The following is a 62,990-nucleotide window of genomic DNA, read 5'->3' on the forward strand; positions in this document are numbered from 1 at the left end:
AAAATCGCTGCTTTTCCAGCGGTCTAGGAAATCAGTCAGCTCTGGAACTGTCACGGTGGAACTGTCCTGTAAGGAAACCACGGTATTTCCGGAGAACGGAAGCAAAGGACAAACAGCGACGACCTTCCACTTGAATCTAATTACTTTATAGTGTAACGAAAGTTTGAGAGAACTGTTTTCAGAAACTTAAGATTGCAAAATCAATTAGCTCTGCTATTTGTGTTTGCTCACTTATACAGAATTCACTTTAAACATAATTTCCCATGATTATTCAAAGGAGTGGAGAGCTGCTAATTTCTATAATTTCCAATCATCACTTAATCCTCACAGTAAATCTGTAAGCCAGGTAGCATGGTTGTACCCTTTCAGTGGATTTAGAAATTGAGTCTTATGGGATTAAATATCTCCGCCAGGGTTATTAGGCTGATAAACAGCACACACAGCATTCAAATAAAAAATTCATTCTAGAGTTAGAACTAACTCTTTGCCAATAGGATAAGAAAATTTGAAAACCAATAAATCTGACAAGAGTCTTTGACTCTGGGAAAGCCTTCCAAAAGACAAAGACCAACACCAAGTTTGCATTGACTGAAGACCCACTGAGTCATGGTTAAGCTCGCATGTAAACATTGTAGCAGAACATATTGGATCATACAAAAGCTTTCCCAGAGGACTGTCCAGAGGGAGGTCTCCACAGAAGAGATGAATTGCCTGTAAATGGAGCAACCCGCCCAGCAGAGAACCTTGCCATGGCGAACAACGGTTGTGATCTGTCACTTCTTACAGAAAATGACAAATGACCCACAGCATCCAGCTGCTTAGATTGGATTCCTTTTCTAAGAACATCATGCCCTCGGGCTGCCGGTTGCCTGACTGATAAACCCAAATGTAAACAGTGTCTTGCAAGGTTTGGACGGTGCGAAGACGCGGGGAACCCCATGATTTGGCTGGGAACGCCTTCTACAGTTTCTAGGAGCTCTTTCTTCGGCTGGCAGAAGAAAACAAGTGCACTTGGCTATTAGCAGATGTTTCTTTTTCTTCTTTTCACTGCTGAGGAAAAACATGCCTTCCTGAGAAATCTCAAATTATAAGGTGCTCTTTCAGATGCTGCCACATCATTTACACTTTTGGCAAAGATTCTTGCAGCAGCCGCCACTTGGGGCACATTTCATTAAGTATATTGGCACTCTTCTGGGATTTTGATAAAGGTCTTATTCACTGAGAAGGTCCTGGTAACCCACCATCCTTTGGTTGTCCCAATTGGATTATTTGTTGAGTGGCTTACATCACTGAGTGGATAATCGAGTTATCCCTGAAACCCACTGGGTGCAGGTGACAAACAGGTAAGTCTATTTTAGTGCTATGGAGCTCTGGTAAGATTGAAGTTGGGCCACTCTCCTGGCCTGGGCCAGATTCTTCCAAGCTTTTTGCTTCTCCATGTTGAATCTTGGCCAATGTCGTCAGCCCAGTGACAATGAAAAAAAAAAGAAAAGAAAAGAAAAGAAACTCTGTTAATAGGATTATACGATTTGGGGAGCAGAATGTTGTTACAGATAATTTATTTTGAAAGCTGATTTGGTTTTAGTGAAAACAAGCTCAACTCATTACACCAGAGACTGTGGTGCCAAACACAATCATCTCTAGTTTGAAAGATGTGATTGCTTTTTAATGTGGAAATTTCACAAGGTTACAAAGAGGGAAAAAAAGTTTAACTTCTTTCCTATAACAAAGTCACTTTGGGATACGAGTTGCAATGCCCTGACAGTGTCCAGACACCCCAAACACATCGCGGATTAGGAGGTGGATCCGTTTGATTTACACCGCTTCTCAATTGTGTTGTTCTCACGCCTTTGAAAGGATCTTATACGGTTGTTGTTTTTTAACCAAATAAATAGAGTAAGATACTCTAAATGAAGAGTATGCAGAGTAAGGCAAGGACAGGAGACATAAGGGAAAGAAATTTAGTTAAAGGAACTGATTCTGAGTCCGTGTGTGCTTGCGTGTAGGTCTGTGTTTATGTGCGTGTGTGTGTGTGTGTGTGTGTGTGTGTGTTGCCTTTGTTTTTTCTGGTTAGGACAGAGCAATAGTCTGATACTTGGTCTGTTTCAGTTTAATCTGGTGTTTTGCTTTCAACAGGTTCTGTACCATTTTCCCTTCTCAGCCACCCATACCTTAGAGAAATTCTGAAATAAAGAAATAGAGCCCAACAAATCAATGCTATTAAAAGTCATTCAGATATGAATGATATCATCGACATAATGGTGACTGGCTTTTTAAAAAACATTTATTTATTTATTTATCTGTTTATTTATCTATTTATTTGGAACATAGTGACAGAGAGGGGGAAAGAAATAGATTGCTTCATCCACTGGCTCACCCCTAAATGGCTGCAATAGCCAGGCTTGGGCAAGGCTGAAGGCAGTAGCCACACACTCCACTCTAATCTCCCCTGTGGGTGGCAGGAGTCCACAGGGCCAGCATTTGCTGCCTACCACATGCATTTTCAAGAAGCTAGGTCAAGTGGAAAGCAGCCAGAACTCAAACTAGCATTCCCCTGTGGAATATGAATGTCACAAGTAGCAACTTTACCCACTGTGCCACATCACCCATCCATCCATCCAGTCGCTGGCTTTTGATTTGGCAAATTTCATTAGTTTTTACAACTCTTTGATAACAGGTAATCTGGAGTGAAATTCCTCAGAAACGTTCCATAGGAGCAAGAAACATCGCTTTTACTATTATCTAATTGAGAGAGATCAAAAGCACAAACCACTTGGAGGAGAATCGCATGTCTGTCACGTGGACAGTATATTTATACCTGTCACCCAGGCTGCACTCCCAGCATCAGAGGACAGAGCTTGGGTGGAGAATGGAAACTCAGCGATGACATGGGAGCTGAGCTTTACAGAAATGTCACACACCCCGTGACATTTTGTTCTTGCAGTAATCAGTTGTGTTTTTGCTGATGCACTTTGGATTGAAGACATCCTGGTTTCTGGGACTTTTATGGAGACGCAAGTGAAGGGGCTGTATGGCTGCAAGCTTCTTTTTGCAAACACTCACTCGGGGTTGCATGGCTGCAGCCTTCTCTTTGCAGACACTCAGCCAACAAAATTATTATTGGATTTTCCAGACCCAGCACCAAAGGTCATGAGTCCAAGCAAAATTAAAGAGACCAGGAAATTAGAAAGGAAAAATGCTTGGCTTTTTCTTGAGATAAAATTTAGGGGCATAAGAGAAGAGTGGAATGCCCAGTTCTCAATGAAAGCTAATTATAGTCAGTTCCCAGCAGCTCACACTCGTCCCGCCATTCTTTTTGTGTCTAGTACTCAGGCCAACCAAAAACTCCCAGGTCAGCTGATTCTAGGTGGCAAGTGTAAGCTTCCTTCCATTTTCCTGTTTCAATTTTTATTTTTCTCTTCATTGTCACTTTCTGTTCTCATCTGGAAGATATTTCACTCCTCAGCATTGGCGAGTAGAAGCAAGGGACTGAGCCATCTGAAAATAGAATGTAGGATTACAGTGGACCATGTCAGTGGTGTTCAGGGGAATGGTTACATTCACCAAGCGCTCATGTTCCCGTGGTTCCAGGGCCTTATTTAGACCCCACAAAAACTTTACACAGACTCTAGTATCCACTTTTCTGTGAAAAGGGACAAATTAAGATGCATGGGTTTTAAGTACATACAGATCCATTTACTGCAAAGCCCTCCCTATCTCTCAAGCTTGCTCTGCTTTCCAACTGCACTTGAAATAGTATTAATTTTCCTATGGACTTATTCAGTGACATAAGCCTAAATATTTCTGCATTTGGGACTTCAGTCCTTGATTGTGAATCTTTTGAGAAAAACTCAAAGTTTGTCAGATGAAAAAGTAAAATACTATTTTCTGTGGTCAAGTAGGCACAGAGACTTTAGAAAAATGTATGCAAGTTCACCATAGGAAGAAATATGCAGGGATTTCAAGGAATTTTTTGCGTTAGAATAACTCATTCTAACTTGTTACAACATATCTAAACAGGATTACCAAAGGTAAGGCAGCAAAACAAAAACAATTCTTTCCAAAGTAATATATATCCTGCTACAAATTGATTCCTGCTACAAATTGAAGCAAGAATGACCATTACATTTATGGTGAAGTTTGGTAGAACAAATGTGGAATCATTGCCACTATATGGAAAGTCTGTGGGGACAATGACCTAGGGTAGTCATCACTTCACAGATAACTCATTACGAAAGGGACAAAATGACATTGAGGATAAAGCCCTCAATGGCAGACCACTTGTGTCGATTTATGAATAAAGTACCAGTCCTGTCTGTACCCACTTTGACAGGCCCAAAGATAAGCAGCAGAATCCACAGCCAGCACCAAAGACATCCCAAGTGGCTCAACTTGTACAATTCCAAGCGAGAATTAAAGTGCAGAAAACCTGCTCAAGGCATGCAAAAACTGCCGTGTGCAGGCCAGCTGTGCACCCAGGAAGTTTCCGATGGAATGAGTTTGAGATGCTGAAGTATTTCTTTGAAGAACTGGATTAGGAGATGGGACTCTGCTTTTCCAGAGCAATGGCTTCTAAAAGGTAGAAGCCAAGTAGACTGGGCAAGAACAGCAGTCAGAGTAGTGGCTAACTGGGACGCTCAGACATCTGTCTTGCTGAGCTTCTAGAAAGTCAGAGAACAAGAATACCTGCTTAAGAGGAGAGTGTTTTGAGAAAGATACGCAAAGCTTTAGCAGAAAAATGCCCAATGAGGCTTCAAGAAAAAGCTTTAGTACAAAGAGAGTTCTGACGGGAAATCACAGGGCATTCCTCTTACATCCCTGACTGGGCTCCTTCTGACTTTGTTTTGTTTCCTAAGTTAAAACGATCTTTATCAGGCACCTGTTTTCTTCAGTGACAGACCTGATTAAGTTCCCAAGACCCACAGCTCTGTAGGGATGGACACATGGCTGCTATCACAGATCCCAAAAGTGTTGTGAAATTGATGGAGCTTTTGAAGTTCACTCTTTTATCTGTCTTTTCTTTCCATTTCCGTGGAAGTTTTTCCCCAGATGGATGCACAGATCCATAGAAGATAAATAGGTAAATACTATTGGTGGTATAGGCTTGACCAGCAAACAAGACCCTGGGACAAATAATAAAAACAGCATGTTATATGATGGGCACCGTTCTAAATGTGCTTTCATGTATATTTAGACCTTTAACCCTCCTTGCCACCTTGCCCCCCAAAATAATCTAAACAAACAGGATGGTAGACATTTTTCAGAGGAAGCTACAATTAAAGAACTTAAGTAGTTTGCCTATGATGACCTGGGTGAGCAAGAAACAGGAATATAAAATGCACTTGGCACTTCTAAGTCCTCAGCCAGTTCTCTTTCCTCTTAGCTGAACATGAGATTCCCAGCCCGCTAACCCTGTGGCCATAAAGAAACTGTGCCGCCTCTGACCACGCCTATAAGATGGTGCTAATCCCATGGTATTTGAATTGCTGAGTTACTCATTTCTGTGTGAGGGTCTGGGATTTTTCCTGTCTCTCCCACTGAAAAAAATAGAAGGATGATTAAGGTTCTCAGTTGAATGGAGTGTGAACTTGTAAGTCTCACAGGTCAGAACTGCCAACATTTGACACATTCTGCCGCCTTGGTTTCTAGCATAATGCCTGGCACCCAATGGGTGCCAAGGGAACATTGGGTTAAATTTTACTATGGGGTCCATAAGTACAGGAAAGACTTAGTAAACCTGTTACCTAGCACAGAAATCATACTTTGAATTTACATCTTCATTCCTCAGTCTGGCAAGCTGGAGGTATTTCTAAAGCATTCATTCATAATTTACTGTTTTATAGTAAGATGACAACAGCAGCCATGAGCAGGCTTTGGTAAAATACATCACTTACTATAGGTTTTCTTCAAGGTGTCCCTATAACAATATACCCCCCCAGTGCATGATTCTTAACAGGTATTGATTGATGATATCTTGAGTCTTTTTTTTTAATTATTGCTTCTTGAACTTCAGTGGTTGCTAAGACAACAGAGTCTACACAGGAGTGGAAAACTACGTGAAGCCAGGACTGCAAACTCAGAGGGCGAGCATACATACTGCACCAGGAATCTTGGCAGCCCAACCCACGCCTACAAAACCCTCCTGCACTGTGTGGTCAAGGACTTAAGTTCTAAAGGAAAATGCAAACCGCCTGGAAAGGAAACCATACATGTCTGTCTCCTCGGGCTCCATAGGAAGGTGGGAGTAAAACATGTTAGCGTCGTCTTAATACTTGGCCTGGCTAATAATTCCTCACCAAGTGTTTTGGAGGAGTTATGCTGAAAGGGCCAAAGTTTGGGTTTGGAAAAGAAGGAAGAAAACCGACTCTGTGGTTTGTTAGGAGATCCTGGGAGGAGCTTTTGAGTGTTGCAAAGAGTCTTGCCTTGTCCAACCTTCCCTGCTTTTCTCCTCCCCGCCCCCCGCCCTATCTTTTCACTCCGTTTCACAAAAAACCTGGAGATCGGAAGGGAAAGAGCAACAGCAGCAGAAGCCCCTGGGCTCAGGTCTCCTCGGGCTTGACCTAGGACCATGCCCAGAAGTAGAGTAGGAGGCTAGCAGCCCTGCTTCATTGAGTCTGTCTGATGGAGAGAGAAAACTGCTCTGTGTGATGACTTTATGGCAAATGCTGGCAAAAGCCTTGCCCTGCATACTGAAAGAGAGACATTTCTGACCGCAGCTCATGAACCACACTTATTTACTCTGGCACATGCCCACTATTTGTTCATAGGCTTTCTGTCTCTACTAAATGCGTTCCAATTTTGGAGGCTAAATCATTGCCAATAGTTTCCAGGACATTCCGCTAGGCTAAGCAAAATTGCCCTAAGCGGTAGTCAGAAACCACTGGAGTAGTATTGTAAATACAGACTATTTGCAGAAAATGAAAGATACTGAACATCTTATCTATTTTGTACTACAGAAATCCATGGGCTGCATCTTGCAAAAAGCCACGCAAAGCACTAACAAGAGACAAGAGGTGGGTACAAGGGCTTTCATCCCCACTAGAGCTCAGAAATTGGACCTGAAACCACTTTGAAAGTCCAGCCTCAAGCTGCTCTAAGTGCATGCTATGGCCATGAGGAGGAGGCACATCAGGCACTGGGTACAGCCTAACCAGTAATAGCCTTTTCCCTCACAGGAATTTTAGAATGAACTAAGCTCTGAAAACAATAATCTGGCTTCTCTTCTTGTTTCAAAGACTTATTTATTTATTTTAGAAACAGAGTTACACACCCTCACACACACACAAGAGAGGCAGGGAAGAGAGAGAGAGAGAGAGAAATCATCATTCAATTGGGTCACTTCTCATATGGCTGTGATGGCTTGGACTGCGCCAGGAACCTTTTCTAATTCTGCCTCATGGCTGGCAAGGACTTGAACCATTTTCCGCTGCTCTAGGACCATCTGCAGGGAACTCATGGGAATTGGAGCAGCAGGAGCATGAATCAATGCCCAAATTGGATGCTGGTGTCACAGAAGATGGCATAAATTGGTATGCCACAATGCCAGCCCCTGGTTTCTCCTTGAAATGTATGAGTGATTTGTCTTTTATGAAAAATCTGAGTACTGGGGGGCAATGATAAAAGGAAAACGGCCTCAGAGGTGGTGCAGTGGCGTAGCACATGGATGCTCTGCTCTAGGGTGCTGGTATCCCTTAGAGCACGGGCTCTTGTTCCACTTGGTCCATTTCTGCTTCCGCTCTCTGCTGATGGCCTGAGAAAGCAGAGGAGGATGGCCCAAGTCCTTGGGCCCTTGAACCCCTCTGGGAGACTTGGAAGAAGCTCCTGGCTCACAACTTTGGATCCACTTAAAAGCTTTGGTTGTTGCAGCCGGTTGGGGAGTGAACCAACAGATGGAAGGCCTCTCTCTGTCTCTCCCTCTCTGTAAAATCTGCTTATCAAGTAAAACTAAGTAAATCTTCAAAAAGAAGAAAAGAAAATGGCAGCATGGGCTTCTTAAGAACAGCTTTCCTTCAGTGATGCTGTTGTCCCATCCCAACAGGAGTCCTCAACTTTAGCCTTCATGTGTCCTGTTGAACCACGCTTTTTTTTTTAAGGTTTATTTATTTATCTAAAGGACAAAATTCAAAGACCAGTCATAGCTGATCCAAGCCAAAAGCAGGAACCAGGGACTCCATGTGGGTGATTAGGGGTGAAGCAGCTGAGGCTCACATCAGACTCTGACATACATGGCTGGCACTGTAAGCAATGTATTAGCCTGAGACATATTAAAACAGGCCGCTTACAGCCTAAGGTGAAGCAGAAATGAGAGTAAGGAGATAAGGTACAATGAAAACTCCATGTGTTGGGTTAGCGGGCAGAAGGGAAGGCACGTCCTATCTTGGTGCAGTTTGTGGGCATTCCAACTTTGGGGAGTGAGCAGCAGCCAGGCAGCCAGGCAGACAAGGTAGAGACAAAGCCATCACATCAAACTGCTATAGGGGAAACACTGGACACCCCCGCCTCCTCTAGGCCCTGTCTGCTTTTCATTTGGTGAAATCACTCCCGTCTGGAGATTGTATATTTTAAGTTGCCTCTCTAAGCAACACGGAGGTATGGAGTCAGGGAGCCTGGATGTGAAAGCCAAGCAAAGGGACACAAAAGCTGTGCAGAGGCCAAGACCCAAGGAGCAGAGGAGAGGAGCAGGGGGCCTTGGCACGTGCAGAGACTGGGAAGGGGGCACCAGGAGACGTAACATTTTTTCAGAGGATTTGAAACCTTCTACATATCAGTATCAGAAAATGTGAACTCCTCTTAGGAATTTCTAAGGGTGACTTCCTAGGAAATGTGAACTTAGTGTGAGGCTTTTCCGAAAAACAGATTCCATGGCAAGAGACTTCAACACAAGCAAATTTCTCTCTCTTTCTCTTTCTCTGTCTGTCTCACACAAACAGAAAAGGGGGGAAATGGATGACAGCAGAAAAACTATGTATCACACACACACACACACACCTGTTGATGTTACACATCAGTGGAGAGCTGAAGAAAAAATATATTACCTGGTTCCAGTGTCTAAATACAGTTCCCCAGTCCTTCCCACCCTGATCAACTATGTAAACATCATCTAAAATTAAAAAATTATAAACAAATAAATAAATAAATATAGCTTCCAGTAAGCCACAGAGCTCAGTTTGGAAGTATGCCCATGCATACTTCCCACAGCTCTGAAACAGGCATGTTGGTGGTTTCAACCTATTGGGCAACTATGAAGCCGAGAGGAGAGGAAAGTCAGTAAAGTAGTAAGTATGCGGCTAAGAACAGAGTCAGCCCTCCGGAAGTGACCTCTGTGCTGATATCCGGCGACTACGATGACCAAGGGGACTCTTGACCTTTGCTGCAATTAAGGTAACCCCCACATGCCCCTCTCGAACCGCAAGCCTCGCTCCTCATTGATGATTGTGTCTGTCTATGGTTTATTTTTTACACGCAAGTCCATATTCTCCTGTTCAGGTTTACTGAGGAATTTAGCAGGACTGCACACCACCATGGTGATCCTGTGAGAGTATAGACGGGGTTTTCATGAGAGGAAGCCACAAGGTCAGTGTGGCCTCACCCATAGAGAGCCATACAGCTCTCGGGCGCAAACCTTCTGCATGGCGCTTTTCAGATTGTAGTCAGCATCACCTGAGAAGAGTGGCCCGACTACCTGCTGACCCTTCTCAGAGCAGATACTGTCGATTCCAGTTCTGTGGCCTCACCACTTGCCTAGAAAAATTCCTTCTTGAGTTGCCTATGTCAAGTCTCACCGCCTTCATTTCCTGGAATTGAACAACTATGACGATAGGTTGCTTTACTTAAGCATCTTTCTCTATGTATTATTACTCAGTAGTTACAGAAGCAGTGGGGAAGTTGTGGCAAACAGGAGAGGAGTTAATGATTGAGCACCAGAGATGTGTGGGATGAGAGAGTGTGTGTGTGTGTGTGTGTGTGTGTGTGTGTGTGCCCTATGCCACCACTGGAAATTCTATGCCCCGTGCTCATTTATGTGAGAAAGACATGCCGAAACCACATAATTATTAAGAACCAACAATGGTCCTCTTGATTTCTCACTGGAAATCACTCTAAGTCACATGAGAAATTTTCCCGAGAGTTGAATGTTAAATCAAAGCCCTGCCTAGTCCATAACTCAATGAGTGTGTTCTGGCTAGGCTAGGAAGCTATTCAGAAAATCTTGGATTAGTAGAGCAAAAAATGAAACATAAACAGTGTCAAACCAAAACTGCTGTGGGCATTTTTTTTTTAAGAAAACGTTCTTTGGCTTAAGTTGTTATGTAAAGCGTTGCTGCTGTTTTCAAAGGGATGGTGGGGAGGGACGTGAAGATTTGATCTGTGGCCTATAAACACTTAAAAGAAAATAGGCCCGGATTGTGCGATCACACAGTCGAAGCAGGAATCAGCTGCAGGCGCTGCTGAATCCTTTGTCTTTCTGATCTTTGAGGAATCAGGCTGTAGGCAAACCATGGGGTGAGGCCGGGAGTGCCTGGTGAGGGTGCATGTGCGCCGGGAGGGCAGCCCAGTGCCCTGTCCAGGTGCCAGTCCCAGGAGACAGGGATGTGCAGTCCTTGCCTTTGCTGTTGACAGAGTGGTCTGGCCCGTTCTTGGGCCATCTCCCTTCTCACCAGCGCCTCCGCCCTCAGGTGTGGCAAGCCCTGGCTACACCAAAAATAAAATGATTCTGGCTCCACCGGAGTTGTAGTTGTCTTCGTGCATGATTTCAAGGGTGCTAAAAATAATGTCCTTGCCCGAAAAACATGACTGCTACCCATGTGATGCTGCCATGACCAATGAAAACTGACACCTCTGAGCAGAGGACTGCCGCGGAGGACGTCCAAGGACGGGTCAGCCCTCCACCCTCCAGCTCCACACAGGAGAGACAGTGCCAGGAAACGCTTCCACCCCTTCGGCTCGCTTTCTGATCAGGTCCTGTCATAACTTCCCATCGCCAGCCAAAGTGGGGATGGGCCCAGGGTGACACGGGTGGAATTTCCTAAGAAACAGGGTCAACATGAGATGTGGACAAGGGCCAGAGCGTATCATGTCTGGTGGGGACACAATGAGGGAAAGTGGGGCAATCAAGTTACACAGTCGCTCCTCTGAGTAGGGGGCGGGGCAGAACTGAGGAGGACGGAGCTGTTTCAGTGTGTGCTGCATAACAATGACTGTTCAGTACCCCTTGAGGCCAGCTCCGCTCGTGGGTAGAACTGCCAGCAAAATGCATTTCCGAAACAATGACCCCTCCCCACGAGCACCTGCTGCAGTGCCTGTGCTGCCCCTCTGCCCCTCCAGGTGACGGAGCAGCGGTTTTAGCTTCTGTGAGCTACTCTCAGAACAGCCCATGATCATGTCCCGGATCCCCCAAGGGTGACACCCCAGCCCTGGCTATGGCTTGTCCACGGATCTGTGTCACACTGTTACCAGAGACAGCTAATCCATGCCACTGAAACACTGGCTTCCCAGAAGACTGGAAGTCCGGTCTGTCACTCTGTCTTCCAACCACCTGATGCCACCACTTATAAGTCATGGGTCTCCCTTGTCAACCCTGGGGCAACTGCCAAGGCCCTGGTGAGTAAATAGGCTCTTGAACCTCCCTGGTCAAGGATGTCTCTGACTCATGCAAGAGAGATCTCCAGGCCCACTGTGGGTCTACCAGGTGGGATAGGAGGGGCGGGATGGAGAACAGGAAGTTGACACCTGAAATAAGAAAACAGTCATTACAAAAGTGTCTTCAGCTATTTCCCACAGTTCCTGGAGTGAAAAGGGGACTTAGGATCCAGTTTTCCTCATGTCTTGTTAACATGAAATGTATCCCTTGGGGGCTCGGCAGCGTGGCCTAATGGCTAAGGTCTTCGCCTTGATCCCATATGGCCGCTGGTTCTAATCCCGCAGCTCCACTTCCTCTCTGTCTCTCCTCCTCTCAGTATATCTGACTTTGTAATAAAAATAAAATAAATCTTAAAAAAAAAAAAAAAAAACATGAAATGTATCCCAATCCACACCTGAGTGGAATGCTATTGATTTCCCATTAGTGTCTTACAATGAAGCTGACATAATTATGAAATGTACCTTTATTTTGCAATTTTAAAAGGGAGGGGAAGAAGACAAACACTTTAACCACTTCATCGCATTCAATTTAATTTTCATGCAAGATACCAACAAAAATGATGAGGCCATTCCTCATCTATTATTACAGACGCTCATGATATTCTACTAAGAGTATCATTTATTATTATAGTAACTGTGTCAGGAAAGCAGAAATGAGCAGAATAACCCATAGTTTGCAGAAGGCTTACAAAACAGCAAAAACAATTAGAGAATAAATAACAATGTTCTGTGCCAGTGGCTTTGTCCTCATGATTCTACATTAGTTTAAAAAATGTATTTTTACAGTGACTTGAGATAACAATACCATGAGGACACAGGCCTAAATGGGAAAAAGTAAAAATCAATTTCCCAACATTAAATAGTGAATCAATGGAGTTGCTGCTTCTGTCAGCCATGAATATAGTTGCAAAAATATGTGGTGCAAAACTGTCATTCTTCTCAACTCAAGGAAATCTTCCTTTGTGAATCACAGATTGAATCTTTTTTTGCAGGGATTATGCCTAAGGAGGCCACCCAGATTTACCTTTCCATTACTCAGTCCATGGTAAAAACTCTGGAGACATTAAGTAACTTGGTCCGGAAAAATGTATGTCCCACTGAAATTACGTGCGCAGCATTGTGCTTCCCATTCACTGGACTACAACCATTCCTACGCTAGAATCACGTTTCTACAAGCGAATGTTAATCCGGGGAGTAAAGAAAGGATCTCTTTGAGACGCTCATGGATCAGACAGCATTTCCCCTGTCCAAGACGGGTGCCTCGGAACAATTTTTGATCCTGACCCAGCAGAAGAAATGTCTGCATTTGGCCTCTGGAATCTGAGAAGTAAAACAAGTGGTCACTACTAAAGGGGGTTTCCATAATTACTTTAATGGGAAAGGGTGATTTTATGTGAAGGTCTTTGTGACAACTCAGGAAGAAACAATCAAAAAGAAAATTGTTTTCACAGCTTGTGACAAGGTAATACCAATAAATAGGAATGGCGCCTCGATCGTTTTTCCCAAAGACCTTAATACTTGGGTCGAACATATAATTTATCATTCAAACCGAGATTCTTTAAAGAGTCAAAGGGGCTGCAATTAACAATTATGCTGCAACAACAAGTGTGCCCCAGGACAGTTCAGGCCGGCAGGGCACACGGCCACCCTATTGCTACTGCAAAAGATTGACCGCGGGAGAATATTGACATGGGGCAGGTTTCTAATTAAGGTTTCATAAGGAAGGGGTTTTCATAACAAGTTCATTGTATGCTCATCTTAATTACAGAGGTTAGCAATGCCCAAGTCATGTCCTTTATAATATCTATGATTATATATATGTAATAACATGCCACTTGATAAGGCTCATTCACTTAATTGAGATATGAAAAAGGTTATGAAGCATATATACCTAAGTACATACATATACATATATGTGTATATACAAACATATGTATATATGCACATTTATGTACAGGTATATACATATAAAGAAATATATAAACACACACACACACACATATATATATATTTGGGGCATGTTAAGCTTGAGATTTTTGCTCAAAAGTTTAACATGCTTAGTGATGTATAAAAGGTAGTGAGCCTGTAGTTTAGGTGCGGTTTAGAATTGAGACACAGCGCCCGTTGCAGTAGCCTAGTAGCTAAAATCCTCACCTTGCATGCGCCGGGATCTCATATGAGTGCTGGTACTATTCCTGGTGGCCCCAATTCCTATCTAGTTCCCTGTTTGTAGCTTGGGAAAGCAGTTGAGGATGGACCAAAGCTTTGGGACCCTGTATCTGTGTGGGAGACCCGGAAGAGGCTTCAGGCTCCTGGCTTCAGATCGGCTCAGCTCTGGCTGTTGTAGCCATTTGGGGAGTGAACCAGCGTACGTAAGATCTTCCTCTCTGTCTCTCTTCTTCTCTGTATATCTGACTTTCCAATAAAAATAAATAAGAAATCTTAAAAAAAAAAAAAAGACCAGAGGGGAGAACAGTGGGGAGGGCAGGAGAGGGAATATGGGTGGGGGTCAGGGGAGACCCCAGTGCCTATTAAAGAATGAATGAGGGGGTGGGTGTTGGGGGCACAATGGATTCAGCTTTTCCCTAGACCCCCACATCCGTTATTGCAATGGTTGGATGAGTCTCACTGCCACGTCTACACCAGCTTCCTTCTTGTGCACATCCTGGGGAGACGTTCGCACGGGAAACCCAGGTGGAGACAACAGCTTGGGCTTCAGCCAGGCTCGTCGTGCACACTGCGGGAGTGAACTAGCAGGTGGATGATCTGTTTCACTGATTGTATCTCTCTAGTTCTCTCCCTTCCCATCACATAGAAATAAACCTTTCTCTTTCAAAAAGCAAAGAATCAATGGGGGGAGGAAATGCCTTTGCAGAAGAAAAAGGAGCTTCCTCAAGATGAACTGCTCTGAAGAAGCCCAGAGAACTGGAGTATCTGAGCCGCAGGGAATCCAGGAGCATCTCTTGATTTTTTTTACCATTGTCTGAGGTTGGAGGCACATTTGTATGCTGACAGGGATGATCCAGAAAGTACGGGACTGTTCCTGAACAATGTAGGCAGTGTGAGGCTGAAGCCTCCGGAGTGAGAATACCAGCAATAGTTACGGGTGTATGAAAAGGCAAGCAGTTAAGACTGGAGCTAAGCAGTGTTGCAGCGACCTGTCAGAAGTGACCTTGGGGCCCGGCGGCGTGGCCTAGCGGCTAAAGTCCTCGCCTTGAACGCCCCGGGATCCCATATGGGCGCCGGTTCTAATCCCGGCAGCTCCACTTCCCATCCAGCTCCCTGCTTGTGGCCTGGGAAAGCAGTCGAGGACGGTGCAAAGCTTTGGGACCCTGCACCTGCGTGGGAGACCCAGAAGAGGTTCCTGGTTCCCGGCATCGGATCAGCGTGCACCGGCCCGTTGCAGCTCACTTGGGGTGTGAAACATCGGATGGAAGATCTTCCTCTCTGTCTCTCCTCCTCTCTGTATATCCAGCTTTCCAATAATAATAAAATCTTTAAAAAAAAAAAAAGTGACCTTGGCTGCGCCTACTGATGAAGGAAGGTGAAAGAACAGAGTTCAGCCAGCCTCAGAGGCTAGCCAGGAGGTCTAGAAAGAAGCTGGGCTGTGACGGCAGACAGCAGTGTGAGGCTTACCGTGCAGCTGTGTAAAGACAAAAGCAACTTCGTGTTGGGGGTTTAGGAAGTATTGAAGCTGAATTAGTATGAGTGTTCTTTGGGTAAAAAAAAAGAAAATGCAATGGGAGAAAGACATTGTGGCAGAGTGGGTTAATGCACCATTTGGGATGCCTGCATCCTGCAGCAGAGAAGCAGGGATCGGGTCCCACCTCTGCTTGGATGCTGCTTTGGAAGGCTCATGTGCCTGGGAGGCACAGGGGCCTCGGTCACCAACATGGGAGATCGTGCTGCAGCTCCTTCCCGACTTCTGCCTGCCTCTATCTTGTCTGTTACAGGTATCTGAGGACTGAGCTAGTGCTCAGAAGGTCTCTCTCCCTCGCTCTATCTCAAATACATAGGGCTTTAAAAATTCAGACTATTAAAGTTACATAGCTGCACTACGTTCTCTCTTCCTCCCAATGGGGAACCATTGTTAACACAGTCCTGTGTGTCTTTACACATACATGTATATGTAATCACTGTATAAAAACATCAAATGTTATTTGCACGATACTGTAACTTGCTTTTTATTCCCAACAATGTGTTTTTTGCATTTTTTCATCTCCATAAAAATAGCTCTTTCTCTTTATAAAAATATGACTAAATAAAATACGAACATGACACATTGTATAAAAGGCATAACAAGATATATATAGAATCTTGGTCCAATCTTCCAACTCGTCACTTTCCCCCAGGGACAGCCACCGTTCCCATTCCTGCAGTGTCCTTCCGCAGCGAGCGACTGCATTCAAATATGGATGTGCAGGTATGTGCGTAAACGGTGGCGTATCACACACTGTGTTCTAAACCTTGCTTTTTAAATGTGCATCTTGGTGATCATTCCATATATAGAACTGTGTCTTTCCTTTAATTTAAAACAGAGCAGTTTCTTGTATTCTTATTTAATCAAATCCTGTATCTGAATGTTTCTAACTTTTTATGGTCAGCTGAATGTAACCATACTGAGTAACAATTTGGAGTTTTTTCAGGAAAGGAAAAGAGAAGAAACCAAAGTAGCAAGAATACCCAAAAAAGGCAGTTTGGTTGTTAAAAGTTACAAAATAAGACTAAGTCTACAGATTTGTCTATGAGGCAGAAAATAAATTACTGAAATTCGAATTTGAAATTCTAGGTGCTAATATTCTTCTTTGCGAAAATGAATTGGTTGGGGAAGATGATGTGGCATTGTGAGTAAAGCTGCTGTTTGGCACACCCACATCCCATCCTGGAGCAATAGGTCAATCCCGGCTTTCCTGCTTCTGGTCCTGCTTCTGCAATGCGCCCGAGCAGCAGCAGGTGATGAGCTAAGCAGCTGAATCCCCGCCACCCACAAGCAACTCAGAACACAATTCCTCTCTCTGGGTCCAGCCTGGCATTATTCAGCTGTTGTAGCCAAAGACATTAAAATTCTTTTAAGTTATAATTTTCACTTTCAATGATGGTCCAATTTTTTTTATTTTCAATGATGATCCAAATAGTGTTATATCCTCTCTCTGTTCAGGGCACCTAAATCATTTTGATGTCCCAGATAAAGTCTTTCTCTGGGAGCAATCAACATCTAGAAAGGCATTTATTTGTTGATAAAATTTTATGGTTAAGAAACCAAATACTCCTTAGTTCGTCAATGCCATGACAGTTGAGATTTTCCAAATTTTTTGAAAAATAAATTTTACCAATTTTACCAATATTGTGACTAAATGAATATCACCGAAATAATGTATTCACTGAGAGTTTTTTGGGATATCAAAAAGTGGCACTTTCCTTCTGTATAAAATACGTTAGTTACAAAACTGGCTAGGAAGACAATATCGTGTGTGATTCAATCCCCCATGTAGAAGAGCAGTGATTGTGTTCGTCATGTCTGCCAACCCAAGACATGTCATCAAACATGAACCTGCAATACAGCAGAACGCTTTCACGCATACTTTCTATGTGATCATACATTTAGTAGTTTTGCATGGGTTCTTTGGTAAGTCTGATCTTAACTGTCCACTCTGAGTTGTGGCAGTGTTTCTTATCAGACAGGTTTACCAACTACTTTCCTCAAAAAGTTTTCACAGGGGCAGGTGTTCAGCCTCCTGCTTCCTAATCAACGTGTCCCAAGCACCTCTCTTCAATTCCTGACTCCAGTGCGTGACTCCAGCTTCCCATTAGTGCAGACCACAGGAGGTGGCACTGGGGACTCAGGTAACTGGGTTTCGGCCACCCACATGAAAGAGCTAGACGGGGTTCACGTTTCCCATCTTCAGCCTAGCCAAGTCATGTGGGCATTTGGACAGTGAGCCAGCAGGTGGGCTCTCAAAGTCTCATTTTTCATCTATTTAATAAAGAAATGCTCTTGTTTTGAAGAAAAAAGCTTAATGGCTGTATGGCCCAGGCAAGCATATGCATGTGTTCTTCAAAAAGTGGGTAGGGGGCTGGCACGGCGTGGCCTAGCGGCTCAGGTCTCACCTTTAACGCACCAGGATCCTATATGAGCACCGGTTCTAATCCCAGTAGCCCTGCTTTCCATCCAGTTCCCTGCTTGTGGCCTGGGAAAGCAGTTGAGGATGGCCTGGGATCCTGCACCCATGTAGGAGACTTGGAAGAAGTTCCTGGCTCCTGGCTTCAGATTGGCTCAGCCCTGGCTGTTGTGGTCACTTGGGGAGTGAATCATTGAACGGAAGATCTTCCTCTCTGTCTCCTCCTCTCTGTATATCTGACAATATAAAATAAATAAATCTTTTTTTTTTAAGTGGATAGAAGATTTTTTGTCTGTGTATCTGCCTTTCCAGTAACAAAATAAAATAAATCTTTTTAAACAAGAAGGAAATGACTTTGAAATCAGAAACATTATTCTCAGTAACCCTCACTGTATGAATGGAAAAAGTAAGCTTAGAAAGGCAAAAGATATGGGTTAGGTGTGTGACCAGCCATGCAGCTATCACTTGGAAGACTTCCATCCCCTGTTTGAGTTTTTGGGTTCAAGTCCCAGCTCTGCTCCTAATTCTAACTTCCTACTAATGCAAATAGCTGCCTCTGTGCTCCCAACAAGGGATACCCAGATTGGCTTCAGCCTGGCTCAGTGCTTCTGTTAACACGTATCTGGACAGTAACCAGTGGATGGAAGATCTCTGTATGTCTTGTTGCCCTTTAAATAAATGCAATGAATAGAAAAAAATAAATATCCTTTTAAGGCAACTTCTGTGCTAGAGCCACAGAGCTGCAGGCCTAACAGTCAACACCAGACCCATAGCTTTGGTTTTACAGTCCAGCCCTTCTCACTTTTTGCCTTCCTCAAACCACACATGTAATAAAAAATGAGGTGTACATGCTCCTAAAAAGCCAATGATGAGAAGGTTACACCCTTTCTGTTGCAGTGGTCAGCGACATCATCACACAGGACAAGAAGAATCTTGTGGGATTTCAAATTCCTGGCACAGAAAACCAATCGCCTCATTACTGGCAAAGGTGGCGTCCAACGACCCAGAAAGCAGCAGGGGGGACAGTGGTGAACAGCCCCAGTCAGCTTCCCCAGGCTGGCCCTTGTTACAAGCTTCCACGACCACCATGAAGAGTCCTACAATTTCCAGAAGCTTTGTTTTTCGGTGAGTTTTTTTTCCCCCACCATGATTGCTGCTGCCATGCATTCTGTACTCTGCCCACTTAATGCACAAGGACACTGTCGCGTGGCCAACATGTACTGAGCCTACAATTCCCCACCTTGGGTGAACCTGGAAGCGCACAGGTCAACAATCATTTCTTCAAGCAGAGTGAAGGCAGTGAAACTCAAATCCACTCATAATGGTTGGATCTGGGTGCCTGACACAGAAGAACAGATCTTCTGGGCTTCCGCAAAGGGTAGGGAGCCCACGCCAAGGGCTTTAGTCGCTAGGCCACGCCGCGGGTCCCTCCCACGCCAAGGGAAGAGTTGCTTGCTGAAACTGACTCACGTACCACGTGTAGGGAGGGGAGGATCACAGATTTGGAAGAACAGCCAGGCCAGCTCTGGACACCTGCCTGTCTGCCCACGAATGACATTGGAATGGGCCTGGAGTCTAGGACACCATGCCCTGCCTGGCAACCGCAGCGGTCCCTGCTCCAGCCCTGGCCACCGTCAGGAAGGCAGCCACTGCCTCCTGCTTGGCCACCAGCTCTGTGGCTGCCACGGCCATAAATTTTCAGCTCCACTAGCTGTTGACCTACTTCCAATGCTGACTCCAACTTGCCCTTTGGGAACAATCTTCCTCCTGAGGACTCTGTAATTGAGTGCCACCTTGTCTCTTTCCTTCGTGTCATCATTACAATTAATAAGCAACAATATCGTCCCTCGTGGTTATGTTCTTACTTAGTGTTAACGGGCCTTCACATCATTATCTCATTAAGGCTTTCCACCTCCATGACCTGATCAGCCTCCCTCTGAAGGGGGTCTGGTGCTGACTGCAAGGATCTCCTTGCACAAACACAGGGAAGCAGAACAGATCATCCCAGGCATTTACACCTGCTCCAAATACCGACATCTTTGAAAAATTAATGTTATTCCTACCACTGGGAATAATTTTATAATGTTATCATATTGAAAACAATCCCCAGACATTTTCAGTTTCATCTCACTCATTCTTATCAGACAAAACACTATGGAAAGAGTATATTTTAAAATATTGACAGCAGTTTAAAGTCCAGCACCACCCAAGTTTCCATAGTATAAATTATCTGCTGTTCTTTCCTAAGATCCTGAATTTCAAACTTGTATCTCAAAGGCATTGAAGAGGCGTGTTCACCTCCTCCTCCCCACTTCCGTTGTTCTAGATGCAATCTTTTCTTCAACTTCCCCCTGATAATGCTGAGCTTTTTTTTCCTTTAATAGCATTCATTTTATAAACCAACCTTTTGTAAAAGGTTCGTGAAGACTATTTTGTTCTTAAATGAATGGAGACCATAGACTAACACATTTCTCTAAAAACGCTCTCATTCCCAAGGACTAATGACACTTTATGGCTTCCTCTATTGTCCTCACAATTTCGTGTTAACCATGAGATCTTTTTATCTCTTCCGCCTTTATTTCCAGGCTGCGCACATTCTCCACGGCTTGGCGGATGCGCCATCCAGAGTTCCAACTTGCCCTTTTCCCGCCATTCAGTGCAATCTGCCTCCCTCCCAACTGCCCCTCCCCGAGTCCCTTAATCACGCTGCATGTGATCCTTCACTCATCCTTGCTTTCCTGAGAAATTACCTATTTTTACATATCTCATCATCTCATAGCCCACATTTTCCATTTATCTGTCAAACTCCATTGCTCATTTAATCTTCCCGGACTGTGTGGTCTCACGTGGCTTGTAGCTTGCTTTCTCCCTCCTCTACCTCCCTGCTTTCCATGTCCTACTGTACTTGAAGGTATGGATCATACTTTGAAGCAGTAGAGATGAGTCTTAATCATCTTCCAATCATTCAAACATACACACATTCCAAGGGAGGAAAAGTAGGCTCATAAGTTTCACAACTCTCAGAGCTTCCAGCAAGCTTACAATCAAGCACATCAGGTCTTTTATTTAATCAAAAATAATACAAGGAAACACATTCTGAAAGGAGCACTTGCACAAATGGTGGTGTTTATCTTAGATATACTATTGTTTTTCCTTTGAGAAGGATATTGGTACCATGTTAAAAAGACACATGGACATCATGAATTTACATCATACAAGCCTTTTCTCCTCTTGGCAAAAGGAAAAAAAAATCCTAAATGAAAATCCTGCAACAGCAAGCTTTCTGTTGGTGTCCACTCTCTTTTTCTAGAAGAGTACTACTTCAGTGTGTTAGATTTTGGTTCTCATTTTCACTTTTCTTTGAATATTCCTAACATTTTAGGCCTTTGTCCAGTCTTCCTGCTCTTTCGTTCCTTTTTCCTGAATTAATCTGGAGGATTAATTTTGACCATCCCTGGAGACATCCTTTCTTCTCTATACTTCCTCTGTTTCAGGAGCCTTCCTCACAGCATCCACTCCCAATTGCTGGCTTCCTGTTGCAGGTGCATGCCTAGGATGCATTCCCATCTTCAGATGTCCCCTGACTTCCCCTCTGTCAGTCTTACGCGTCACACTTTTTCTGTCCCTGACCAGCTGCTCAGCAGGTTGGGTGGCTGTGGCCACCTGTTCTCCCAGCCTGTCTCCCTGACCCAGGGGATGCCAGCAGGAGAAAGTCATCATGGTCCCTACTTCAATAGCACCAAGGCTGTGGAAGGCAACCTAGTGAGGAAGGGGCAGTGTCAGGACACGATGCCAAGAGGGAGAACTGGGCAGTTACCTGAGTGCCAACTGACTCTCTGTTGAACCTCCAGGAAGAGCAGGTTCATTTTCCCAGGTGACTGATTTCCCCTTGCCATCACAGGCAAATGAGGGACTTAGACCACCAAGGCTCACAGGATGCTCATATGAATATGACTCGATTCTCCTAACCTGGCCTTACAGTAGGGAACCTGCTCTTCAAATGGCTACGAAGGTGTTGCTTTGGAAAAAAAAAATAAAGTTTCCCTAGAATAATCCTTTTTTAGAAATGATCCAAATTATCTACCCCTCCTTTTTTTCTAAAATATGACCCCTCTCCCCTTTAGTATTCTAAGACAACTCACGCATGATCTCTCTTGAGGGTACGATCAAGTCTAATTTTCCTCATTATTCAATTTGGATCCTATTAAGTGAGACAGGCATTCGCTGACAAGAAGAGCATTTGAATTTCGGCAATAAGTTCATCAGCATTCAAAAAGCTTTGCACCCCTCATGTTTAATAAACCTTTCCATTGCAGAGCAAGAAATTGTGCAAAACAGTCAAACAAATTAGCAAGGAGGCCACCAAGAGAGAACATTCAACCCTGACTCAGAGATATCTTGGTTTATCCGTTTACTGTCAATCATCAAAACAAGAAAAAATGAAACACACAATTACATACAGGGAGACAGAACTTACAATTCTTTCATCCCAACTGAAGCAGAAGCATTTTAATTGCCTGGAAAACACAGTTTTTGTTTTCTTTTAGCAGGGACAGGAAAAAAAATTAAATGTAAATTGCCTTAGAGTGACCAGTTACCCGACTTCCCGGGAAGAAGTGGAAGGACGGCTCCATGATTGGCGGGTTTTGTCTTCACCAAAGCCATGAAAACATGAGATGCTTGACAGGATACCCCGACTTTCATTAGGATGTTTAGACTCATGCAGATTTACTGATGCTGCGTCTTCTCAGTGAGAAAAACAGTCATTGCTCCAAAGCATATGACTGTGGTGTCAGTGGCTGGGGCACAGTTCTCCACTCATGGCAGCCACCCAGGTCCTCTGTGGCTCCTCCAAGTTCTAGCAGCCACTCTGTCTATGAATCTCACTCCGTTTTTCATGTGGTTAGTGGTGGGAAAGATGGAGGAGGAGAGATAGAATGCCAACCCACGAAAATAATGACAATATACATCCACAGGAAAAAAGAGAAGAGAGAAAATTAAAGCTCTTAGCAATGGAGAAGTACAGACATGACCTGGAAGTGTCACCCATGCATTGACCTCAACTGTAAGGTCAAATTGAGTGAAAAGTAGTTAATTCTGCTATTTAAGGCAGAAGTTGCAATCTCTAAAATGATGCCCCAGGGTGAGATTGTCAGACCAAATAGTTTGTGTCAACAGTTTTGAATGTGAAATTCCATGGATTAATCTGTCTGTTTTTTCTGCACTCAAAAACGTATTAAATTAAATATTAAATAAGGTTGCTAGTGATGAAGGAAACAGAACCGAAGGGTTCCTTACACAGGGCTCCTAGTGAGGTAAGAACTCATGACAACAGATTTCCATCTGACAAGTGTTTCTTGTTTTTAAAAAAGCTCGTCAGCCATACGACTCTAGGAGGCATAATCTGTATGAAAGCTGTCTCTTTATTGAGAGGCAGGAAATATTCACCCAAATCCTCCCAACCTAAGCAGGGATGGATTGTGGCAGGGATGGGGGTCAGTTGGTGGGCTTCAGCGCGTGGAGACTTCAGCCAGGAAGTAAGACTCCCTCCCTTGCATCTGCAGGTAGCTTTTTCCCTGGTGACCTTGTTTGCAAGAGGTTATCTGGTGGCCATCTCAGGCATTCCAAGATTGCTGGAACACACTGCAGAGGCATCTGCTGGGGTCCCCTAACATACTCCCCTGGGACATGGTTGTTTTTCCTCCAAAGGTAAAGCCAGCAGGTGGAAGCTTTCAGAGTCAGGGAAAGGGCCACGCAAACCTCATCACACATGGCCCATGGCACATCATAGGTGCTCAGTGGAAATGTGAGGAAGCAAAGGAGAGACAGAAAGTCGACAAAGATGAAGGGCTGAGGAGCAGTCCCCAGGAGCGCCACAGGACGTGGCCAGAAGTTCCTTAACTCCAGAGGAAACAGACTCAGGGCAACCTAGAAGGTCAGCAAAACACGCTCTCCCAAAAGAGTCAGTGCAGTGAGTGCTGAAAATCTATTTGATCTAACAGCTTGGGAACTGCAAGTTTAGCACTGGTCAGCCGTTGCCTGGGGCATGACCTGCACATTGTTAAGAGTTTGGAATCTTTCAAGAGGCCGCTTGAAGCAGCCTGCCCGGTCACACAGTTTCTCAGGATTAGACAGGAGAGCAGGTGCTGATGCGGAGTAAAGACACCTGGGTTCCCTGTCAGCCTGCCTGTGCTCCAGTCCTGGTTGTTTCTGATTCCAGCTTTCTGCCAACAAGGACCCTGGGAAACAATTCCCTGCTTATGACCTGGGAGTGCAGCAGAGGATGCCTCAAGTTCTTGACTCCCTGCACTCACGTGGGAGACCTGGAAGAAGCTCCTCGCTCCTGCCTTCGGATTAGCCCAGCTCTGGCTGTTGTGGCCATTTGTTGGGGGTGAGTCAACAGATGGAAGATCTCTCTTTCTCTCTCTCTTTCTTCACTCTATAGCTATTTCAAATAAGAGGTAAAATAATCTAAAAAAGTACTAAAATTCAAATTTCAAGGTTGCCACCTCAATGTACTCCATGCTGCAGATTCCCACGTGAAACAGAAATAAAAGCATGCTCCTGAATCCTAGCCTTTCTTATTGCCTAACCCAAACGACTCTATATTTCCTTGCCTGGAAGGCCCACTAAGCTGAATCCCTATTTCTGACATCACAGCACTTAGCACAGCTTGTTGAGGGAAAAAAGCTGATAGGGCAAATCTAGTATGTGGCTTATAGCAATGGTCACTAGGCATGTTTAACGCAACAGGAATGATCCTATCGATTCAGAAAACTGAGCTTAGAACATTTGGTGAGCACTACTTTTCTGCAGCCATTACTTTTCACGCCTAATGAAAAGCTAAATTGTAAGAGCTTCATGGGGGTAGGACACATGTCTATTCTTTTCCAAGTTCAAGTTAATACCTATTTGTCGTTAAATGTGATCACCAATTCTATATCCCATGACTCCAGACATGTTCCATGATGTCCCCATCTACAAATAGCCAGCAATACCACCCTTAAACCAAATAGTTTTGAAGGTGCCAGCTCCATCTGGTGGATTTAACTCAATACAAGGCCTGATCACCTGGCCCAGATGACTTGAACCACCACCATAGCTCAAGAGTTCACCTTTAATAAACACAGGCACTCTAAAGATTCGTATCCTAGAGTTGGAAGACAGAGTCTATGCTACTTCTTCGTTGTGAGGCCCCAAACCACAGAAAAGAGGCATGAAGCTAATGGGTGGATGTTCTCTTCAAAGGACTACTTAGTCAATCTTTACTGGAGGAAAGGCTGAGCTTTCCATGGAAAAAAATCCTCAGGCGGACCACCGAGGTCCTCCAAGTACACTCACGAACAAACTCAGTCCAGCAGCAGCTCCCAACTCATATCCCAGCAAGGACAAAAAACATGTGATTAAACAGCCCCATACTCTGCCACATTCTGATTACTCTGTACTTTCCATCCCTAAGAAATGTATCAAACCATTCCTTCAATCCTACTCAGAATTCCTGAGAGGTGGGCTATTAAACATGTTTTCTTCTCCTTGTCCTCCATGGCTGTGTTAGCACATGATTCTTATTTTGGTGCGCTTCAAAGTTAGTCCCTGAACTAGGCATGTGGCATAGCAGTTAGGATGAGGCTTGAGACATCAATAGTCCACATCAAAGTGCCTAATATGGGTCCCAGCTTGGCTTCTGACCAGTTTCCCATCAATGTGCCCCCAAGGAGGCAGCCATGATGGGTCAAGTACTTGGGTCCCTACTATGTACATGGGAGAACTGGATTGAGTTCTGGGTTCTTGGCTTCAGCTTGGCCAATCTTCACGGTCATTTTGGAAGAAAACAAGTGGATGAAAAAAATCTGTCCCTCTTTCTCTTTCCATTACAAATGAAATAAACAGAGAAAGGTAAGTCTGCCAAGTAGTGTCTGGTTGGCTCATCCTTGATCTTAGCCTGGTGGCAGCCGTTACTTGACATGAAGCAAGCAATCCAGCGAGGCACGGCAGCTGGGGTCCTGCCTCTCCCAGGCCGGGGGTGGTCCCTGCAGAGGTTTCCTGATGTTGACATTCGCCATTCAGTTTCGAGAGGCAGCAGCAGTAGCAGCAGCAGCAGTGGAAGCAATTTAGTTAAAAGACCATGACGCTCCAAAGGAATGGGTTTGCCTTCTGTTTCAGCAACTGTAAAATTATAAATCAAAGATTAAAAAGTTAAGCCACTGCTCAAGTGAGGATCTTGGTAAATACACGGCTTGAACAAAGCCTGGTATCTAAAAGAAGTCTGTGGTTTTCCAGACAATGGGGCAGAGACTATAGGAACACAGAAGTATGCTGAAGGATTCGCCATGCCTTTGTTAAGTTTGCTGTACCAAAGGAAGAGGAAAGAGTATAGCTATACTTAAATAAACAAATCCACATCCATGCTGATTTGCATGGTATAGCATATAGCACGAATGGACTATGGGGGGACATGCTAGGGAAAGAGAAGAGAAAGAATTGCAAAACATGGCTTCCTCTTCAGCATTACACAGGGCTGGTCTAAACCTTGTAATGATTGTGTGACCTGAGGAAGAGCTGAATACATAATAGCATGTGGGGACAAACCTGGATTTAAGATCCTAAGAAAATTACCACGTACAGTATCCCATGCCTTGCCCAGATTCAGAACAGCCAAAGTGATTGATTTCCAGAATATTTTTGCAAAGTGAAAATGAGATCCTCACCCAAAAAACAGGGCAGATAAAAGGGTTAGATCAAACATCTGTCAAGAGCATCAGAGGTGACAAATTCTAGCAGCACTGCCAGGGCAATGGCCACCTCTGCTGCTAGCCCTCTTTCGCTGTCCCTCTGTCCCCTTCACGAGGTTCTGGAGCCCTGGCGCACTGATATGCTCACTCCACAGTCCTTCCTGCAACAAGCAGTAAATGGAATGTCCTCCAATTGCTAGATTTGGTTAGCTCATACCAGGGTAGAATGTTGGTGCTTTAGCATGCACTTCAGCTTTAGTACATGGTGCTGATAATTAATAGAATATGGAAAGAAAAGAGAGGGGAGGAACAGAAATGCAGAGAAGGAGAAGGGACTTCTCACACTTCCTACTGAAACGCCAGCTGAGTGTCGCCTCTAACAGATACCGGTGATCTCACCGTGTCCGGCGTCTCCCCTCATCCAAATCCCTCGCTTTACAAAGAAGCAAACTGAAAGGTGCATAAGAGATTCCCCCAGTGGCACATGGGCATCCCAGGAGTTGGCCCAGGGCTCCCAAATCCCAGGCCTCAGGCCTGCCCAGTAAATCCGAGTGAGCACAACAGGGTGGTTGTGCTCCAGACACAGCTGGGAAGTCCATTTCCTCACACTCTCAGAGAGTGTTTGGATAGCACCTGGGTAGTAATTTCCACTATCTGAACAAGAAGTTCAGGTGGGTCTGGAGCAAGGCACAGGAACCTGCATGTTGACAAGCTCCCTGAGGGCTTGAATGGTCAGCAATGGCAATCCCTTTAACGTTTAACAATTCCCCTACAAGCACCAGCACAAGGCTGGGAGACCTCCCTGCCCGGGGTGCTCCAGGAACCTTGGCAGCCCAAATGTAAAAGAGCAGTTGACCGTGGGTCCCAAGTTAGAGTCCCAGAGCCAAACATCAACCTTGAAATCACAAACCAAGAATGCTAGAATGGGCCAGCATGAGCCCATCTTGGGCCTATTACCTCGGTGACTTTAGACTGGCCATGTCCCTCAAAGTTCCCATATAACCAGTCTCCCAAGGGGTGTTGAGCCCCTGGTTTGTGTAAAATTGTGTGCAGGAGAGCCAGCTTAGACATAGCAAAGTAAGCTGAACTTGTAAATCCTCCATTAAGAAAATTAGCCCTGTATATTTGATAATCCCAACATTATTATTAAGGGGGTTGCTGAGGATGGAACCCAGCAGGACAGAGGAGTATCACCCACACATGTGCCAGCTAACTCACTGATTTCCAAACCCAGTGTCTGGCAGGATCATCTGAGACAACTCCTCAGCCCTGCGGACTGTGACTCAGTGAGCCCACAGAAGTCTGGAGCCTGGGCCTTTAGGAGTGTTGAGGACCTCTGGCCGCGGTGCTTCCTGCTACTAACCATCCACAGCTCCTCTCTCATCACCCACTTAAATCAGCCCTTAGAATCCAGGTCTGTTGCATTTTATTCCTCTTAGGCCTATCCTAGCCAATGCTGTCTTCCGACTTTGGGCCTCCTCCCTTTCCCACTAGGAATGTTTTCTTTAGTGTTCGGGAAAGCGCACAAGCAAAGACCCATGTATAGTCACACACTGTATGATTCCAGTGATATGAAATGTCTAGAATAGGAAAAGCTGTTCAGATAGGAAATAGATTAGTGGTTGTCAGAGGCTGGGGGAAGGTGGAATGAGGGATGACCGCTGCTGGGTGTAGGGTTTCATGTTGGAGATGATGAGGACATTGTGGAATTAGATCATGGTAATGGTTACTCAGCTCTCTGACTACACAAGAAACCACAGTGCTGTACACTGAAAAAGGGTGAATTTTACAGTACGTGGATTACATGTCATATTTGAAAAGCATATGTAGATTTGTGGGTGTAACATATCACTTGCAGCTGGGTCACCTGGCTCCCTGCAGTCCCCAGACCAGGAAGTAGGGCAGCCAGTGACAACAGAGCTACCAGTTGTTGTGCAATGACTGTGTAGTAGACACCATTACACATTGTTTTCTTGGATGCCACATCATAACCAAAAATGTGGGAACAGTTACTATAAAACTGTTCTATTGTTTTATATTAATAAAAATTTTCAGTTTCTCTGCTTATTAATCTATTTGGAAGATATAGATTCCATATTCTAGTTCACTCCTCCAATGGCTGTAACAAGCAAGTCCGGACCAGGTGGAAGCCAGGAGCAAATAATTCCATCCAGGTCTCCTGTGTAGGTGTGGCAAGACCTCAAGTACTTGAGCCATCCCCTTTTGCTTCCTAGGTACAGTAGCAGGGAGCTAATTTGGAAGCAGAGCAGCTGGTATTCAAACTGGCACTTTAGTGAGGGTTGCAGGCATTCAAGGTGGCGACTTAATAGAATGTAGCATAACAGATTCCTATGACTGACACCTTAAAGATGACAAAGGCCTATGAAGTGAAAATGATTTGCTCAAACCCAAGGCAAATAGGTGGCAAAACTAATATTGAGGGTTTAATAGGGACCAAATGATCTTCTGCCCTAAATGATGTCTCTCATGGATCTAACTCCCCCACCATCAGGTGTGAAGCAGAGTTGTAACACTGATAAAAGCATAGCTATGATTTTATTTTATACTTTCCATGTCCTAATCCCTCTGCTAAATTCCCTGCAGAGCTTACCTCAAATAATCGTCTGTGTGATGTATACACTCAAGTTGTCTCTAATTTACAGATGTGGGAGTCAAAGCAGAGAATGATTAAGTAACCTGCCCAAGGCCACACTGCTAGTTCAGTTTGAGCGGAGTTCTTTATTGTGAAGCCACTGAGTCAGAGATCCCTTGCAGATCCTGTGGGGGGCAGGACCATGGACGTTTGAGAAGGACCCTGAGTAGTACTAGAAACAGAAGGCAGTATCCATCTTAATTTCATCTGCAGATATGTCATTCGGTTTTTTTCTTATACTAGCAGTTAGAACATAAGGGCAGTGACAAACGGCAAATGCCTCCATGGCCTGGTAGAAACTGGCCACCTAGAGGGATAACTGGCTTCCTCTAAAGGGACAGCTAGCACTCAACTCAGTCCTCCACTGACAAGTGGGCACTGTTGCCATAGGTTCTGAGATTACAAAACTGTTAAATAAAATCTTTCGGGGGAAAAAAAAAAACTCTGCAGCTTGAACCTGGACTATAAGACACTTCTCAGCTCTACAGATTTCCTCCTCAAGTGGTTCTGTGTGATGGGGATTTAGGATTTGGGGTGAATGATATTCCAGATTCAGTGTGGAACAGTGTAGAGGGGCCAGGGTAGGAAAATGCCCAACACACACATAAGGAAGATCACCTTTAAGGCCAATGAGCACGAGAAGCTTGGTTGCTCTGCTGAGTCTAAAAAGGGAAAGATATCTCTGAGGATGAAGATAGAAGAGCTAGGAAAGCCATTAGGGCAGACCCAGCAACTGCCAGCCCTTAAAGCAGGTAGCTCTGATGGGCCAAGACAATGAACTTGAGTCACTAACAGCAAAGCTCTTCCCTATTCATGACAGATTTGCTCATATCAAAATGGCATGTACACACACTGTCTTATATAGCTATAATATCACTCAATTTAAAAATAAAAGACTATGGTATGGGGCCCAGCATGATAGCTCAGTGGCTAAAGCCTTCCCCTGCAAGTGCCGGGATCCCGTATTGGAGCTGGTTCATGTTCTCGCTGCTCCATTTTCCATCAGCTCCCTTCTTGTGGCCTGGGAAAGCAGTGGAGGCCAAAAGCCTTGGGACTGTGCACCCATATGGAAGACCCTGGCTCCTAGTTTTGAATTGACCCTGCTCCAGCCATTGAAGTCATTTGGGGAATGAACCGGTGGACAGAAGATCTTTCTCTCTGTATCTCCTTCTCTCTGTAAATCTTCCGTCCCAATAAAAATAAATAGATGCTTCAAAAGCAAAGACTGTGATCATTAAGAGGGAGTCACTGGTTAACGTGAGAAAGACAGCTGGGAAAGCAAGTAGGGTTTCAGGATACAGCTTATTGGAGTTGGGGCTCGGCATATAGAAAAAGAAGGAAATTGTTCTTGTTTGGGGAGAAGCTTTAAAACTGCCTAGGAAAAAAAACTGCCTAGGAAACCAAAAGTGAATGAGGGAAAGAATGAGAGCACACATAAGGGAGGTCAGGTCCTAAGCCATGAAGAGAAATTTGGGAAAGCAGCAGAGGAAAAAAGCAGCAGACAAGGCAGGCCAGCGGAGGCCCCTCAGGTCCAGGCCCAGTGCAGAGCAGAGAGAGCAGTGACGCCATTCAGAAAGCTGTGGTCGTGAGGGCACCACAGAGATTGCTTTAGCAGAGACCACAACGGGAGGATTTATAGGGAGGAGAGGAGAGGCCAGAGTATAGGAAAGGATTGGAGTGACTGGAGACCAGTAGGAAAAGCTGAGTGTTAGAGATGTCAGAAAGGAAAATATGACAGGATTCTGGAATACTCTCAAAGTAAAAATAAGGTCTAGGCTATAAAAAAAAAAAAAATACAAAGTTCCCTCTCCACAAGTGATTAAGAAGTGGGCTTGAGGACAGCCAAAGATAACACAGGACTGCATTCCGAGCGCGTGAGGAAGAGGACATGGCTACTAGAACGTTCCAAACAGAGGAAGACACTCGTCTCCACCACACATCACCCAAACCGGAATTAAGTGTTCCATGGAACCGACTTCATCAGAGGCCAACTTGTGATGAACCAACACATCCTGGAACAACAAGCAGTGGGCAAGCAGACAACAAAAAAGAAGAGTCTGCCATTCACTTGGTCCAGGAATCAGAAGGACCAATAACACCACTAACAAAGTGTCCCAGATAAAAGCATCAAGGAGTCGGTGCTGTGGCACTGTGGGTGGCAGCTTGAAACCCCAGTACCTCATAACTGGAAGGCCAGTTCCGGTCCTTTCTGTTTTGCTTCCAATCTAGCTTCCTGCTTCCTGGGAAGGCAGCAGATTATAGTCCAAGTCTTTGTGTCTCTGTTGCCCAATGGGAAGAGCAGGATGGAGCTTTTGGGGTTCCTGGTTTCAGCTTGGCCCAGCTCTGGCTATTAGAGATGTTTGGGAAGGGAATCAGTGTGTGGAAGAGCTCTCTCTTTCTCTTTCTGTCCATGGCGCTGCCTTTCAAATAAATCAATCTTTTTGAAAGAATTGGCTTATTACAGATTTATTGATTTTCAAGTCCTGCCTGCAGTTGCCTGGGCAGGGACGGGCCGGATCATTTTGCAGGCCTTACACGCCCCACAGGCTAGACACACCCCACTGAGTGTGGGTATTGTGAGGCAGGAGGTGATGGCTCAGCTAGCTGTGTCCTTGCCACTCCCATATGGGACCTGGACTGAATTCTGAGCTTGAAACTCAGTGCTACCCAACCCTGGCCATTGTGGACATTTAGGGATGTGAACCAACATATGGGAGTTCTTTCTCTGTCTCTCAAATAAGTAGTGTTTGCTGTAAGAAAACATCTTCTAAGAGAGAAAAAATACAGGAAGGCAAAAGCAGAGTGTCATTGACAGTAATAGGAAGGATCCCCCATTTGCAAGTGTGTCACAATGCCTGACGTCTCACTGCAGTATTCCATTGGAATTCTGCATCAGATAAATATATTCCATTTTGGAAAAAAACAAAGTCAAGTGGTGAGCATTTGATGAAGATGCCATTCTGGAAGCCTAATCCCAACAAGTGTGCCTGCGTCTCAGTCTGGCTCTTCTCCCATCCCCAGCTTCCTGCTAATGCAGACCCTGAGAGACCTCAGGCAAAGGCTCACGACCTTGACCTTGCCACCAAGGTCAGACCCCCACACCAGGTTCCTGACTCCTGGCCTTGGCTGCTCAACCCCAGCCATCACAGGCATTTGGAGAATGCACCTACAAATAAGAGATCTGTCTGTGTTTCTCTGCCTCTCAAATAAAGAAATTTAAAGAAACAAACAAACAAAAAAAAGAAATCTGGAGATTACTGAAAATCGATTATCTGCTTTATGGCAAATCTAAACTAAGTTTTAGAGCTTTTTTTCCCCATGTCACACTGTTGGACCAATGGCCCTCTACCTCCCGGGTTACTGCAGAAGCCCTGTTAGCTACACATCTCTCACCCTCTCCAGTCCCCACCCAGTGTGTTCCTGGGTAATGTTTCCAAAATGCAAACATTATCATACTGCTGTCCTACTCAAATCCCTTCAGCAATTTCCCTGTGATCTTAAATATTGCCCAAACTGCTTAGCCTTCCCCACAGCAACCTCCAGGATCTAGCCCTGCCACCTCCCAACCACACCCCAAGCTCCCCTCAAAGCAGGGAACAATTTGGTGACCTGGGGGAGTTCTAAGTCCCTGGAAGGCACTGTGCTCATTTTCCATCCCAGGCCTTGACATGCGTGGTCCTTTCAGCCTGAAGCACCCTCTGACTCCCAGCAGTAATTCTCCTCGCTTACAAAACCTGGCACACTTGGTTCTAATCCTTTCTACCCACACTCTCTACTGAGAGCTGTACGGTCAAGAGTTCTTTCTGTCTGGCTCATATTTGAATTTGCAATACCTGGCACATACCTCACATATTAAAAGTGATAAATGCACAGGTGTTGAGTGGACGAACAAATCTAACGCGAGAGACCCAGATAGAGTTCCCTGCCCTTCGCTTTAGCCTAACCTAACCTGCTGGCTGCTGCAATTGTCAGTCATTTTGCGGGGTGGAGGAGAGGGTGAGTTTGTGCCTGGAAGAAATCTCTCCATCCCCTCTCTTCCTCTCCCTCATTCTCATCCTCTCTTTCTTTCTCTCTTCCACAGTTCCTTTTCGTCTCTCTTTCAAATCAGCCAATTGTCATAAAAGGATTGATCTGGCTGCTTGGACCTTTGAGCTTCCATGTGGATTTTATGGTTTTTTGTGTGTAGCTCTGTGAAGAATGTCATTGGTGTTTTGATGAGGATTGCATTGAATCTATAAATAGCACTAGAAACATAGGCATTTTAACAATATTAATGCCTCCGATCCATGAAGGTTAAAGCTCTTTATACTTTTTGTATCTTCAAATTCTTTCACCAGTGGTTTATAATTTTCATTTTCAAGGTTTCATCCTTGCTCAAACTTAGTCCTAGATGTTTAATTCTTTTGGTTGCTATCGTAAACAAGACTGTTTTTATTATTTCTTTTTGGTGAGTTTGTTACTGGTGCATAAAACTGCTACTGATTTTAAATATTGATTTTTGCATCTCATAACTTTATTGAATTTAGTGATTCTGTAATCTTTCGATGGACTGTTCAGGTTTTCTGTATATAGAATCATATGGTTTTCTTTTTTATAGGCCTTTCCTTTCTCCCTCTTGCCTAATTGCTAGAGCTAAAGTTCCAGTACTGGGGCCCGGCGGCGTGGCCTAGCGGCTGAGGTCCTCACCTTCAACGCCCCAGGATCCCATATGGGCGCCGGTTCTAATCCCGGCAGCTCCACTTCCCATCCAGATCCCTGCTTGTGGCCTGGGAAAGCAGTCGAGGACGGCCCAATGCATTGGGACCCTGCACCCGCATGGGAGACCCGGAAGAGGTTCCTGGTTCCCGGCTTCGGATCGGCGCAGCACCGGCCGTTGCGGCTCACTTGGGGAGTGAATCATCGGACGGAAGATCTTCCTCTCTGTCTCTCCTCCTCTCTGTACATCTGACTTTGTAATAAAATAAATAAAATCTTTAAAAAAAAATAAAGTTCCAATACTGTATTAAGAGTAATGACAATGGACATACTTGTGTAGTTTCAGTGAAAAAGTCTTTTTTTTTTTAATTCAGAATGATGTTGGCTATAGTTCTGTCACATACCTTTATTATGTTGGAATATATTGCTTTTATATCTGATTTGTTCAAAAGGGTTTTTTTTCCCACAAACTGAAGTTGAGCTTCATCAAATGCTGTTTCCGCATCTATTGGGATTATTCTATCGTCTGCATCCTTCATTCTGCTGATGTGATACATTATGTTTATTGATTTGTGCATGTCTAGCCATCCTTGCACCCTAGATAAATTCCATTTGGTGACAGTCATCATTTTTATTTCTGTTGGATTTGATTTGCTGGTGCTTTCTTGAGTATTTTTAAATATACTTCCATAAAAGTTGTTGTTCCATAGTTTTCTTTTTTTATTGTTATGTTTTGTCTGGTTTTGGTATCAATGCTAACATTACAGAATGACTGTAGAATACTTCCCTCACTTTCTATTTTTGGAATAATTTGAGAAGCACAGGTCTGAGTTCTACCTTTAAAGTTTGGTAGGATTCATCAGTGAAGCCATCAGGGTCTGGGCTTTTGTGCTTGTTGTTGCTGTAAGGTTTTTAATTACTGATTTAATCCCATTATTTGTTTTTGATAAATTCAAGTTTGCTCCATTGATGATTTGATTTTGATAGGTTGTGTGTATCTGAAGATTCCTAGAAATTTGAAGAAAATCACCATTGCTTTATACTCTATTTGGCAACTGTAGTCAAAGCTATTAGCAATTCCAGAGAAAAGATTCACTTCTTGCCCCTTCGCTGCTGCCTCACAGTTTATGGCAGAGTCTTCAACTTGCCAACATGCTACAGTTCACATTTTCTTTGAATATTTTCAGGACTGACCTGACAAGGAATCCTCGATCGTCTGTTAAACATTTGGTGATTGCCCAGTTGACCAATTCCTCATTCTCAGGAGACTACCAGGGACTTGAGAAATAAGACTGATGTGTCCATCACTATCATCACAGTACAATAGCATCAGACTTCAACTAGTCCCTGAATGAAAGAAAGAATCAAGAACTGAACTAATGAACAAGCAAACAGAGCCAGTTTTGAAATAAAGCTGAGGAAACTGGGTCAGGGGCTCAGCAGGAATTCTCCATCCCTAAGCAGAGAAATGATTCTGTGATAAGTCTCCTAGGGAAAAATCAGCTATTGGACACACACACACACACAAACACAAATCTGCAGGGCCAGAGGATAATGGGGACCAGGCACAAGAGGGGCAGGAAAAGACTTGCAATGGTTTTCCAGTGCCAACCCAGGCACACTTCTGGGTTCTTGGGTTCAGTACAGCCCCAGACCTGCTCATCACAGCAAACCATAGAGACTAGTCCATAGATCATTAAGTAGATAGATCAATATATTGTTCACCACACTTTCAAAACTTCTTCATCTCTTTAGTGTTATGCTATTTAAAATGTATAGTAATAATTACTAATATGAATAAATAGCCAACTGAAACCTTTGTTATTACTATACATTATTTGGCTAGTTGGCTAGTTTCTATACCTGTAAGAATTAAAAGCAAAAATGTGAACTTCTAGAAACAGCTATTGAAATTGTATCTTTACACACTTGTACACACAAACACGGACACTCTCGAAATTTACCTGCTACCAACTTGCCAGCTACCTGACTAAACATTATTTCTGCCACACACTTGAGCACCAAACAGTACCTTGCAGTCAGTTAAAACCTTTATCAAAGCTGCAGCATGGTATTATTTTGACACCAGACAGTCCTTTGCTTTTGTGCAGAATCACCGTGTTGCCTGAACAGTGTATGATTTCGCTTTTGTGCAGACAATCAGCAGGTCATTAGTGTACCATACAAATCACCCTGGCCTCAGGATGGAACCCTGGGGCACTGGAGCTGTTACAGACTGCAGGGAAGATGTGGTGGTTACTGACAGTCACCTCTGATGGCAGGCACAAAAGTATGATTGCAGCCACACGCCAGCTCAATACAGCAGATCCCTGAGCTGTTCACATGGCAAATTCTGATTAATAGGGTCAATAATCATTATGAATGTTTAAATTCTCATGGAGCAGTCCATTTCATTATTAGACTATGAGACTAACAAGCTCTGCTGTGAAACAGTCATGCTTTAACAGTACTGGCTTGGCATATGGATAAATATAATTCATTTGTTCAGGTTATTTGTGGGGAGAGAGCAGCCTGTGTATATTTGGAAAGTCCATCAAGAACTGTTTGCATAAGATAAACATTGTGTATCAACTAGGAATACAAGCCAGAATTCAACACTTTTACTCACGCACATACACATATATGCACACAAATACAGAGAAAGAGAGAGAGATGAGAAGATCTATTTATTTCCATTGCACATCTGGCAATGATGTGGGAATAGTGAAAAGATTTCAGATTCCCTCCAGAAAGCCCTTAGGCTACAAGAGAATTCATCCTGCATCTACTAAAACCCTCTGAGATACATCCCATCTGGTAAAGCCCTGTTTGGCTTTATTACAACAAATTGGTCCTCGGATTACTCTCACAGCTGTTATTACTATTGTTTCTGATGTACCAAGCCTTGGACGTGGGCAAGACCCTGTGTGCAATAATCAAGATACCTGCATCCTGGCTCGTGTGGGCACTAAGTGATAGCACCTGTAAGAACTGAGCACCCAAGATACGCAAGAGCCTCCCAGGAACCACTCCACAGACACAAGCAACAAACAGCTGCAATGGCAATACTGTGGGTGAAAAAAATCAGACAAGAGTTTTAAATCAGATTACCCTCAAGGCAGCGAGGATGATAAAAGGAGCAAATAAACAGTGAGCTTTTCCTCGGGATTTCTGTTACTATTTTCCACCAAGGCTCATCTGGATTTGAGAACAGCTAGTGCTTCCAGGTGTCTAACCCTTCACAAGGCTGGAAGACGCAAATATGCCCAAGACTACCACCTGGCCATGGTGGCAGTCCGTCTCCACACGTGTTAGCACCTGAGGTTCTTGCAAAGCAGGATCTTTTCATCACTGTAATAATATTCACTGTAATAATATTCACTGTACACTTCTCACATCTCGGTAAACAATGCCATCTACAAAAAAAGACAACTTGAGTTCTTTTTAGCAGCTGAGACTTAGGTTAGTTGACTTTCTCATATTTTAGAACTCTTACTTTAAAAAAAAAGATTTATTTATTTGATTGATTGACTTTTATTAGGAAATCAAATCCACAGAGAGAAGAGACAGAGAGGAAGATCTCCCATCCACTGATTCACTCCCCAAGTGGCCGCAACGGCCAGAGTTGAGTAGATCAGAAGCCAAGACACTCTTCTGGATCCCCCACGTGGGTGCAGGATCCCAAGGCTTTAAGCCATTCTCTATTGCTTTCCCAGGCCACAAACAGGGCGCTGGAAGGGAAGTGAAACAGCCAGGACATGAACCAGTGCCAATACGGGCTCCCAGCACATGAAAGGCAAGGACTTAAGCTACTAGACTACCGCACTGAGCCCAGAAGTCTCCTTCTTAATCTGTATCTTACATATGTATAAAAAATTCATGCTTTTATTTTGCTTGAACTTATCTAGAATTAGCAGATATTTCAAATACGCTAGAAATCACCTATTTTCTGTGCTCTAAGAAAGAACAGCATAAAGAATGGAAGATGGAGCTAGATGGGTAAGCAAAAGAACTAAACAAGAATTTCAAAGCTCTGATGCCTCCTCGTCTCAGCTTCTTTTTCTCTGATGGCCAAAGATGGGCAGATGTTCTAGAAAGACTAAATGGAAAAAGACACTAGGAGCAGAGAGAAGGTCGAAGGAGGAGGTCACCTCCAGTTCTTCCTTATTTCCTTAACCTCTTCTTACCACAGCTCATTGGCAGGATCCTTTATGCTCCTGGATGACAAGCATGCATTGAAACCTCAAGCAGGTGGAAGGTATAAAAGCTATGAAGCCAAATTCCAATGACCCAAAAATAAGTGAATAAATAAAAACAAAGCTTCCCCCAGGGCCTCTAGATTCATTGCTCAAGTGTTTTTCACCGTACTCCACCCGCTGTCGCAAGCCAACACACCATAGCATACCTCACACCCTAACTTCTGATTGAGCCAGAAGAGTACTGGACTTTCAAAGGGGAGGGCCAGGAACCCAGCAGAGCTGGAGGCCATGCGCTGGACTGCCACCCAGTGACAGAGGAAAAACCTCGGCCCCCGAGAGCAACCCCCTGGACCTTGGGTAGGAGGAACAGCTGGGGAAGTCAGAGGCCTTGGCTGCCTTCCAGTGGGCTCCACCCCTGATTCTGCTAGAAGGTGGCAGAGTGTCCCAACCCTGACTCCCAAATTCCAGTTAAACCAGAAGGTGGACATTCAAGGGAGGGCCCAGGAATGTGGCCAGCCAGGTGCAGGGACATTGCTCCCACACTCCCTCTCAGGGCCCACAAGCACGATCCAGGCCACAGGGGTGTGTTTATTAGGCACTGCTAGAGTGTGTCTAAAGAGAAAATATTCTGTCCCAGACTCTGACACGGATAATCAATAATGACTGTCATTTCCTGAACACTTACTATGTATGGCCTAGATCTTCCATGCAACACTTCATTTGTACTCCGTGCAGTAGTCATTGTAATTATCTTTCCTTTATGTACTAGAAAACAAAAGCTTCAAAAAGTAAAATAACCTAATTCCAGATATTAAAAGACAGATCAAGAATTCTATTCTGATTCCAAAACCCATATTTTTAATCATTTTGTAGAGAAAACCAAATCTCTACCTTTTTATGAACATGTTCTTCCTGGATAAATGTTTTGTCTAAAAAACAGAATTCAGAAGCAAGGGGACACTGAGGTTAGCAGTAGATTCTAAAAATCAGATAAACAAGTGGCAGAGATAATCCACTTACAAAACAGAACTTTGGGGAGTGTGTGGGTGGTTGTGTGCGCTTTGAGCACTGTCTGGCTCAGCGTTGATTTGACTCAAGGTTACAGTACGTCCCTTCTCTTCGGAAGACAGCCAAGACAGAAAAAGAGACCTACTAGCAACTTCAGTCATGGTTCGAAACAAACAGGCCACATGGTAAGAGAGGAGGTTCCCAAAGTGTTAGTCCCTGACACACCAAGCTCTGAAGTACCCAAGCCTCATTTTCCTGAGCAATATTGAGTGTTACACACCCAAAAGAATTTGGTTCTGGGAAAGTTCTGAGAACTCCTTGAACGAAAATAATAGGTGCAATAAAAAAAACCAAGTCAACATTGCCTTTGCGTTCCATGGTTTCTGCATGTTACAGTAAGAGTACTTGTGACTATACAGTAGCTGAAAAACAATCATGGCAGATCATGCCACGTTAAATAGAAAATCAACAGGCTATGCTAGTGTGACCCTTCCACACAGACCACATGCATCCTCATCATGATGATGATTTGGGGGTATCTGAACTGCCTATAGAACATCCATGCTGCTACTGTTACTTCTGCTCCCAGCACCTGTGGGAGCTGAGGAATCTCCCAACTGTAAATGACAAAGAAGCCTCCACTTCTTGTGGGGAAAGAATCATAGCTTCTTCATTCCTCAAGCCAGTGTCAGGAGAGCACTCCTCTTAGCGAACCACAAGATGAGAGCCAGGCTTCCCTGCCTCTCCCCTTTCTACCCCACAGCCTTTTCCCAAGAAAAATGTATTTCCAAAACAACGGCCACCAGAATAAAGAATGTTGCCTGGGACCAACATTTAGACCAGCAGCTAAGAAGTTGCATCCAGTAGCAGAGTGCCCAGGTTGGATCTCGGCATGGGCTCCTTGTTTCCTTCAGCTGCCTGCAACTGTAGACCCTGCAAGGCAGCAGTGATGGCTGAGCGGCTAAGAGTTCTGAACTGGGCCTGGCGTGGCAGCCTCGTGGCTGAAGTCCTCATGTTGCATGTGCTACAATCCTATATGGGCAACAGTATGTATCCTGGCTGCCCCACTTCCCTTCCAGCTCCCTGCTTGTGGCCTGGAAAAGCAGTTGAGGAAGGCCCAAAGCCTTGGGACCCTGCACCTGCATGAATGACCTGGAAGAAGCTCCTGGCTCCTGGCTTCAGATCAGCACAGCTGGAGTCATTGCAGTCACTTGGGGAGTGAATCAATAGACAGCAGATCTTTCTCCTGTCTCTCCTTCTCTCTGTAAAAAGGGCACTAAAAATTTTGTTTAAAAAATTTTTTTAAGATTTAAAAAAAAAAAAGAGTTCTGAATTGAATTCCTGATTGCAGGATCATGCTGGCCAATGTGAGTGTTTGGGGAGTAAATAGCAAGTAAGAGCTTTCTCTCCGTCTCACAAATAAACAAATACTTTTTAAAAATATTTATTTATTTTTATTGCAAAGTCATATACATACAGAAAAGAGGAGAGACAGAGGGGGATATCCTCCATCCACTGATTCACTCCCCAAGTGGCCGCAATGGCTGGAGCTGCGCCAATCCGAAGCCGGAAACCAGGAACTCTTCCAGGTCTCCCACGAAGGTGCAGGGTCCCAAGGCTTTGGGACATTCTCTACTCCTTTCCCAGGTCACAAGCAGGGAGTTGGATGGGAAGCAGGGTCACAGGGACTGAAGTCCTCGCCTTGCACGCACCAGGATCCCATATGGCCCTGCTTCATGTCCCGGCTGCTCCACTTCCCATCAGCTCCCTGCTTGTGATCTGGGAAAACAGTCAATGATGGCCCAAGGCCTTGGGACCCTGCACCCATGTGGGAGACTCAGAAGAAGCTCTTGGCTCCTGGTTTCAGATCAGCTCAGCTGTGGCCTTTTGGGCCACCTGGTGAATAAACCAGGATACGGAGATCTTCCTCTCTGTCTCTCCTTCTCTGTGTAAATGTGACTTTCCAATAATTTAAAAATATATATATTATTAGCATTCGAGAAAATCAGAGAACTTGTATACCAGCAAAGTTGGCAGCTCTGACGCAAAGGAAGGAGCTCGAAGGGTCTGAGATAAGACCAGGTCAGCGGGATGTCACAGAGGGAGAAGCAATGATGGACAGAGAAGGGCTCTCTGCCCCTCGCTGGGTGGCAGGGGGTAAAAGGATCAACATGAAGAAACCAGTGCTGAGAACTCAGCTTGTTTTACCTGCATTCCAAGTTCATGACAAGTTCGCCAAAAATGTTGTCAAAGTTGGTAAACATTTCAGTGAGACCTTAGCAGGGCATCCAGGGCGATCCAGGCCAACTTATGGTTTGGGGTGGAAACCATACAAAATGTGGTGGTTTTATAGGGTTTGAACCCGAAAGCAAGCAAAATGTGGTGGTTTGAGCTGTGTTTTTCTTGGAGTTTTTTTAGGTCCTGGGGCATAAAAATTCACAGGCAGGCTTGGGAGGTCTGATCAGAAACAATAAAAAATTTAGTGTGAATCCTTTCAGCAACCACATAGCCCAGGCTTCCAAGGCAAGCTGGAGACACTTCTTTGAATATCTTTTAAAGATGGTCAGTAGATGGACCAGGGAGGACATATATGTCACAAAAACTGATTTGTATATTTGCAGAGAGGGTAAGAGGGCGACTCTTTCTGGCCCCATAGTATCTACAAAGGGAAAAAACAACCAAAGACTGTTGTTTTTCCTTTAATATGTGTGTCATGGTGTTAATAATAAAACCAGTTAATGATTAGTTCCACTGGCAGAAAATGCTTGGTCAGCCTGCTGTGAGCAACCCCATAGCTCGAAGCTGAAGGGAGAGTAGGCAGAGGGAAATGTTTGTTTTGTTGTGTAAGTCGGTTATTAAAGCCCTTGTGTGGCAGAAAGAGGAACTGGCAGGAATAGACAACCCAGATCCATGGCAAAGCTTACTATTTTCCTCCCTGCGGAGTTACCATTTGCTAATCTTAGGATGCCCTAGCACTTTCGGCTAGTGCAGAATATACTTCCTGTCTCTCCAAGTCCTTCCCTTTCTTCGAGCTCCTTTGTCTAACCCAAAACTGCAGTGCCTCATGGGAACCTCTGCGTGTGGCGTTGGCGCTGGCTTGGATATGGGACAACACTGGCTCAACAGTGGCAGAGGCTGCTCTCCAGCAGGTGCTGGAAAACGTGCAGTGTGTGCCTTCCCAAAGCCTTCTGGCAGCTTTCTGTGAGACCCGTTCTCTGCATCTCTAACCCAATCAAAATACTGACTTTCTGCGTTATCTTCCAGACCCTGGTATTCCTCATCGCCCATGGAAATTCTATTGTTTTCACACTGAAGTGGAATTTGCTCTGTCATTTTGGATTGCCTTATTTCATTTTCAAAGGGTCTAGGGGGACACTTACAAACACGGATTATTGTTTACATGAGCAGAATAGCAGGAATCATTATTCTTGCTTAACTCCTATATTTATTAAGTTATGCCAGGAAAATCTGCTTCATTTTGACCTTGTGCTTTTGAAACATTGGATAATGCAAAGATGGGGAATTGGCTTAACTTCCCCTTTAGTGAAAAAGAGTTTACAGATCTAATTAAATAAGCTTTGCAGGGGGTGATTAATTTCTTAAGAAAACAAACAGCTCTCAAACACTCCAGTAACAACTGTTTCTGACGATTAATGAAATAATTACACAGGATTCTGGCCTGCTCATTAGAGCAGATCCAGTTTTGGGTCTCAGCCACAGGGTATTGCTTCCTGGCTTATGTAAATATTTTCTATAAGATAGATATAGTTTTCCATAATTCCTACATATCCAGTCTTTTACTGGTGTTCCCTCAAATTAGTCTACCAGCATGAGGTTTCCCTAGATTTGTAAGAGTTGTACAAACTTATATGTTGATGATTTCTCCAATCATGATTCACTATGTTTACATACACATGGGATCTATAAACCAGTGACAGATGCATACATTGAAAGCCCAATTGGGCAAACCTAACTATTACCCCTCACATACAGAATCCAAATCACTAGGCCCGGCGCAGTAGCCTATTGGCTAAAATCCTCCCCTTACATACCCCAGGATCACATATGGGATCCAGTCCATTTCCCGGCTACTCCTCTTCCCTTCCAGTTCCCTGCTTGTGGCTTGGGAAAGCAGTAGAGGATGACCCAAAGCTTGGGGACCTGAGCGGAAGACCCGTAAGAAGCTCCCAGATTCTGGCTTGTGACTGATGGCTTCCAAGGGCACCAGAGGGGAGGGGCTGGGCACTGAGACTTCAGTCCAGAGCAGGGAGGAGCCACAGGAGCCAGCCAACCAATCACATACCTGAACAGATATTCCTTACCTAACTAGGACCCAGACAGGCCCTCCACCCCTACCCCATCCCACCCCCACATCGTGTCCAGAAGGGTATAAACTTCCCCAGCAGGCCCCTTGGCCTGCCCTTTTTGTTTCCTCTTCCTTCTCTCCATGCTGTGCAAAAGAGGCCCAGGAATGGATTTTCCAATAAAACTTCTGTTACAGGGCCTGGTGCGGTGGCCTAGTGGCTAAAGTCCTCACCTTGAATGCACCAGGATCTAATCTCATATGGGCACCAGTTCTAATCCCGGCAGCCCCACTTCCCGTCTAGCTCCCTGTTTGTGGCCTGGGGAAGCAGTTGAGGACGGCCCAAAGACTTGGGACCCTGCACCTGCGTGGGAGACCCAGAAGAAGCTCCTGGCTCCTGGCTTTGGATCGGCTCAGCTCTGGCCATTGCAGCTGTTGGAGAGTGAATCAGTGGATGGAAGATCTTCCTCTCTGTCTCTCTTCCTCTCTGTATATCTGACTTTCCAATAAAAATAAAATAAATTTTTAAAACAAAAAAACCCCAAACAACAACAACAAAATAAAACAGAATCCAAATCACCATCCAATGAGTACATACAACCCACACACACAACAGTCAAATAAATGTCTTGCACAGGTAACCCAACTCACCCATGAGGAAGTCACCAATGATAACCTGTCCTGAAAATTCATTACAGAAATCACAATCAAGGATCTTGATAAAGTTATGGAAACAACGAATGTCTTGTCAGAGCTGCTGCTGTGGCAAGAAAGTAAGACCACCATCTACAGCACTGGCATCCCATATGGGAGCCGGTTCCAATTTCGGCTACTCCACTTCTGATACAATTCCTTGTTAATGTGCCTGGAAAAGTGATGGGGCACCCTGCACCCACGAGGGAGAGCAGAAAGAAGCCCCTGGCTTCAGTCTGGCCCAGCTCTGGCCGTTGTGGCCATCTGGGGAGTGAACCAGCTGATGGAAGATCTCTGTCTCTCTCTGTAACTCTACCTTAAAGCAGATAAATACATCTTTAAAAAAATAGATTCCTCTTTGCAGTCTTCTTGAGAAACAGGAAATACAGAAAACTGAACATAGAACTATCCATGCCATGTAAGCTATAACTTGAACTCTAAGTAAGGAAACAGACAAGGAAATCAGTAATTACAATAAAATCAGCAAAAATGAAAAGCAATAAGCAGTGAGTTCTATGTGGTTTTCTTTCTTTGATCTGTTCTCTCTTTGCCCTTTTCCTCCTAATTTCGAGCACCCAGTTTCCCCAGAAGCAGAGTCACTTAGAGTGAACTGAGGCAGTAAAAAGTTATCCAGGGGGACATATGGCAAGGAAAGCTTCTAGAATCCAGGGATAGCACATTCAGATGCAGAAAGTGGAAGGCCTTGGTAAGCATAGCATGAATGCCAATTGTATCTCTTGGATATTTTCTTTAGACAAAGCACCTTGTTCAGTGATATCTAGGCACTTATTTAATTCTATCATTATAGAATAAGCCATTTCTCATATTACTCCATCGTACTGAAAGGAAAGTAAGCCTCAGAGACGTAAAATAACTTGTTCCAGACGACCCAGCATGCAGACTCCCAGGCCAGCACTACCACTAGGCTGCTACCACCCGCCACCGCTGCCAAGGGTGCCACAACGAGGTGTTTGTCTTTTCTCTGTAGCCAGTGCAGATGCACAATCACTTTGTTCTGCATGAGCAAATGACTCCTACTTTTGTGTTAATATTTTGCTCCATTGTTTGGTTCAATACCTTGTTGAGCAAAGGAACACTGAGATGTTCTCTTTGTCCACGTAAGTCACAACTGCCAGAGTGAGGAGGTGACCACGTCATTCTTTCCAACAAGCAGGAATGCGAACCGTCACGCGCCACTCTGATGTGCCCTAAAGAAGCCCAAGAGGTTTCACACGGCACATATAAAGCAGCATCCATGTGGGGACCCACCATCAGAGAGGTGTGGCCACCATCCCAAATCTACCCACTTTAATTCATAATAGTTCTCCAGCAATCTTTGCTTCATAATTGATGGTTCCTAAATGGCAAGACTGGCTTAGAACCCTGTTAAACAGAGAAGAGTGGAACTACAGTAATCTAAAATGATTTAATTTTGCAGAAAATTGCTGCTTTCTACAAGCTATATAAACTTTAATTAAAAAGACAAGGAGGTCTATTCTTTCTCCTTATACACACGCAACATGCTAGGCTTTGGGGAGACCGGTAAAAGGAAGAAAGCAGACTGAGAAGATTACAATTTTTAACAAAACTCTAAATATAATTAAGATGGAATGTTTATTACTATCTCTAAGGACCAACAAGTAACCAACATTCGTTGCTTTTCCAGAGAGAAAGTGTTTTTCTCCTCCTTTAAAGTATGTGTAAAGTCAGCATATAAAGTGAATCATAGAAGCAGGTTAAGTCACAAGACAACACACAAGCCAGCTCATATGAGCACAATACTTGTTTTTTGTTTGTTTATTTGTTTGCTAAATGTCACCAAATGAGCAATCTTGGGCTTTTTAATACAATGCTTTGTGTATATATACACAATGAATGGTCCCTTATATCCTATAAGGGGGTATTTTTGTGGCTTCCAATATAAATTCTAAAGAGCTCGAATGTCAAGGTAGTGCATTCAGAAGACTAGATGAAGGACAAGAAGGCCAGCAAAGGAGGGCAGACCTTGAATCTAAACAAGATGTGTAGCCACAGGCTAGCTCCCTACCCAAGTACGGTCTCTCTCCCTACCTAACTTCACATGGTCTCTTCCCCTGACTTTCTCTCTGCCCTCTAGCTCCCTGATCTCACTCTTCCCATTTCAGTCCTCTCCCAAGCAAGCAGTGCTCCCAAACCAGTGAGTCAAAAACCACTTCCAGAATGCACATTTGATACAAGGTTGCTGAATGTACTTTGGCCTCTACGTAAATACATTTGGGTGGCCACAGTGTCACTGTGACTTGGGCTGTCACAGAGACTGGCCTATAGAGATTAAATGAAACCAACTTTCATAGACAGGATTGGAAGCAGAATGAGGTTTTAAGAAATTCAGGAATCTGCATTAGATACCTCCATCCTACAAATTCTAAAGCAAACCATGTGACAGCTACAGCTTCATGAACAGAAACTTGGGAGCCATGGCAAAGGGTGGGATCCAGGACAAATGTTTATGATGACACACATCATTTATGTTGAGTATATAGCTCAGCTATATTAGCCACAGTAACTGATTAGCTATATTTATAGATATAGGAGGTAGCATGCAAGCAGAGTGAAAAGCTGCATTGTATGTATAAACATCAGGTAGCAGAAAATAAAATACCCTTCTAGTTGTTTGTTTAGAGACACATTTGGATTGAGTGAGCTTTCTAACAATTATTTCTTTCAAAGCCACAAAAACATCACACTTCTTAGTTTTAATAAAAAGTCTAGTTTTTGGCAGTTCTTTTATCACATCTGTCATCTCCTAAGCATTGCTTAGCCAAAGCACTCAGACTTGAGTTTTGAAATTGTCAATATAGGCCTTCTAATCTTTAAGTCTTAAATCATATAAGAAGATTAACTACCATTACTGTGCGCTTAACAGAACTCCAGGTAGAAGAGAGCAAAGGAAACACAACTTCTTTTTGTTGTTTTTCAGGTAATTAAGTTCCTGCAGAGGTTGTGTTTGGGGCATGTATTTGGAACATGGTCCAATGTATTTATGTAAATAACCAGGCAGACATGGTGAGTACATTATCTCCAGTTTCTGGAACTATAAGCCAAAAAAAAAAAAAAATACTCTGTCTGAAGACTTTAACTGTTCTCCTTCAAAATCACAAGTTATTCATTCTTTTTACTGACATGTATCCGATCGCCAAAGGTTAAGGAATGTCCCGAAGCTAAGGCAGGTCTCTTGAAGGACAGGAGAGAGGGGGGAGAAGGAAGATAGAAAGGAAAGAGTAGGGGAGAGGAAGAAAGGAAGAGATAATGGAGGAAGAGAAAGGACAGTGGGACGGAAGGGGAGGGTGATGGGAGTGAAAAGAAAGAGGGAAGAGGCACAGAGCAGAAAGAAAAAAGGGAGGATGGAAGGGAAGAGGGGAGGGAGGAAGAAAGGAGGAGGTGAGGACCAGAGGGCAGGAGGGATGGAGGGAGGGAAGGAAGGGGGGGGCTCGTCTTTGCAGCAGCACCTGGTCATGACCTGGTCTCTGCTATGATCTCCCTGGCCAGATCAAAGTGGAATTACTGTGATTCTTTACAGTTTGCATGGCACATCTCAAGGCTCTGGAGGCAGAAACAAACGCAAATGGACTGGAGTGCTTCGCTGGAGCCCAGGGGAAGTGGAGCTTGAAGGAGGTGGGTTCACAGCTCGCTAACTCCAAGTTCCTCAGGCTTGAGATGCAAGCTGGGATCTAGAGCACTTTTCAGCACAGTGGCTTTTTCTTTTCTCATTTTCGGGGGCAGAGCCTTTAGCTAGTGGAGGAGGCCAGTCCTGCTGTCAGCTGATCAGCCCTCTCCCTAGACCTTCTCTCTCCTTTGGAAGTCTCTACAGCTGCTTGTTTGCAAGCCAAAGTACCTTCACGGGGCCACAAGCAGGCGGATTCCAAGGAAAGGGAAATCTTTTTAAATTTCACAGTGCTGAGCTTTCTGTGCTTTCACTGTGGGTGACATTCCTGGATCCTGGGACTCCCAAAGGGGCGAGTGTTTGAGAATCGTTAGTGTCCTTTGTTGAGGAAAAAGGCCGGTCCCACATCCCTGGGCTCTCACAAAGTGAAGGAGAAAAACTTTCATTTTAAGGCTGAGGATGCACAGCTCTGGAGAAGTGACCCTCCTCCCAACTTGCCTGGAGCTGGAAGAGGACGCAGGACAGGGCGGTCACAGCTCAGCTTAAGGGAGGGCCGGCTCGCAGGGAGTGGGTGGAGGATCCTCTACCTGCTCCAGGACCCAAGCCCTAGGGCTCCATTCCGGGCAAAACTCAACTTTGACACAACTCGGTACGGCCAGCCACACAAAGGCAGGCACCCAGCAGGAAATGCCAATAGAGCCACGCCAGCGGCTGCGCCCTGCTTTGGCACCGTGTACACAATCTGCGGAAAGAGCGCGCCACTACCTCGTCCTAGGTCCCCTAAGTTGCCCCTCCAAGCTTTTTGTTCTGTTCTGTTTTCTCCCATCCTCACCTCCTCATCCCTTCGTCCTCTGGCCCGTGGCTAGAGACCACACGCACACCCAAGGAAGCAACCCGAGGTGAAGACAGCTAGGAGAGACCAGACGGAGAGTACTCCACAAGCCCAGGCGCTTCCCCGCGCGCACTCCTGCCTCAGCACCCATTGGGTTCCACCTGTGGGTGTAAACGGCTCCCGTGTGCTGTCCAGCGTGAAGCCGGGAGCTGGGGAGAGTTGGGAGTCACGCGCCTTCCAGGCCCAGGCATGCCGAGTCGGAAAGGGGGGCGGTCCCACGCAGCAGCTCAGCGACGTGGCCCGAGTGCCCATGTCCTGGTGGCGGCGTGGCACTTCTGCTGCACGCCCCACGAGCGTTACCTGAAGGGCAATTTGCCCGAAGTACCTGCAGCGCCGCCTCTACTGGAAAAGCAGGCGGGCCAGGAAGATTTTCGTGGCCGGAGAAATGAGCGGGAAATTGAGCTGCCTAAGCCCTCTAAGCTCACAACCGGTTGTTCGGCGCAACACACAACAGCCAGAGGGATGCGCTCGGGCCGCCGCCTCCGGTTTTCTTCCACCACACCTGACAGCGTTAATGGGCTTCTCATTATTATGCTAATTTATCAACTGGGAAATTATTTACCAAGCAAGACCGCAGTATCTAGGAATCCGGGCTACCAGGAAGAACTCACATTGGGGCTAGGGGTAGGATGGGATTAAAATTGGCCACTCCAACCTCACTCAGCCCGCCCCTGTGTAACCCCCCTTAGCTGCAGCCCCGGCCAGGCGCGGCCCATCGCCCACGAACAGTGTTGGCGCTAAACACATGGTTATACACCCATGACTGGTGTGGGAAAATGTGAAGTTCTAAAATGGTCTTAGGTGGGTTTTTAAAGTACCTCGTGAAATCTGAGAATCTGAGAACACGATCAGTGCTCTATGTCAAAGGCCTTTCCGTTACTGAAATTTTCTTAGCCACGTTGGGACTTGGAAACAGACATGACAGTTTGAATTCAATCGAAGTTATTTAATTATTAAAAGCCTTACAAGTTTTACAGCTGTGTCAAGACATTACTGATGTGCAATAGATTCTCTCCCTCTCTGTCTGTCCGTATATATGGGGATGGGGAGAGTGTGGGTTTTCTAGGTGTCCGATTTACAAACGTCCTACTCTGGACATGATCCTTCGAATTCTACTGCATGATCTCTGTTGGGTGAGCAAAGAATTTGAATTTTAAAGAAAGGAAGTGCAGGCTTGAGTTTCTCTTTGTTTCACATCTTTTAGAAACTGACATCCTCACTCTTGACTCTTATTTCCTAATTTAGGAGCAAACTTCAAAGTTAACATTTGGAAAGCCGACTTGAAAGAAATACGGAACAGGCAGTGCTTTTACTTTTATTTGAATTTTTTTTTTTTGAGAGAAGGGTGTTTAAGTCGATTATGATCTGCAGCGCAATTAAGTTACACAGCATCCCCAAACACATAAGGGAAGGCTTTAAACTGATCCCATCTAGCCAAGCTTGTGTACACACCGCCATCACCATCAACAGCCAGCATTGCTGGCAAATTACGCTCTCTTGAAATGCTGCTGAAAGCGCTTAGCCTCCACGGTAGTTTGGAGTTGTGCAAGTATGTACGTATGTGATCTATGTATGTATAATTCCTATCTTTTATATATATTTAGACATACACTTCTTTCTAAATGTTTATGTGGTTAGTCGCTTTAAGAGTATCAAAATAAATTGTGCGTCGGATCACACGATCTCCCAGGTATTTCTAAACACTGATGAACAAAAATCTTTACATAGGAAACGAAGAGCTACCCATTTAAAAAAGAGAATGGGGAGGGGAACTCGATTTACTCTCATTTGTTTATCGCTACGTTCCCCCCCCCCCCTCTTTTCTGGGCAGATTCATTTGAATAGCTTTCAAGCTGGAAAATGGAAATGTGGCTCCTGCCCTCTATTTCAGCGGCGGCGGCAGCGTCCTGGCAACAGCGCAATTTTCTATCATCAAGGATAAATGGCATCGAACAGAACATTCTGATAAAAAAAAAAAAAAGGAAAGGAAGGGGGAAGGGGAAAGAAAGAAAGAAAAGGGGGGAAAAAGCCCAAGGAGCCGTGATTGCTGGCCTTCCTGTCTGTCATCCCTTTACAAAATCCTGCGCGCAAAGCAGAGCGGCGTGCTGTCACAGCTAATAACGTCTGGGGCGGGGGCGCGGGGCCGCGGTCGGCCCTGCACAATGTGCCCATTTATTACAACGGGTGCTCACTTTAAAATCGCAAATATCTTTGTTTGGTTCACTGAAAATTAAAACCAAGATCTAGGAAGTTACATGATGCAACCATTATTCATGTCGTATCAGAGCATCCAACCCCTACCTGGCCCGTCTGGGTAAGGCTAGAAAAGGGGGGGATCTGGGGAAATCTGGAGGGGCAAGAGGTTGCTGGTGGAAAAAAACAAATCCGTGCGCCCCGCAGGTAAGCTGGGAGTAATTGCAAGCCGGCGGCCTGGTGCCTGCTCCCGCTGGCGAGGATATGCTGGCTGCCACGCAGGGAGCGCCTGTGGACGCGGGGCTCGCCACGAAGCTGCTCGCGGGTCACGCACAACTCAGAGCTGAGCCAGCGCACATTCCCATCACAGGCTTTGAGAATAATGGTGGCCATTTCTCGCCTACTGAGATCCCTTTCTGGAAAAGTCCATTCTCTTGGCCGGAGGAGATGGATCCGGGAGCCCACTCTCCTCGCCCGCATAGGGAGTCCTAGCGGTGGCGTTCCCCGGGAGCCGTGCGCTTCTCCCGCGACACGGCCACTGCGAGGCCACGTGTGGAACACCACCCCCCTCGCCCTACACGCACACAGAGGGGGACCACAGACACCAGGCGAGGCCGAGGTCTGGGGGTGACTTGCTGTAGCGCCCGTTGAGGCCTCGGGTCGTCCTAGTTCAGCGATTTGCAGAAAAACCAGCAAAGCCTTAGCGGGGCAGAGCGGGGATTGAAGCCCGTGGCGGGTGGACAGTGGCAGAGCAGATCTTGGGGGTCAGGGTTTGGTGACCTCGTTGGGAGGGAGAGGGCGGGGAGGGGTCCTAAAACAAAGAGAAAATTAGATTTTAAACAGCCTTTAAGACAGCTTGAAATATAAAGGGACGGTGGGGAGGAAAGCAGAAGACTCTGGACAGCCGGAACCAGGGGCAGCGAAAGAGGCCCGGGAGCCCCAAGTGTTGGTGGCAGAAACAGGGGTGGGGAGTCTGGAGGGGAGGGGTTGGGGGGGTAGGTGAAAAGCTCCTGCGGCTGAGGATGGCAGGAGGAGGCGGATGCTGGGGAAAACCTTTGTTTAATAAAGAAACCTAATTATTGCGCATCTGGAAGCCCTGGTCCCCGCGCCGAGGCGCAGCGCGCATGCCCGAGCCGTCGGATTTGCCTGGAAAGGCGCACACGTGAGCCCGCTGGCGCGCAGCCCGCACGGCCACCGCAGCCGCCAATGGCATCCCGCGCTTCCCGCGCGCAAACACACACACACACACACACACACACACACACACACACACACACACACACACACACATTGGTTCCCCCACCGCAGGTCTTTAAAACCCACTTTATAGAAGAAAAGAAGAGTGTTTTCCTATCGATTCCCTCGTGGACGCTGCACCTTTCTGTGGGAAATCAACACACTTCGGAACGGCAAATACATTTGCTGCAAGAATGGATTAAGGTCTGGAGAATGTAAGGAAAAGTTAGAAGGCAACAGAGAGAAGAGGGTTTAGAGTACTGAAGGGAAGTCACGGGACCCTGGGACTCCTCAGGCCTGGGCCTATGCTGGCTGTCTATGTGCCAAAGTACACCTGAATTGACCAAAGCAGCCTTCGAAGCCTACGCTTTCCCCGCCTGAGAAAGCAGCCCCAATCCTGCTTTTTTCCCACCACACGTGGTTGCCAAGGAGACGGGAAGCCAACAGCTGTGTTCCATCCCTCTTCCTTACCCACACACCCAAGCGGCCTGTGGGGTTAGGTCCACATGTGTGCAATGGGGCTCCTTACAGGCAGGCGAAGGAAAGGAGGAAGGTAGACAAGTGGCCCCTCTGCAAGGGTGAGCAAGTTGGGTGCCATCACCCACCCTGCCCCTGCTGCACACCTGCGCTGTTGCCTATCAGCTGCCTCCTGCTCTCTCCACCCCATACACCCCTGCCAGGATCCCTGCCCACGCCCGCGCACGCGCACACACACGGTTTTCCTGTGCCTCACATAAAGGCCCTCAACCTCCACCGCTGTAAGAAAACAGCCTGTTCTTATCGCTGAAATAAAGCAGGTGGGGATGTTCTATGCAGTTCCTCTTCCTATGTGTGTAATTCACAAGTCTCCAGTGTGGGAACAGGTTTCCAGTGCACTCAGGCTGGTACATACATTTTAGTGCTCAGCTCAAATAATGGAAGGGTGGAAATCATCCAAGAAGTGCCTCTGCTCAGCTGCAGGCCTGCGGTGGCAGCATGCCCCCACCTCTGGAGAGTCTGAATCAGACCTGTACACCACACACACATAGAGAGAGAGAGAGAGAGAGAGAACAACAGGTATGGCCTCCTGGCCTTGGCCCATGCATCGGAAGACAGACTGTACGTATTTGACCAGTGAGTGTGAAGTTGGCATATTGTTCAAGCAAATTGCTTCCAACAGCCATGGGCAGTTTCAAAGCAGGTGACTTCTATGCACCTCCAAAAACGCAGCTGGTAGCCTGCAGGTCTGCAGGTAGACCAACAGCCTTTCTCCCAGCTATGCCTTAAGATCATCTGGGCCAAAGTTAGGCTCTCCCAGCCCAACACAACTGAGAGCTGGGGCTTCAGTCCTCTAAGGCCCAAGGAGGCCATGTTGTTTCAAAAGACTCCCTGAGCGCCAAGTCCAGGCCTTGGCTTACTGTAAAGCCTCCCCTTTGTGCTTTCAGGACTAGGAAGATAATCTTGTGCTCAAAAGGATACACAGGCCTGCAAGAATCCATCAGCAAATCAATTGTCTGCACTATCCCTTCCCCTCTGTCTTGCTGGTGGCTGCAGTAAGTGAAGAGATTGGGTTCCTTAGGTAGTTGGGGCCAAACTGAACCAAATGCACACCAGGGCGGGTTTGAAGCAAACTTTGTTGGCAAGCCATGGCCACCTCTGAAAGAACAGCCCAGCAGGCTGGCAGGTGGAGCTGAGCAGAAGGTGTGGACATGGGACAGGAACCATGAGCCCAGGCTTAGCCAAGCTTCACCCTGTAGAGCAGTCATCGGGCAGGCTGCCTGGGTCTATCTGTTGTGTGCTGACCTCCAAAGCCTGCTGGCTCCTTCTAGGGCCCAGAGGGCCACCAGCATGTGCCCTGTGTCACAGGGCTAGGAGCACTTCCTTCCCCTGCCGGTCTGAGGTTTTCTGAGGTGAGACTTGCTCAGCTTAAGAAGGGGGGAGGGGAGCGAGTTAGAAAGGAAGATGAGTGGAGGCAATGAATACCAAAATGCAGCCCACTGGACGGAGGCTGGCCATGGCTTGGACCATCAGCCCGCCCCCCACCCCACCCCGCCACCACCTGTTTGGAGTCATGGGGAAGAGGAGGAGAACTGAGGGGGTGAGTCCATTCCTATGGCATAGATGGAAGGGAAGTGGCTTGGGACCTCACCCCCAGAGCTGCCTGCTCAGCTGGGGTCCCAGATCCTGCTCTCACTGCTCCCCAGGAGTTACCCCAAGGATGTACATGGAATTACACAGAGCTTTGCTCGCTCTCTCTCTCTCTCTCTCTCCTGGTAACCTGCACCAGTCCAGTCTAGAGGAGACCATTGATGGGGGTGGGGTGGGCAGGTAGCCTGGCCCAGTATTGCCTTGTCCCAGCGGGTGTTTTTAAACAACTTGAATTATAGGATACATCTTGAATATAAGTTAGCCTCGTGCGCTGGTGTGACTTTGCTTTGAAACTCGACTTGCCAAAGTATGGTTTTAATTAAACGTCTTCCGGCCTCGAAAGATTACATGTTTTGTAAAGTATATCCTAGCATGAAATTAACTTCCATGATCTGAAATTAGGTTCCTTGTAAATGTTTTTATAAAAAGAGAGGGGAGAGTGAGAGAAGGAAAGGAAAGGAGAGAGAAACAAAGAGAAAGAAAGAAAGAAAGAAAGAAAGAAAGAAAGAAAGAAAGAAAGAAAGAAAGAAAGAAAGAAAGAAAAGAGAGGGGGAAGGAAGGAAAGAAGGACTGAAGGAAGGGAGGAAGGGAAGGAAGAGGGTGTATGTGTATGAGAAAACTGAGCAGTTCCTACTCTGCTGGGCTCTTATTTAAAACTTCGCCAGCCCTGGTGGTGAGACCGGGCAACCGGGACCAGCTAGTAACCTGAACCCGCCCAGGGCTGCGTGTACACTTGAAGACAATTCAGCAAACAGGCAAATTAATCCAGCGCTAATTTGTTTGGGATCCATCTGCAGGACGCCAGACACCCCCTTCGGCTGGCTGTTGGGGTAGACAACTGCCTCCCTCCCCAGCCCGGTCTGCCCCTCTGGTCCCTTGGAAAGCAGACGCGGGAGGCGGCTGGGAGCACCATTTTTCAAGCCCTCCTTATGGAGTTCCTGGTCAATACTTCCAAAGTCAATCAATAGTCGCCCTAACAGGCTATCTGAATTGTTGTAAATCAATCTCCAAGCTTGGTACTGAAACAGAAGGGGCCCTTGGGGGTTCCCCGTTACCTGCCGGGGGTGGCGACTTCCCTCCCTCCACTGAGAAAAGGGGTCCGTTTTCCCTACGTAGAGCAAGGGAGGCTCCACGCGTCTTTCTATTCAAGACGCACTTAAGAGCGGAGTCCCTGCGGTATTCTTTGCATAACTACTCTCCTAGGGATGCGCAATTCTGGCGGGATTCGGCGATTCGAGCGAAACTTGGAGCACACGGGGTGGGGTGGAAGAGGGCGCATCTCTTTCCTTCCGTTTAATTGAGACCGGAGAAGAGAGAAGGGGGTGGGGCGGCACGGAGAGATCTTCACCGCCCTCCACCCGAATCCAGCAAGACCAATAACGCGCCTCGCTTTCCCCCTGTTTACTCCAGCCCCGTTCGGTGATTGGCAAAGCGGGCCCTGGAGGCAAAGGCAATCCACTACTCCGCGCTCTCCTTACTAGGAAAGTGTGTAGGCATTTGAAGTTGTGCTAAAAATAAACGATGGAGCGAGAAAACAGAAAGAGGGACAGAGTGACAATTTGTGGCAATTAAGGCGTCTGCGGGCTGTTGCTGGAAGAACAGGGACCCGCCGCGAGTTTTGTTTTCCCAAGCCTGGGGATGCGACTCAATTGTTAGGGAATGTGTGTCTCAGGTGTGTGTGTGTGTGTGTGTGCGCGCGCGCGCGCGCGCGCGCACATTTGGCAGCCTAGGAGCCTGCTGCGAGGATCGGATTCCTGGGCAAAAGGGAGCCTGGAACGATTTCTGGGCCCTGGAAATCCTGTGGACCCCAGAAAGAGCCGAGTCCTTCTCTCCACGCCAATCCCCAAGGCCTTGGGAGGCAACAGGCTCTGGCTGACTGGCGCTGAGCCAGGCTTCCTGAGGGAACTTTGGCACAAGTGTTGAACTCCAGGGTGTCTAACGTTAAAGGAGTGGAGGCCATAATGTTAACTTTTATTTCACAACCACCCTAAACGCTAGGATGCTGGCAGGGGTGGGGTGGGGAAGGCAGGGCAGGGGGGCAGCCAGCCAAATCGAAGCTTGGGAGACATTTTGACAGCGCACTTGAAATAGTACTGTTAATTTTTGGAAGATTTTCAAGAGAAGGGGGGAGGAGCCTGAGACAACACAACTTTCTCCTGTCTGTCACTCTGGCGGCCAAAGAGGGCTCCCACCTCCTGCACAGGCGGGAACACACAGTGGGAAATTGTTTCAAGATACAGCAGGACTCCCTTCGTCCCCTACCCCCCACCTTTCCTGAGCTGTGAAGTTGGTAGAGACTGACAGGAGACAGAGAGGGACCTGGGTGCCCCCCCCCCCAAAATCTGCTTAACCCGGACTCCGGGATCAGAAGGGTTAACCCTGGGTTCTGGCTCCAACCAGGACCTGGCTGGGCCGCTCCAACCTAGGGACCAAGCGCCCAAACTGGCACCAGGGTCCATCTGTGCACCAACCCTCCCCCGCCTCCCCTCTCCAGAGAGCGCGGGGCGGAGGGGGGGGGGGTGTTGCGCGGAAAGAGAGATTTGTGGCAGCCACCACCCAGGTCCAGCCCAGGCTGGCTTCAATGAAAACTGGCAAATCCGGCGAGTCTCGCAGAAATTCTCTTCAACCCTAATTCAATTTTAAAGCGGATTTTTACTATTAAAAACGCTGCCGAGCAACACATTGAATTAATCTGACTGTACGGTTTTAATTACAGTGAGGCTTTCTCTACAAATCTGTACAAGACAGTGGCTGCCTCTCGGAGATTCTCGGCCTGCTGAATTCCATTACTGGGGCCCGAGGCCCGCGGGCGGGCGGCGCGTGGGAGGCAGCCGCACGCGGAACCGTTCCCCGCGGGTTCCTCGCCTCCGCGCGCCCAGTGGGCTCCAGCGCCCCAACCCCTTGCTTCACCCCAGCCAAGGACAACCTGCGGCGCCCACCTGCGTGCCTGGGACAGTGGGACAGTTGGAGCCCGGAAATGCTACCTTTGCTTGTTTCAATTTTTTAGCTTTTGGGCCCAAGCCTTGCGCCTCCGGAGGCCGGTTCATAAAAGGACTTGTTTTGTCCGGAGGCCTTTTCTGTAGATATTTTGAGGGTTCCTGCAGCTTCCATGTCGCAGCTGATACAGGGGGACAGGTTGCTTAGCCAGAAGCAGGCAGGGAGAGTGGAGGGATGGAGGAGATCCCATCTGCAGCCCCCACCTCAGGCCCTGGAGATCTTACTAATTTCTGACACCTTGCAGGCCTGCAGGCAAGCAGGGACAGCTGCACCAGCCCCAGTGGTGTTGATTTGTTGTGAAGCTAAAACGGTGGCCCATGGTCCCTAGCCAACAGGCTCCTTCTCTCCCACCCGGGCCTGTATTTTCTCTGCCCCTCTTCTTTCTTTCTATGCCCCCTATTTTCAACTCCCTGCTTCCCAAGAAGGGTGCCCCAAACAGGAGCTAGCCTCAGGGATACAGGTTCTCCAGGTGGCACGTAGGAGCCCAAGGCTCACAGCTTCAATATGGCAGGGGCCTCCCTTGAAAGAATAAAAGGGATAGGGGCATTTTGGCTTTCGGCAAGAATCAGTGAAATCTACAGGAAAAAAGAAGTGATTCCATTCTCAGGGAGGCTTCCTTTTCTACAAAAAGAAGACAGAGGGCAGAGTTGGAAGAACCTTTTTTTTTTTTTTTTTTTTTTTTTTGACAGCCATACCTTCTCTCTAAAATTTTTGAACCTTTGGCTCTTACATTTTTGAACACTCCAAAGGGAGAGCTTTGCTAAAAAAAAAAAAAAAACACACACACACAAAAAAACTGTTTGTTTCTTATATACTGGGATGTTCCAACATGAAGGTGTTAAGAAAGTACCTGGGAACAGTTATGAATATGGAAGCTATCAGCATATTTACATCACAAGGTAAGTCCTATACAGAAGGCCTCTCTCTCTCTTTCTCTCTCTCATAAAGTGTAAAGCAGTAAAGTGTAACGTGTAAAACAAGAAAGCATTTCAGAGTGCCTGTGATAACAAGAGGATGCGTCCCACCCTGGGCTCTGCAGAAGAGCGGGCTGGGCCTGGCTCTCTGGGCAGCGCCCAGGCAGGCATGCGCTGTGACTTGGTGATTGTTACTGCTGATGAAGGGACTGCACAGAGGATGCTGCAAGGCATTTAGGAGAACTCTTGGGCAGCTATATTAACTCCTTATTATGCCTAAAAATAGTCTGCCATTTCCTGTTGATGCTTGCTGCCTGCTAGTGGTGTAGGGTCCTGCTCTGAAGCCCCGGCTGCATGAAAGCTGACTTCTTCCTATTTCCTTCCCTAGCTAGGTCAATACGAGGAGGGGGTTGGTGCTCAGCCTCGGTCTAGCCTGCGGATTATAACAGCAATCATTGGTATCACCGATATTGTTTTCATCTAAGCACTTAAACGCTATGGGGTTTAGTCCCCTCCTGCTGCCCTAGGTACAAAGAAACCAAAATGTATCAGGCAGTCAGCTCCCCTGCTTGAGGAGAAGGGTAGGATGGTGGAAGGCAGAGAGGTAAACAGAGTTCTATCCATAATTCTAAAACTAGGCAAGGTGGAAGTGGTTATTGGAAGTTTAAATGGTGACATATGGAAATGGAGTTTGGGGAACTGGCTGCTGGCTGCCAGGTTTGGAAGTGCCAGGAACAGGGGCTTCCAGGGTGGGACACCTCAGTCAATAGGCTGCAAGCTGCACAGTTTCATAAAAGTTCACAAATCCCCCTGATGGGCCAGTACCATGTCCAAGTTTCCCAAGAGACCAGGACCAAACTCAACTCTTAGGCGGCTCCTTCCGGTTGTAGGGTCCACAGACCCTGACTTGCCGCATCTGGGAGCCTGGAGGAGCAAGGTGTTCATCTGGACACAGGAGTTTTTACACTAGAGGAAACAACACGAGCATCCCGGAGTTTTCTTGCCGAGCTATGACTTTTGGCTACTCAGGAAGATACCTTGCTGCTCCAGGCTTAAAAAGGAAAACAAGCAGGTTGTTTGGGGCTCAGAGTCTGGACAGGTGTGTTCTGGGGGAGGGGAAAAGGATGTCTGAGTTTTCTGGGTATGGACACCCACTCCTAAAACACTATGTAAACAGAATTTTACAATGAATAAGGAAAAAAGACCAGCAAGATTATATATATATATATAAACACCAACCAGTGTTGCCTGATGAGAAGGGGTTACTTAGTGTGGCTGTGTAAATCAACACCCAGTTATTTCTTTGAATTCAAAGGCTATTTATCCAGGTTTAATTTCTTTAGAATGAACGGGATAACTGAGCTCAACTTAGCAACCAAAGCCAGAGAAAGCTTGGCTGAACTTAAAGTACCTCTGCAACCCACAATCCGTGGCTCCCGGGGTCTGCAAATACCCTGCCAGGGCTGCAGCAGCCTGGGGAGCTCACAGCGCACCCCATTCCTCCAAGCATCCTCTAGCAGGCAGCCCAGCAAGGTCTGTTACCCCGACTCCATGAGCATTTCTTTCTCCATAACACTGACACCCCCAAAATAGGAACACCCAGCCCCTCAACACCTTCAACAGCAGAAAGCAGCGCAGGCCTCAGATCCTGCCCCTTTCAAACTTCTTAGTGCCTAGACCCTCCACAACTCCAGGCTCGGCAGGGGTCCCTGGCCTCCTCCACTCCCGGGGATCTCTGTTTACTTCTATTTTGCATGATAAAGGCTTCACCCGCCTGGTCCACCCTCCTCCACCCACCCGCTGTGGTTGGCCCGGGTTCCCCAGCGGGCAAGACAAAGAGGTAGGAGCCAAGAACAAGCTGGCAAGGGAATGCAGGCCCTGAGCTCCGCGAGCTGTTTTGCAAGGCCTAAAAGAAAGCCGAGTTTGCCTGCAAAGGCAAGGAGGTGCAGAATGGGCAATGGGTGTCTCCAAACTGCTGAGCCGCCTTACCGCTGCTCCGGACATTGGCCAAAGCCCTAGGATGCTGAGCTGCAGGGTTCAATCTAAGAGGAACGAAGGGGCAGTAGCGGCCCCAGTCGCAGCCAGCAGTCAGTAAGCCCAACTCCCCTTCCACCCCCCCCCCCCCGCGCTGGTGGCAGGGGGTCTGCACATGGCCACTACTTGCTGCTCAAGGAGCACCACCTTGATGTCCCTTGGCTCTCCATTCCCTGGACTGGTGGGAAGGAGGTCGCTCCTGCCAGCTGTATGCTCCACTTCTCCTCCATGTCTCTAAGCTCACCCTGGCTCTCCAGGTGAGGCTCAGCAGGACCTTCAGTAACTGCAGTACCAGCCGCACACTTGCTCCAGTGCCGCAGAGTAGGAACTCGGTCCCCAGCTGATGCCGCAGCCCCCACGCGGCAGGCCATCTGGCATCTCAGGCATTAGACAAGGGGAAAAAAATTTAGTTCACTAGTGGAAAAATGCTGCTCCCTGAGTGTAATGGTCAGGAATGAAGGCCTTCCCCGATTTTACCATGCACCTTCACGATTGAGATAAGGCCCAAGTTGCAGAAAGCAGGCAAAGAATTGAAAGCAGGCATGCACCTGCCCCGCAGAGGAGAAACAGACCCGTACTGGGGTAAACGCCTTCGCCGCGCTCACAACAAGCTGGGGATGAAGCAATAAAACTGCCACGTCTACCTACTGGGCTTGCACACAGCCCGGATGTGCCCAGAGCACAATTCTCCCTCCCCGCCCCCAGGTTAGGGAGGTGGGAGAACCTTCTCTTTCCCTGACCTCCCTTTTAGTGCCCCCCCCAAACTCCCTCATCACCTAGCCCACCTTTCCATTTCTCTGGAAGCGTTTTGGGTAGTTGTTTCAATTCATTGCCGAATTGTAAATGGTGTGGATTGGGTTACTAGTTCACGCGTTAAATAAACGCACGTCCTGTGAAAATCAGGAGAACCAGGCAGGCCAAGTGAAAAATGAATTCAGTTACCAAACCAGCTTTCGGGGTTCCAGAGGGCCAGTGCGGCTGACCGGGACAGGAGAAGCAGGGAACAAACGTTACTGTGCTGAGAATCCGGGGGCAACCCCGTGGGTGCGCGGGCGGCGAGCTTCACGTCGATAAATAAAAGGGAGGACAGAAAGTACCAGAAAAAGGCAAACTGGCCTGGCCGGGTCGGGAGACCCTGGGCTGGGAACTGGCAAACCGGTCGGCTTAAGCTGCAGCTGGTGAGCTCCGCGCCAACCCGAGCCGGCGCATTCTGCCACTACCTTTTCCAGGACTTGCAGGCGAGAGCAGCCCCAGGAAATTCTCTGCTTTCGGGCGCCCCGGTCTCGTAATTTAAGGGTGGGGGGAGTGGGTTCAAGCCAAGTCGAGTGCACAAAAAGTCCCAGGTAGGTAGGTAGTTTCCCCAAAGGTGGACACGGACCTCTGGCCACCGCGTTGGCACAGGGATGCCAGGTGGCTTCCCCGAGGGGCTGAGAGCGCTCGGCTTGGGTCTGAGCTCAAACCGAAAACCACCCGATCCCGCAGGGGTCTACAGGTCCTGCCCACCAAGGGAGGCTCCCTCGACAGGGGCACCTTCTGTCCGCAGGTTCTCCGGGGACTCTGCTGGACGCCTATCCCCCTTCTCCCCCACCGCCCAGCTTGGCGCTCCTACCTGGTGGCCCCGGGCCTGGGTTGCGTCCCGGGGTTCCGCTGTGTCTGCCCAGCTGCCTGGACCCACGTCGGTCTGCAGACCGGAGGGAGAGAGGCTGGATCCACAGCCCCGGGCTGCTCCAAACTCAGTGTCTCCCCAGTCCATCCTTGAAAGAGAAGTGGTTCTACCACCTGGATGTGCGGATATAAATCCCCTTGCAAATAATAAATGGATTAATAATAACAAGGTATGAAGTTCTTTTTATAGAAAAAAAAGGAGAGAATTGAAACTAAATGCGGCAGTTAGACAACCATTTTGATAAGAGGATAATTGAGGCGACACTGGTGTATAATTAGAGGATAATTTATGCTATATCCACTTTTATTCCACCTCCCAAAATAAACCCAGTCCATAATCATTACAGGCAAATTGTTCTGAATTTTATAGCAGCAATTTGAACAAAGTGCTGCAGTTAATCATGGGAGATTTTTGTGTATTCCTGATTAGAACTCTAATTGCCTCTTTCCAGAAAGTAAAAATAACTGTAAAACGACTCTATTTTTATCATTAACAATGTTGACAATAAAATAAAATCAATTGGAATTGTAATCGCGAGACAAATTTAGGACGAAGGCACTTTTACTTGGGTAGTTTATATTGTAATCAAGATTTGCCAAACCACTAACCGCATGTATCATTTGCATATATTTGAAAGCATTACAGTAGCTTCTGTTTTCAATAGGAAAAAATGCATTACTGTCACTCCTCTAAAGATTCGCTTTCAGAACGGGTTGCTGCCTCGGGATGCAAGGGGGGGCGGGTAAGACGCCCCGTCCCCCATTTTTGTGCAATATTTGTAAGAGACACAGTCCTCCCCAGAACTGGGTCTGCTTTTTTCTTTTCTTGACCAACCCCCCGCTACTCCCCCACCCCGCACCGCACCCCACCCCTGGGGTGGAGCTCAGGTGTGTGGGTTCGTCTTCCCTCTGTGGTTTCAGTAAAAGTCTGTCTAGAAAAATCCACGACGACAGGGCGCTCCCGCGGGAGTGCGGCTGAATGGGGTAGGGGAGGAGGTCAAGGGCGAAGGGCCCAGTTTTAAAGGCAGGGGGCACTGCTGGCGAGCACAGAGGGAAGCGACAGAGCCCCGGTCGGTGCGGGGCCGCGATCCCGGGCGGCGGGGGCTTCTGGGGTGTGTGTGTGTGCACGGGTGGCCGCGGGCCCGGGGCACCAGCCCCGGCGGAAAGCGTCGGCGGCCGGGCGGGCGGCCCCGGGTGCACCGCGCTGGGCTCCGCGCTGCCGGAGGAAGGCGCACAACTCGCCGAGCGCC

The 62,990-nt window shown here is 46.4% G+C and overlaps 1 long non-coding RNA gene across 2 annotated transcripts; it reads left to right on the top strand.

Annotated features, from left to right (window-relative positions):
- Positions 1-4,945: 4,945 nt before the first annotated feature.
- LOC131482755 (uncharacterized) lies at positions 4,946-47,079 on the top strand. 2 transcript variants are annotated; one of them, XR_009247270.1, is made up of 5 exons: positions 4,946-5,080; positions 6,014-6,238; positions 6,957-7,013; positions 12,630-12,724; positions 46,999-47,079. It is a non-coding gene; the product is annotated as an uncharacterized LOC131482755 (long non-coding RNA). The 2 variants fall into 2 exon arrangements; XR_009247269.1 differs by lacking the exon at positions 46,999-47,079 and adding an exon at positions 18,654-19,149.
- The last annotated feature ends 15,911 nt before the right edge of the window (positions 47,080-62,990 follow it).

The sequence above is a fragment of the Ochotona princeps genome, chromosome 20 (genome assembly GCF_030435755.1).
Source record: "Ochotona princeps isolate mOchPri1 chromosome 20, mOchPri1.hap1, whole genome shotgun sequence".
In the NCBI taxonomy this organism is placed as follows: domain Eukaryota; kingdom Metazoa; phylum Chordata; class Mammalia; order Lagomorpha; family Ochotonidae; genus Ochotona; species Ochotona princeps.